Raw genomic sequence first — 72,089 nt, 5'->3', positions numbered from 1 at the left:
GAGAACGAGCAGTGCCAGAGGTCAGTAGATCATCGACTGGAGTTGTGGGGAAGGTTTTTTTATTTTATTTTATTTTATTATTTTATATTTTATTTTATTTTATTTTATTTTATTTTATTTTATTTTATTTTATTTTATTTTATTTTATTTTATTTTATTTTATTTTATTTTATTTTATTTTATTTTATTTTATTTTATTTTATTTTATTTTATTTTATTTTATTTATTTTATTTTATTTTATTTTATTTTATTTTATTTTATTTTATTTTATTTTATTTTATTTTATTTTATTTTATTTTATTTTATTTTATTTTATTTTATTTTATTTTATTTTATTCCAATACATAATACACATTGAAGAGAAAGATATGTAATAATATAAGTAAAGAAAAGAATAGAAGAAAAGATATAAAAGTATAGGTGAACATATTTGAAAGGAAGAAAAGATAAATGAGATAAGGAGAGACAATTGGACAGGGGACGGAAGGCACACTGGTACACTTATGCACGCCCCTTACTGACCTCTAAGGAACCTGGAGAAGTCAATCGTGGATAGTCTAAGGGGAAAATGTTGGGGGTTAGGGGTTGACACTACTGACTCAGGTAATGAGTTCCACGCTTCGACAAGTCGGTTGCTGAAGTCATATTTTTTACCATCAAGTTTGGAGCGATTAATATTAAGTTTGAATCTGTTGCGTGCTCTTGTGTTGTTGCGCGGCTGAAGCTGAAGTAGTCATTGACAGGTAGAACGTTGCAGCATATGATCTTGTGGGCAATACTTAGATCGTGTTTTAGGCGACGTAGTTCTAAGCTAGAGGTGAGCGTCCTCATTCTGTTTCCCTCCGAATGCAGTGTGTGCTGCAATGCGCTACCTGAATGCTAAGAGCATGAACGCTGCTGTGATGGGTGCCCAAAATCGACACAGTCAATGCTACACGAGAACGTCTTGACTGTTTCAAGATTGAAGGCGAGACTTTTCTCAACTGTATAGTGACTGGAGATGAAACGTGGGCTTATCACCCTACTCCAGAGAGCAAACATCAATCAATGCAGTGGTGCCATGCCCATTCTCCTCCAGCCCAAAAGTTCAAAACTCAGCAATCGATGAGAAAAATCTTGGGCACCCATCAAGCACAGAGAAAAAAATAGTAGTAATAGTAGTGCAGACTTAGTAAATCGTTTGACAGTGAGGTGTTCTGTTGGGCTCTCTGGTAGACTCCTCCCAAAAATTCACAGGTACAAATTTCAGACACACAGACGTTTGAAAATTCAAAACAATGTTCTTCATAATGAAAAGTCACTTAAACCAAGCCCTCTTTTGGTATAGCAAAGAGCACTCGTCTCCAAACAAACTGGTAATTTGTACATGTCCCTTATCAGTTCTGAGATGCTTAGCTTGCAGCTGTGAGGCAATTCACAGTCCTTCTTCTTTCACAAAGTGAAACACACTTTGCTCTGGTTTAGTTTCAAAGCAGGGAAAAATCAGCACACCAAGGTCGAAGTCAGCAAGGCAGGCACGAAACACAACGATCAGATAATCCTCCACAATGGCCAAACCCACAGGCTGCTATTTATAGCAGCTTCACTAATTACCACAGCCCCACCCAACCACAGGTGGCCTCATTTTCTTTGATAATAATCTCTCAGTTGTTGTTGCCTATGCATCGCTCTCCGCATGCGTGGCTGTATCATTAACTCTTGTTCCGAATCCAAGGAGGAGCTAGATAATTGATCTCCTTCTGAGCTGTCTGCCACACTCTCCTCCTCCCTGTCACTCCTGTCTTCTTGGTCAGAGGAGCCTTCATCAGCAGATTCCACCGGGGGCAAAACAGGCCTGCAGCATGTGGATGTCTCCCCCACATCCACAGTCCTTGGGGCAGGAGCTGGGACAGAGCTAACCACAACATGAGGGAATTATTTGTTTAGCAAAGTAATGGCGTTCGGGGGAAAAACTTTTCTTGCGTATAAATGCATTTGAACTCTATTTTTCATTTCCTCTGTAGTAGACATCAAGAAGATGTCTCCATTTCTGATGCATAAAGCAAATATGGAAAGTTTTTTTTTCCTGTAGATACCTTTTAAACAATTTTTTTCTCTTTCGCCTGAAGCGAATTAGACGTTGGCTTTTGACCTCTATTAATTTTTTTTAATTTAATCGTTCTCTGCATGCATTAATAAATATTATTACTCCTACTTTGTACTCCTGCATTTCTGCTTTTTCTTCCCCGAAGCTTTCTCAGTTACTGCAGTAGGTACGCAGTTGGGGAGAAGATTAGCCAAAGCAGAAGGAATAAAAATAGAGAGAGTCAAAAATAAACACAGTTCTTAGTAAGTCTCTATCTTTTTATAATTGACTGCACTGGGGAAAAAAAGGTAATTATAAATGAAATTGCTATCTGAAAGGCAAGTTTTGCAAAATAACATTGTTTTCATGTCATTTACTCTGAAAAAAACTATTTAAAAAGCAATTCCCACGGAACGTGCAATTTTTCAACTCAATCATGCAGTTGCAATGGTCATGTGAAGTTTAAACAAGCAAAGACAGAAATGGTGTGGAGAATGATAATTGTGGGTATATAGGATAGCGGTAACATGCTTATTTGGAAAAGTCTATCAGCATTGTTGGGGACTAGAATTGATCCTTTCCAGAATAATGGGTTTTCTCTTTTTTTTTCAAAAACTTTATTAATTTTTAATAAAAAGACATACAAACTTACAAACATTTAAACACATAGTAGGGGTTACAATTACCCCTCTTTTCTTGAAGTCAATTTTTAATATAGAAAAAAAGGATAAAATCTTAAATCTTTAAGTCAAAACAATATTCTAATTGAAAAGAAGAATTTTGTTTACACATTCTAATACACTTAGAGTTAAATTGATGAAGAAAGAAAAAGAACCAACAAACAATAGCAACAACTAAAAATATCAGTAACTTTGGATTACATTCATACAGTTTTCATAACCTCATATTGAACTTTATTCTTATCTATCCATGTATAAACTTTGTTCCAAATAGAATAAAAGTCAGATTCTTCTTGATCATTCAGCCTTCTTGTCATCATATCCATCTCTGCACAGTCCAGAAAAAAAAAATTCTACATGCTCTTTTTTGGGGATATCTTCCCCTTTCCAATTTTGTGCATAAACTATCCTGGCCGCTGTTAAGATATGTACAACCAGAAAAAAAATATCTTTTTTATATTTCTGTTTAGCTATGCCTAAAAGATAAAATTCAGGGGATTTTTCTATTTCATGTAATGTAATCTCTTTTATCATTTTTTCTATCATTCTCCAATATGTCCGGACTTTATTACATGTCCACCATTGATGATAGTAAGAACCTATTTCATTTTTACATTTCTAACAATTTGGGGAGGTATTTGGATACATCTTAGCAATTCTATTCGGTGGGAGGTGCCATCGGTAAAACATCTTAATTTGGTTTTCTTTTCAAAATAAAGGGTTTTCATCTTAGTCCTTTAGAATCTGCCCTTGATATTGAGACTTTGAAAAAAAAAGTGCAGAGAAGAGCAACTAAGATGATTAAAAGTCCTGGAGTCTAAACCTATGTGAAGAAGGGTTGCAAGATTTCGCTTTGGCCAGTCTTAGAGGAAAGAAGGATTACTGGGGGTGACTCGATAGCAGTTATTTCAGTATTGGAGAGGCTGCCACCAAGAAGATTTATGAGTGAACCTATTTTTTCAAAGCATCAGAAAGCAAGACAAGAAAGAATGGGCAGAAATTAATGAAGAAATTAAGGAGAAACGTCCTTAACAATTAACTTCAGAAGTTGTGGGGGATTCATCACTGGAGGTTTTTAAGAAGAGAATGGACTACCCTTGGCCTGAAATGGTATAGGATTTCCTGCTTGAGCAGAGGGGTTGGACTAGAAGACCTCCAAGGCCTCTTCCAACTTTATTCTGATTTATTGGCATTCTATTTTGTTCTGTTCTGTTCTGTTTTGTTCTACTCTGTTCTACTCTACTTTCTATTTTATTCCTTCATTCCATTGTTCTATTCTATCCTGTCCTGTTCTGTTCTACTCCATTCCACTCCACTCCACTCTACTCCACTCTACTCTACTCTACATTCTATTCTATTCCTTCATTCCATAATTCTATTCTGTTCTGTTCTGTTTTGCTCTGCTCTGTTCTACTCTACTTTCTATTTTATTCCTTCATTCCATTGTTCTATTCTATCCTGTCCTGTCCTGTTCTACTCCATTCCACTCCACTCCACTCTACTCTACTCTACATTCTATTCTATTCCTTCATTCCATAATTCTATTCTATTCTATTCTATTCTGTTCTGTTCTGTTCTGTTCTGCTCTGCTCTGCTCTGCTCTGTTCTGCTCTGTTTTACTCTGTTCTACTCTGTTCTACTCTACTTTCTATTTTATTCCTTCATTCCATTGTTCTATTCTGTTCTGTCCTGTCCTGTTCTGTTCTACTCCATTCCACTCCACTCTACTCCACTCCACTCTACTCTACAGTCTTTTCTGTTCCTTCATTCCATTATTCTATTCCGTTCTGTTCCGCTCCACTCCACTCCACTCTACTCTACTCTACATTCTATTCTATTCCTTCATTCCATAATTCTATTCTATTCTATTCATCCCATCCCATCTCATATCCTGTTCTATATTTTTTATCATTACCTCTTCAGCTGTAAGGGTGAAGAAATAGTTGTCGTGACGTATCCGGCAAGAAGGGAAGGCAGGATTCTATTTTTATGTACTACATGACGCTATAAGATGTGCATCCACAGATAATACAAGAACTGCTCTTCAAAGTTTGCCTTTCCAAATCCTTAACGCTCAATTCAATGACAGCCTCATGCTTTAAATAATATTTTTTTTAAAAAAACCAGCTACAAAACAAAACTGCCGTTGGGTGATGAAGGAGATCGTCCACAATTTCCCCCCCAAACCCCACAGACAGATCTGTGCTGAATTATTTTCCATTGCACCCAGAGTCTTGTTCCTAAGTTATTGATTCTGTGCAGTGAGTTTAATATTGAAATCAATGATTGCGGAGGACCGTTTCATACTAACCAAAATTGGTGCAGGCTGTGTGCAATTTCACATACGCTAGAGTTACCTACGCAGCAGAGTAGTTATGCACCTTGTCACTAGGCAGGTTCCATCCTAGGATGGGAGAACACACATACACAGCCCCCCCCCCTTGCCTTTCATGCAGGCAGGGAATCCTTGACTTACAACCAAGACTGAGTGTCAAATTGGTGTTGCTAAGTCAGACCTTTGTTGAGTTTCGCCCCGTTTTACGATGTTTGATTCCACCATGGTTAAGTGAACTGTTGCATTTGTTAAGTTAGACACAACGGCTTCCCCATTAACGTTGCTTTTTTAGAAGTGTGGCAAAAGGGTCCCTGGGATGCGGCCATGTAGGGCTTTATAGGTCATAACCAGCACTTTGAATTGTGTCCGGAAGCCAATTGGCAGCCAATGCAGACCGCGGAGTGCTGAAGAAATATGGGCATGTCTAGGAAGGCCCATGACCGCTCGCGTGGCTGCATCTTGATCATGTGACCCAGCCCTCCTACATGTGAAAAATGGCTGTCAATCATTCTTTTCAGTGCTGGTGAAAACTTTGAACGGCTACTAAGTGAACTTTTTTTGAGTGAAGGTTGCGCTGTATGAAAAAGTAACAATACGGTCCACTTTAGGACCACATCAATGCAAATGTTCCATTTGGAAATGCTTCTCACAAATGCACTTATCAAGAAGCAGATACGTTGGCTCCAGGCGGGGGTTCCTACTTACCGTTGCTACTTTTCCACGAACGCACCTGAGTGATATTTGGCTTCTGTGCATGAACAGGAAGTGAAATCTCGCGAGAGGACACGCAGCCACATGAGATTTTGACAAACTTATAAAATAACACTATGAATCATTGATAAAAGGATGAACAAATTTAAAACGACAAAACTTAAACTCGACCTCAAGTTTAGAAACCTAAAACTTTCCATCTATATTGATAGTAAAGATCTTAAAAGCTGTAGAGTAATCGGGTCAACAGATAAGTTGACACTATTTACGACATTTGATAAATTTATAGATGAATTTATCCTTTCTTTCCCTCTCCCTTTTTCTCTCTTTTTCTTTCTCTCTCTTTAGCTTTGTTTTCTTTATTTATGTAAGCGTGTATTTTGATTTATAACTGTATACTTGTTCGCTGAAATTCCTAAAAAGAAATAATCAGACAAAGAAACATTAAACTGCAGTTTAATGTTTCCAAATGTAAAATAATGCACTTGGGGAAAAGGAATCCTCAATCTGAGTATTATATTTGCAGTTCTGTGTTAGCAAAAACTTCAGAAGAGAAGGATTTAGGGGTAGTGATTTCTGACAGTCTCAAAATGGGTGAACAGTGTAGTCGGGCAGTAGGAAAAGCAAGTAGGATGCTTGGCTGCATAGCTAGAGGTATAACAAGCAGGAAGAGGAAGATTGTGATTGCACAGATCCATTTTCGCTACCAGTACACAGTGTGGTGCATACCGGCTAGCAACCCATTCCTGGTTGGCTCTTATCCCTGTTAAGCATTGTCTGCAAGGATTATCAATCCTTCCATTCCCCACCATCCAGTCAGAACTGAAGAAGCTTCTTGGGTGAGAAGCGAAATGTCTTCAAAAGAAAAAAAAAAACACCAGTCCAGTTGCAAAACAAAACCACCTTTGGGACAACTGTGAGAATCTATCTATCTATCTATCTATCTATCTATCTATCTATCTATCTATCTATCTATCTATCATCTATCTATCTATTTATTGGATTTATATGCCACCCCTCTCCGAAGACTCGGGGCAGCTAACAACAATCATAAAACAGTGTAAAATAATAATCCAATACTAAAAACGAATTAAAAAACCCTTAATATAAAAAAACCAAACATACATACAAACATACCATGCATAAAATTGTAAAGGCCTAGGGGGAAAAGGAATCTTAATTCCCCCATGCCTAGCGGCAGTAGCTTACGAAAGGTAAGGAGGGTGGGGGCAATTCTAATCTCTGGGGGGAGCTGGTTCCAGAGGGTCGGAGCCACCACAGAGAAGGCTCTTCCCCTGGGTCCCGTCAAGCGGCATTGACTGACAAAAAAAAAAGCAGCAGTAGGGAAAATAGCATCTCTCTAAGGCGCAAAGATAAAAGTGGGCTGGTATGTTATTACGTGAATTAGTTCTAATAATAACACGGCATTAAGGCAGTGAGATTCTTTTCGTTATTTTACCTCTGTTAGAGGCTCCCCTGCAAAGATGCTTCCAAAGCATATGAAAAAAGTATCGGTTATTACGACTTGAAAGGTGGAGGGCTCTCGACTCATCAGAGAAATGGCATTTGCGGTGATTATCCACTAAGTACGCACACCGGTACCTATTCAGAGTCACCGCTCTAAAATACCGCATCAAATGTTGATTCGGCAACACAAACTCCTGGATCATGGCATTTCCAGGTGGCTTTGAAGAACGGCACAACTTGCTCTGAATTCTTAGGAATCATTTGGCACACACGTAAAAAACCTTGTCAACACAAGTGTGTGTGTGTGTAACATATTTTGCTGATAATGAAAAGAAAGGGAGACTAGCCATTAGACTACAGGCTCATCTCCTGTATCAGCTTATACCAGGGAAGGGTTATGTGTGATTTTTTGTTGAGTCACCCTAGTATATAGTTCAGTGGATTTTAAGCTGGCTGAAGCGTAGACATCAGAGAGTTATTGTTAATGGCGAGTATTCTGAGCAGATGTGCCACAAGGGTCTGTTCTGGGTCCTATTCTTTTTAATATGTTTGTGAGTGACATAGGGGAAGGTTTGGTAGGGAAGGTTTGCCTATTTGCCGATGACTCTAAAGTGTGCAATAGGGTTGATATTCCTGGAGAGGTCTGTAATGTGGTAAATGATTTAGCTTTACTAGATAAATGGTCAAAGCAATGGAAACTGCAGTTTAATGTTTCCAAATGTGAAATAATGCACTTGGGGAAAAGGAATCCTCAATCTGAGTATTGCATTGGCAGTTCTGTGTTAGCGAAAACTTCAGAAGAGAAGGATTTAGGGGTAGTGATTTCTGACAGTCTCAAAATGGGTGAGCAGTGTGGTCGGGTGGTAGGAAAAGCAAGTAGGATGCTTGGCTGCATAGCTAGAGGTATAACAAGCAGGAAGAGGGAGATTGTGATCCCCTTATATAGAGCGCTGGTGAGACCACATTTGGAATACTGTGTTCAGTTCTGGAGACCTCGCCTACAAAAAGATACTGAGAAAATTGAACGGGCTACAAGAATGGTGGAAGGTCTTAAGCATAAAACGTATCAGGAAAGACTTCATGAACTCAATCTGTATAGTCTGGAGGACAGAAGGAAAAGGGGGGACATGATCGAAACATTTAAATATGTTAAAGGGTTAAATAAGGTTCAGGAGGGAAGTGTTTTTAATAGGAAAGTGAACACAAGAACAAGGGGACACAATCTGAAGTTAGTTGGGGGAAAGATCAAAAGCAACATGAGAAAATATTATTTTACTGAAAGAGTAGTAGATCCTTGGAACAAACTTCCAGCAGACGTGGTTGGTAAATCCACAGTAACTGAATTTAAACATGCCCGGGATAAACATATATCCATCCTAAGATAAAATACAGGAAATAGTATAAGGGCAGACTAGATGGACCATGAGGTCTTTTTCTGCCGTCAGTCTTCTATGTTTCTATGTTTTCTATATTTTGCTGATAATGAAAAGAAAGGGAGACTAGCCATTAGACTACAGGCTCATCTCCTTTATCAGCTTATACCAGGGAAGGGTTATGTGTGATTTTTTGTTGAGTAACCTTGGTATATTGAAGGAACATCACAGCTTCCTTTTTGCCCCTCTGCCCCACCAGAGGCCTTATTCTAAAGCAGATAAGCTTTTTATAGCCGACAATTATAAGCTATTTTGCTGAAAATTAAAAGGAAGGGAGACTACTATTGATCTACTTTGGGCTTATTTGCCTTCATCAGGTAGCCACACCCTTACTCGAACTTGAACCTGCGGCCTCTGCCTTGTATATATATCTGATTTGCCATGATTTCTGATTCTTAAACGGTCATATGCAGTGAAAGGCTGCAAAAATGTTTACTACCACACTGTGGCTTCTTTTTTGGGTGTGGCTTGCCAGCCACGTGACCAGGTGGGAGTGGCTTGACGATCATGTGACCGGGGATGACTTGAAGGTCATGTGACTTTGCTTAAAGGTGACCAACTTGACGTCACTCACATCAAGGGTTTGGGTTAGGGTGCCTGGCCCCTCCTCGCCTCAAAGAGATACAGTTTCCCCATCTATTTACTATTCCTGAACATCCAAATGATACTAGAAACATAGAAGACTGACGGCAGAAAAAGACCCCATGGTCCATCTAGTCTGCCTGTTTGATTCTATGTAGATATGCCATATGTGTACATACATATTTCATACAGGTACACAAAAATAGACATTGTCTACTATATAAACTGTATGTGTATGTACACACATACACGCACACACAGCTCTTCTAAAATTATACACATTCAACATCATTTACTGTGATAGGAAAAACGTACCCAGAGCCCCAAAAGGAAAAAAAGAAAAAAAAAATCAAAATTTTTCTACCGGTTCTGCGTACCTGACCGTATCTGTAAGAGCCCATCGCTGGTCGTATGCCCATTAATAATCAGAAGTTGGTCAGCTGCTGGACAATTTATTAACAAACGGCTCAGACCGATTCAGCCTGGCATGGCTTTCCTTTCTGCACAAAAGTATTGTGACATCAAAGAAGTCTCAACCTTGGGGAAAAAAACCAACAACCAGACAAAATAATATTTATCATCCAGGAACAATTGAACCCTCTAGTGGAATCAACAGTACATTACAAGGGTCTATTTATAGCAGCCGGAAAAGACACATGGAAATCTACTGCAGGCTCCATAAGGCAACTTTGGGAGTTCTTATTAAAGACGAAGCTGCAATAAAGGTTTGATAGCTTTTAAAAGATTGTTTGATCATCTTAAAAAAATAAAAAATAAAACAGGTTGCTTTAAGAAAAAAAGGGGGGGGGGATAAAGCCAGAGTGATAAATTATTTAAGTATATATGAAATTATAGGTTAATTTACTAATGGCATAAAACATTTACCAATTTATATAGTGAAGTAGAATATATATATATATATATATATATATATATATATATATATGTGTGTGTGTGTGTGTGTGTGTGTGTGTGTGTGTGTGTGTGTGTTTATGTTTTGCCCCATGTAATATTTTGAGTGTCTATTACACGGGGCAAAACCCAAACTATATATATATATATGTCACATGTTTTGGCTGAATTTGAAAATTAAGGGAGACTGGGATAGATCTATTTCTATTCTATCCTGCACTTCACTGGTCCATCAGTACCAAACTTGTTATTCTTTTTCAATCATTTGGGGAATACAATGACATTCCAGGAATTTGAATTCGACGTCTCAAACTTCAAGGAGGCGAAGAGAACAGTTTTAGCACATTCCCGCATCTTAAAAACTTGATATTTGTTTCTAAAGGTCAAAACAAGTTAGAGTAAGTAAGTTTAAAGTGATGAGAGATTTGTGCAGTTTCTTTATGCAGCAATCTAAATTTTAGGTCACTATTCTACAAAAAAAAAAATCCAAAATACTTATGATTGGATTTTTGATATGACATGAAAGACAGAAATATTAGAGAGTTTGAACTTTACATCATTTTTTTTTTAACAGGCATCATAAAAATGAATCCACTCATAGCTCAGTTGATTTTATTAGAAATTCTAAAGTAGCTTTCTGGAAAGTCACAGGGCATCTTAAAAGAGCTGATTATTTACCAGGAAATTCTTTTAGCTGTTTTAATTCCAACATAGTGGACATTGCTCTCGTCCCTTCTAAAACTAGACAGATTAGAATAAAATCTACACCGTCCTTCACTATATATGAATCCAGCTTTGGTTTCATCTCCAGGATGCTGATATCTGGATCGGGACTCACTGCTCACAGTCACTCATGCCCTCATCACCTCGAGGCTCGACTACTGCAACGCTCTCTACATGGGGCTACCTTTGAAGAATGTTCTTAAACTTCAGATCGTGCAGAATGTAGCTGCGAGAGCAATCATGGGCTTCTCTAAGTATGCCCATGTTACTCCAACACTCCACAGTCTCAGTTTCCGGTCACAATTCAAAGTGTTGGTTATGACCTATAAAGCCCTACATGGCATCGGACCAGAATATCTCTGGGACCGCCTTCTGCCAGCACAAATCCCAGCGACCGGTTAGGTCCCACAGAGTGGGTCTTCTCCGGGTCCCGTCGACTAAACAATGTTGTTTGGCGGGACACAGGGGAAGAGCCTTCTCTGTGGTGGCTCTGACCCTCTGGAACCAGCTCCCCCCAGAGATTAGGATTGCCCCTTCCCCTCCTTGCCTTTCGGAAACTCCTTAAAACCCACCTCTGCCGTCAGGCATGGGGGAATTGAAATGTCTCCCCCTTGCCTATGTAGTTTCTGTGTATGATTCGACTGTGTGCTTGTTTTTTATATATTGGGGTTTCTTTTGGATTTTTTAACCTAAAACTGTAATTTAGATTGCTAAATATTAGATTTGCTACTATGTATTGTTTTTTAACATTGTTGTGAGCCGCCCTGAGTCTACGGAGAGGGGCGGCATATAAATCCAATAAATCTAATCTAATCTAATCTAATAGTTCTTCTTTGCACTTTTTCCAGAGTCTCCACATCTTTTTTTGCAATGAGTTGGGACTTCGTTTCCCAGGATTCCCCCACTGTTACAGCTGTTCTGAAGGACTTCAGACTGGGGAACGCTGGGTTAGATTATTTCACACATTAAAACTTCCATGTGCATTTTTTTAAGCAGCGTTCATGTAAAATGTGGTGGAAACAAAGTCGTCTATCATCCTTCAAGGGGAAACGTGACAAAGATGAGATAAATAGTAGTATTTTACAAGCAGAAGCTGCTGAAGGTGAGTTCTGGAGCAGATTGAGAGTCCACTGACATAAAAACATTTCTGCTCGCCAATCACTCAAAAATGTTTAAGGTGAATAGAAGAATAGACTAGACCAGTGGTGGCAAACCTACGGCACGGATGCCCCAGGGGGCATATGGAGCCATATCTGCTGGTATGTGAGCCGTTGCCCTAGCTCAGGTCCAATATGCGTGTGTGAACATAACCCTGGGGGGGGGAATTATTGATCCCCTCAGAGAGGGTCCGCAACTTGGGCATCCTCCTCAATCCACAGCTCTCATTAGAGAAACATCTTTCAACTGTGGCGAGGGGGGCGTTTGCCCAGGTTCGCCTGGTGCACCAGTTGCAGCCCTATCTGGACCGGGGGTCACTGCTCACAGTCACTCATGCCTTCATCACCTCGAGTTTCGACTACTGTAATGCTCTCTACATGGGGCTACCTTTGAAAAGTGTTCGGAAACTTCAGATCGTGCAGAATGCAGCTGCGAGAGCAATCATGGGCTTTCCAAGATATGCCCATGTCACACCAACACTCCGCAGTCTGCATTGGTTGCCGATCAATTTCCGGGCACAATTCAAAGTGTTGGTTATGACTTATAAAGCCCTTCATGGCATCGGACCAAAATACCTCCGGGACCGCCTTCTGCCGCATGAATCCCAGCGACCGGTTAGGTCCCACAGAGTTGGCCTTCTCCGGGTCCCGTCGACTAAACAATGTCGTTTAGAGGGACCCAGGAGAAGAGCCTTCTCTGTGGCGGCCCCGACCCTCTGGAACCAGCTCCCCCTGGAGATTAGAATTGCCCCCACCCTCCTTGCCTTTCGTAAAGTTCTTAAGACCCATCTCTGCCGTCAGGCATGGGGGAACTGACACATCTCCCCCGGGCCTATACAGTTTATACATGGAATGTTTGTGTGTATGTTTGCTTTTAACAATGGGGTTTTTAGTGTTTTTTAAATTATTAGATTTGTTTTTTACATTGTTCTTGTTATTGTTGTGAGCCGCCCCGAGTCTACGGAGAGGGGCGGCATACAAATAAATAAATAGATAGATAGATAGATAGATAGATAGATAGATAGATAGATAGATAGATAGATAAATAGATAAATAGATAAATAGATAAATAAATAGATAGATAGATAGATAGATAGATAGATAGATAGATAGATAGATAGATAAATAGATAAATAGATAGATAAATAGATAGATAAATAGATAGATAAATAGATAAATAAATAGATAAATAGATAAATAGATAGATAAATAAATAGATAGATAGATAGATAGATAGATAGATAAATAGATAGATAGATAGATAAATAGATAGATAAATAGATAGATAAATAGATAGATAAATAAATAGATAAATAGATAGATAAATAAATAGATAAATAGATAGATAGATAGATAGATAGATAGATAGATAGATAGATAGATAAATAAATAAATAAATAAGAGCCATGCTGAATCGGGCTAAAGCCCATCGCGTCCAGCATTCTGTGTCATACAGTGGCCTTGCATGCTAGTAGATATGGCTCTGCGTGCCACCTATTAGCATCCATACTTCACCATCACTGGTTCAGGGGGTCTCGCGTTTGAACAGTGGGTTGGTCTAGATGACCTGCAAGGGTCCTTCCAACTATTTTGGGGGAAGAGCCAAATGAAATTGCTTTCTGTAGAAAATGCTCTATCTTTAACACAAGAACCGGAGAGGGAGAAATGTTTTTTTTTCTTTCTAAAAATGCAAAAAAAAAGGACAAAAAAACCAGAGTATGTTCCTGCTGTTTCCCCCCTGTGGAAGAGAAAATGCAAAATGCAACCTAAGTGCATGCTAATGTGTGCAAATAAGATGCAGATTTTTTTTTAATCCCCTCCTTTCTGATGGCCTAGAATTACTACCTCTGGAGCTGGCAATCTTGGCTTTTTCTCTTGAAGACAAACATACAGACAAACGAATGCCGAAAAAGTAAATATATATATCTCTCTCCCAGGTCCAAGTTGTAGTTCCTCTGCATTTGCCTTCAGAGGGAAACAAGCCTCAAATGTCAGATTCCAGGTGTGTATCCTAGATGCATTTTCAAACTGTCCCCCTTGCAGAGATTATAAAAGCAAACAGAATAAAAACACAGTGGTACCTCTACTTACGAACTCAATGCAACTCAATGCATACGAACTCAATTTGATGCATTGATACTCAATGCATCAAATTTGATACTCTGACCCCAAATTTTCTTTCTTGGTTCTCATCGTTTCTTTGGAGGCCAATGGACAAGCTAGACCCTGTTGGTATTGGCTACCCTGCTGCTATCTTAATGTGTATGTAGAATAGAATTCTTTTTTTATTCTTTTTTTATTCTTTATTGGCCAAGTGTGATTGTACATACAAGGAATTTGTCTTTGGTGCATATGCTCTCAGTGTACATAAAAGAAAAAGATTCATTTTTCAGGAATCATGGGGTCCAATACTTAATGATTGTCATATGGGTCAAATAAGCAATCAGGAAACAATCAATATTAATAAAAATCTTAAGAATACAAGCAACAAGTGATAGTCATACAGTCCTAAGTAGGAGGAGTTGGGTGATAGGAGTGATGGGAAAAAACTAGTAGTAATAGTAGTGCAGACTTACTAAAGAGTTGGACAGTGTTGAGGGAATTATTTGTTTAGCAGAGTGATGACATTTGGGGGAAAAAGACTGTTCGTGTGTCTAGTTGTCTTGATGTGCAGGGCTCTGTAGTGTTGTTTGGAGGGTAGCAGTTGAAACAATTTATGTCCAGGGTGTGAGGGGTTTGCAAATATTTTCACCGCCCTCTTTTTGACTCGTGCAGTCTACAGGTCCTCAATGGAAGCCAGGTTGGCAGTAATTGTTTTTCTCTGCAGTTCTGATTCTCCTCTGAAGTCTGTGTCGGTCTTGTTGGGTTGCAGAACCGAACCAGGAAGTTATGGAGGTGCAGATGACAGACTCAACGATTCCTCTGTAGAACTGGATCAGCAGCTCCTTGGGCAGTTTGAGCTTCCTGAGTTGGCGCAGAAAAAACATTCTTTGTTGTGCTTTTTGGATGACGTCTTTGGTGTTAGGTGACCATTTTAGATCTTGAGCCCTAAAGGGCATTTACTATATATTACAGTAAGCTATCCTGCAGCCTGACTTGAAATACTTTGTAAATTTTTGGTTGTTGCATCACAAAATGGAAGCCCCAACAACACACAAAGACCCAAACATACATACAGAGAAATATAAAGTCATTGACAATGGCCCTATAGCATTTCCAAGAATTGGAGAGGATAATTTTTTGACTAATGATTGGTGGAGAATATAAAAGAAGAAATAGTAATGATGGAGGTTTGCTTTTGGCAGTTGTGATGAACACACAAAATAAGGTGTAAAAAGATTGTTGAGACCTCACCTACAAAAAGATATTGACAAAATTGAACGGGTCCAAAGACGGGCTACAAGAATGGTGGAAGGTCTTAAGCATAAAACGTATCAGGAAAGACTTAATGAACTCAATCTGTATAGTCTGGAGGACAGAAGGAAAAGGGGGGACATGATCGAAACATTTAAATATATTAAAGGGTTAAATAAGGTCCAGGAGGGAAGTGTTTTTAATAGGAAAGTGAACACAAGAACAAGGGGACACAATCTGAAGTTAGTTGGGGGAAAGATCAAAAGCAACATGAGAAAATATTATTTTACTGAAAGAGTAGTAGATCCTTGGAACAAACTTCCAGCAGACGTGGTAGATAAATCCACAGTAACTGAATTTAAACATGCCTGGGATAAACATATATCCATCCTAAGATAAAATACAGAAAATAGTATAAGGGCAGACTAGATGGACCATGAGGTCTTTTTCTGCCGTCAGACTTCTATGTTTCTATGTTTCTATGTTTCTATGTTTCTATGTTTATTAAGCAAAGGTTTCTTAAGAAAGAAGAAAATGCTACAACCCACGGACCAGTCCGAACTGGTGAAGTTTGGCTGTTTCCCGTTCTATGCGGCAATTAAAACCAGCATCCGATTATTAAACACAACAATGAGCATTAGAGAATCTTTAATTATTTTATTTTGGATCAGAGTATGGCAATTGTACTCTTTATGAGTTTAATTTCTCTTTCTCTTTTTTGTATCGCTGTTGGGTTTTTTTTATTTTTAAAAAGTGAGTCGCTTTGTAAAAACCTAGGCTTTGAAAAGAACAATATAATTATCTAGTTAGATAATTAAACCAAAAAAACCAAAAGGATAAAGACATCAGATACCATTGGAGGGGAAATTATCTCAGTTGCATTATACTCAGCATTGTGGACTTTAGCACAAGGCTATGAATTGGAGGGCTTAATTATGTGCAATCTTTCAGACAGCTTAAATTCAGCCTGCTCAGCAAAACCAGGAGTGATTCGTTTTCTCCTGCCTTGGAAAGTCCTCCCTCCACACGAATCTCTTGCAAGCCGCCTAATTGTGGGATGATTCTTTTGCAGTATTGCAATCAGAGCTTTCCGATGGTTGACGAGCAGAAATGTGTCCTTGGGCGTGACGTTTTTCCTTTAAAAAACAAAACAAAACCCAAGGACATGGAATTGAGAGCAAGGTGAAAAGAGGACGGAAAGGTTGAGAGCCAGAAAGCATAATACATTTCCGAGAATCATTGAACTCTGGTCTTCTTTTCTTAGAAGCCAAAGTTACAGTTACAAAACCTTTCCACAGGTTTGACTAGTGCACCAATTATCCCCTGGTTAGGGCTGGAAAAAAAACCTTATTCGGAGTAGAATGAAAAAAATTATACTTATTCGGAATAGCAATGAAAAAAAGCGTGCGAAGACTTAGGGCTGGAAAAAATATTCTTCGGAGGAGTAGCAATGAAAAAGACTGCAAGCCGGCAAGAGTTGGGCAATTTTGAGCTCCATTGTTATGTCAAGAATAACTGTAATGTGCGCATGCCAAAAATTAAGTTACCAAGCTGAACAAAATAGCTCATTGGCCTTATTTGGGGGAAGAAGAATATCCATGCAACGTATTGCCCGGCCGATGACTTCACTCCCTGGCCCGGATTTGCTGCAGGGCCAGGGAGACACGGCCCTCGGCGCAGCCGCCATCTTGGTAAGCCGGGATCTTGTGAGATTTCGCGAGATCCCGGCCATTTTGGGTAACATCGGCTATTGCTGATGATGTTGTCGGGGGCGGAGCCTGCTAGCCCTATAAAAGGGGCTGCGCAGGTTTTGGGCCTCCTTTTCGCCCCGACGACGACGAGCAGCGAACACCCACCCACCCTCCCTATCTTTCAGTGTGCCACCTGGGTCGCCGTTAGGGGGGCCGAATAGGAATTTTTGGCAGTCTCGGTATTTTCTGCGACCGTTTTTTCGCCTATTCCACACTGCGGTGATGGATAGGCGGTTAGGGGGTGTTTCGCCCCCTGTTTAGGCTAATTGTCTTACCTTTGGTCATTTGGGTAGGCAGGTTAGGGGCGGAAAACTGGGTGGTGTTTAGCAACTGCGTGTTCTCCGTTGGGCATCTTTGGGGATGATTGACAGGTTCTCTCCAAAGGTCATGGTGCCTTTAGCTTGACCTGACCATTTGGGGGGAACCCGTCTTTGGGTCCCGCCCATTTCTATCCCCTTGTAGGGGTTTAGATGGCGAGACCTCCCACATGCAGGTGCATGGCAGAGATCCAGGTGAGGGCAGGGCCCTTCACCTGGATCAGCATGGAGCTACGCCCATAAGTTGCCCCGGAAGTTTTTCTGATGTCATTTTCCGCCCCGGAAGTAATTGTTTGACCCTGCGGGTCCTTGTTAGCGTTTATTTAAATTTATGCTAATTTAATGAATACATTACGCAAATTTAATTAATAAAAATGACCCGTTTTTAAATCCAGCTCTTGTGTCCGTGTCGTTACTCCGCCTCTGCTGCAAAACAGTAACACTAACAGAGTGGGAAGGGACCTTGGAGGTCATCTAATCCAACCTCCTGCTCATGCAAGAGACCTATACTAGGGATTTGAACCGCCAAACTGCCAACAACACGGTTCGAAAAAAGCTCAGTGTCTTAACCATCGAGCCACCTAGTCACGGTTGCAACACGTAAGTAATTCATTGTGTGTTTCAATTGAAGAAAGAAAACCCCACTTTTGCCTTTCATGTGTGGAAAAAACCCCACATATTTCATTTTTGTTCCTCTTGCTATTTCTCCTGCACTCTTTGCGCCAATTTCACACATGCATGAACATAATTTGATTCCGTTGTCCTAGACCTGACTCAGTAACTAAGAAACAGCCCTTGCATCTACAAATAGGCTCCCGCTGGAAACTATCCTGCTTGAGAAATTGTGCGGATGGGACATTTTGCCTCGTGGTGCTGTTCTTGACCTTCTCACCCCTCATTCTAGAAGGGTAATTTTTTTCCCCCATTTTTCTTTGAAGATGTTTCTATTTTCCCACCCAAGAAGCTTCCTCAGCTCTGACCAGATGGTGGGGAATGGAAGGATTGATACTCCTTGCAGGCAGCTGGTCATTTGCATTACTAAGTATTGCCCACAAAATCATATGCTGCAACGTCCTGCCTGTCAAAGACTACTTCAGCTTCAACCACAACAACACAAGAGCCCACAACAGATACAAGCATAATATTAACCGCTCCAAACTTGACTTGAATGAATGAATGAACGAATGAACGAATAAACGAATAAACGAATAAACGAATAAACGAATAAACGAATAAATGAATAAATGAATAAATGAATAAATGAATAAATAATAATAAATAAATAAATGAATAAATAAATAAATGAATAAATGAATAAATGAATAAATGAATAAATGAATAAATGAATAAATGAATAAATGAATAAATGAATGAATGAATGAATGAATGAATGAATGAATAAATAAATAAATAAATAAATAAATAAAAATTAATAATAAATAAATAAATAAATAAATGAATGAATGAATGAATGAATGAATGAATGAATGAATAAATAAATAAATAAATAGCTAGCCCTTCACTCCTGCACTCGAAACAGAATATCCTACGAGACTAGACTTACAATCCTAGGCCTAGAAAGCTTAGAACTACGACGCCTTAAACATGATCTAAGTATTGCCCACATCTAAGTATTGTAACGTCCTGCCTACTTCAGCTTCAACCACAACAACACAAGATCACACAACAGATACAAGCTTAATATTAACCGCTCCAAACTTGACTGTAAAAAAATACGACGTTAGTAATCGAGTTGTCGAAGCATGGAATTCACTACCGGACTCTGTAGTATCATCCCCAACCCCCAATACTTTACCCTTAGACTATCCACGGTTGACCTCACCAAGTTCCTAAGAGGTCAGTAAGGGGGCGTACATAAGTGCACCAGAGTGCCTACCGTCCCCTGTTCTATTGTGTCTCCTATATCTCCTATATCTTCTTCCAGATCGTGCAGAATGCAGCTGCGAGAGCAATCATGGGCATCCCCTGATATGCCCATGTTACACCAACACTCCACAGCCTGCATTGGCTGCCAATCAGTTTCCAGTCACAATTCAAAGTGTTGGTTATGACCTATAAAGCCCTACATGGCATCGGACCAGAATACCTTCGAGACTGCCTTCTGCCGCACGAACCCCAGCGACTGATTAGGTCCCACAGAGTTGGCCTTCTCCGGGTTCCGTTGACTAAGCAATGTCGTTTGGCAGGATCCAGGGGAAGAGCCTTCTCTGTGGCAGCCCCGGTCCTCTGGAACCAAGGCATGAGGAAATTGATTCCCCCCAGCTGTCTCGCTTTATGTATGGTATGTTGAGTTGTGTGATTGTTCTTAATAAGGGTTTCTTAATGTTTTGTTTTTAACATTGGATTTGTAGACTGTATTGTTTGTTGGGAGCCACTCCGAGTCCTCAGAGAGGGGTGGCATACAATTATTATTATTATTATTATTATTATTATTATTATTATTATTATTACTACTATTATTATTAGTAGTAGTAGTAGTAGTAGTAGTATTAGTAGCATTAGTAGTATTAGTAGTATTAGTAGTATTAGTAGTATTAGTAGTATTATATTATATTATACTATATTATATACATTGTCCATTTTGTCGCATCCTTCCAAGCCAAGACTATTACTGCCTGAGTGCTTTATATTGCTGCCTGTTTAATTTCCAGAGTCGGGATTCTCCAGGTCCTCTCAGCCAGACAATGTCGCTTGGTGGGGCCCTTGGGAAGAGCCTTCTCTGTGGCGGCCCCGGACCTATGGAATCAGCTCCCTCTGGAGGTTGGTACTGCCCCAACCCTCCTCCCCTTCTGAAAGAGTCTAAAGACTCGCCTATATCACCAGGCTTGGGGAAATTAGGTCTCATCCCCCTGGCCAGTGAAATGAGATGTGCGTTGTATGATTAAACTGGTATGACTGTTTTTAAATATTGGAATTTTTAGATCCCAATTTTAAATTTAATTAGATTTGTCTTTGTGTTGGATTGTCATATTATATATTGTGAGCCGCCCCAAGTCCTCGGAGAAGGGCGGCGTAGAAATCTAATAAATAAATAAATGATAAACCCTTCGCTGATGATAAGCCTTGGATTGTGGGCCTTGTCCTCCAAAAGCCCAGAATAGTTACTCATATAATAATAATAATAATAATAATAATAATAATAATAATAATAATACTGTTCTGTCGGGCTCTCTGGTAGAATCCTCCCAAAAATTCACAGGTACAAATTTCAGACACACACACATTTGAAAATTCAAAACAATGTTCTTTATAATGAAAATTCACTTAAACCAAGCCCTCTTTTGGTATAGCAAAGAGCACTCGTCTCCAAACAAACTGGTAATTTGTACAAGTCCCTTATCAGTTCTGTGATACTTAGCTTGCAGCTGTGAGGCAATTCACAGTCCTTCTTCTTTCACAAAGTGAAACACACTTTGCTCTGGTTTAGTTTCAAAGCGGGGAAAAATCAGCACACAAAAGGTCAAAGTCAGTAAATCAGGCACGAAACACAACGATCAGATAATCCTCCACAATGGCCAAACCCACAGGCTGCTCTTTATAGCAGCCTCACTAATTACCACAGCCCCACCCAACCACACGTGGCCTCATTTTCTTTGATAATAATCTCTCAGTTGTTGTTGCCTATGCATTGCTCTCTGCATGCGTGGCTGTATTATTAACTCTTGCTCTGAATCCAAGGAGGAGCTAGATAATTGATCTCCTTTTGAGCTGTCTGCCACACTCTCCTCCTCCCTGTCACTCATGTCTTCTTGGTCAGAGGAGCCTTCATCAGCAGATTCCACCGGGGGCAAAACAGGCCTGCAGCATGTGGATGTCTCCCCCACATCCACAGTCCTTGAGGCAGGAGCTGAGCCAGAGCTAACCACAACAAATAGTAATAGTAATAGTAGTAGTAGTAATAATAATAATAATAATAATAATAATAATAATAATAATAATATGGGTCATCGACATTGCAATCCCAGGAGACAGCAGAATTGAGGAGAAGCAGCTAGAGAAATTAGTGAAATACGAAGATCTAAAAATTGAGCTGCAACGACTCTGGCATAAGCCTGTGAAAGTGGTCCCAGTGGTACTTGGCACGCTGGGCGCAGTGCCAAAGGATCTCAGTGGACATTTGAAAACCATCAGAATTGATAAAATCTCCATCTGTCAATTGCAAAAGGCAGCCTTACTGGGATTGGCAAACATAATTCGCCACTACATCATGCAATCCTAGGTGCTTGGGAAGCGCCCGACTGGTGATGAAATACGAAATCCAGCGTAGTGATCTCGTTTGCTGAGTTGTATTGACATAATAATAATAATAATAATAATAATAATAATAATAATAATAACAACAACAACAACAACAACAATAATAACAACAACAATAGCAGCAGCAACAACAACAACAACAACAACAACAACAATAATAATAATAATAATAATAATTTATTAGATTTGTGTGCCGCCACTATCCGGAGACTTGGGGGGGCTCACAACAATAATCATAACAATGTGACAATGTAAACAAATCTAATATTAAAAAGCATCTAAAAACCCATCATTTAAAAGCCATGCAACACAAGCATACCATACATAAAATTATATAAGCCTGGGGCAGATGTCTCAATTCATACAGCATCGCCCTTCAGATATCACATCAGAGGTGGTGTGTGTGTGTGTGTGTGTGTGTTTGTGAATGTCCCACCTTCCCGGCATAAATGGATGGAACGGCGGGAATCTCCGTCATTGACAAGTGGACTTGTTTAGCTCAAACTGTAGGACGTCCGTTTCCGAATGGCGGCCTCGTCTTTCACTTTTGGCATCCAAATGGATATTGTTCAGGGGAGACAAAGCACAAGAGGGAACCCTGCCTCTCGGTAGATTCGCATTTTTCACATTTCGCTTTCATCTACTCGACCAGAAGTTCTTCCCGGTAGCCTTAGGAGGATAGAAGACAAATGCCTGTCTTGGAGACCATCAATTTCTGGAAGCGCATAAGCGTCTTTTCTGACAGTCCTATTTGCTACCACATAATCCAGATATAGATGGGGCTTCCTGAGGTATTTTTAAAATTTTTAAAGTGAAGGCCTAGTGGGGGGTGGGGGAAGAAACTACAACAAAACGAAAGTGTGGATTAATCATTGAATACCCAATTTTTATTTTATTTTTTATTTTATTTATTTATTATTTATTTTGTCCAATACACAATGAGGGTTTTAGTGGGGATATATCTATATACACATAGTAAAATACATGATGAAGGTTATAGAGGAGATACTCATAGTAAAATATATCTAAGAAATAATAGAAAAGAATACAGTGATACCTCATCTTACGAACGCCTCATCATACAAACTTTTCGAGATACAAACCCGGGCTTTAAGATTTTTTTGCCTCTTCTTACAAACTATTTTCACCTTACAAACCCACTGCCGCCACTGGGATGACCCACCTCCGGACTTCCGTTGCCAGTGAAGCACCCATTTTTGTGCTGCTGGGATTCCCCCGAGGCTCCCCTCCATGGGAAACACCACCACTGGACTTCCGTTGCCAGCGAAGCGCTTGTTTTTGCGATGCTGGGATTCCCCTGCTGGGATTCCCCTGCAGCATAGCAAAAACACAGAAGTCCGGAAGTGGGGTTTCCCATGGAGGGGAACCTCAGGGGAATCCCAGCAGCAGAAAAACAGGCGCTTGGGCTGGCAAAAGGGGTGAGTTTTGGGCTTGCACGCATTAATCGCTTTTCTATTGATTCCTATGGAAAACATTGTTTCGTCTTACAAACTTTTCACCTTAAGAACCTCGTCCCGGAACCAATTAAGTTTGTAAGACGAGGTATCACTGTATATAGTAATAGAACATATCAATGAATGAATAGAACAAGAGATATAGGAATAGAAGAAAGGTATAGGAGATATAGGAGAGCAATAGGACAGGGGACGGAAGGCACTCTAGTGCACTTGTACTCGCCCCTTACTGACCTCTTAGGAATCTGGAGAGGTCAACCATAAATAATCTAAGGGTAAAGTGTTGGGGGTTTGGGGATGACACTATGGAGTCCGGTAATGAGTTCCACGCTTCGACAGCTCAGTTACTGAAGTCATGTTTTTTACAGTCAAGTTTGGAGCGGTTAATATTAAGTTTAAATCTGTTGTGTGCTCTTGTGTTGTTGTGGTTGAAGCTGAAGTAGTTGCCAACAGGCAGGACGTTGCAGCATATGATCTTGTGGGCAATACTTAGATCTTGTTTAAGGCGTCTTAGTTCTAAACTTTCTAGGCCCAGGATTGAAAGTCTAGTCTCGTAGGGTATTCTATTTAGAGTGGAGGAGTGAAGGGCTCTTCTGGTGAAGTATCTTTGGACATTTTCAAGGCTGTTAATGAGATGCGATATGGGTTCCAAACAGATGAGCTTCATTTAACCTTCCTTCTGATCACCCAGAATCCTTGATGTCTGTTTTACTTGATATAACTTTAGCGCCTCTAACTTAATAATAACAATAGAGTTGGAAGGGACCATAGAGGTCTTCTAGTCCAACCCCCTAATCATCTTTGTTGCTCTTCTCTGCACATTTTCTAGAGTCTCAACATCCTTTTTGCATTGTGGCGGCCAAAACTGAATGCAGTATTCCAAGTGTGTCCTTACCAAGCACAGCTGAGGGCTTCTTCTGACACCGAGATGCTGAAATGAAGGAAGGAAGGAAGGAAGGAAGGAAAGGAGAGTGAGAAAAAGAAATAAAGAGGAAGAAAGCGAGGAAGAGAAAGGAAGAAAAAGAAAGAAGAAAGAAAGAAAGAAAGAAAGAAAGAAAGGGGGAAAGTGAGAAATAAAATGGGAGAGAGACAAAGAAGAAAGAGAGAGAGAAAGAAAGAAAGAAAGAAAGAAAGAAAGGGGGAAAGGGAGAAATAAAATGGGAGAGAGACAAAGAAAGAGAGAAAAAGAAAGAAAGAAAGAAAGAAAGAAAGAAAGAAAGGGGGAAAGTGAGAAATAAAATGGGAGAGAGACAAAGAAAGAAAGAGAGAGAGAGAAAGAAAGAAAGAAAGATAGAAAGAAATAAAAAAAGAAAGAAAGAAAGAAAAAGAGAAAGGAGGAAGACCATCACTCCCCACCCTCTAAACAAAAGCATGTGATTCTTTTAGAATTATATCACAACGGTGACAAATTCGGAGACTCGGGAATGAGAAATTATCCCCTGGGGGTCCAAGTAATATTCTATTTGAACAAAAGGGTTTTTGAAAAGACATATCTAAGAACTGAAATAGTGAGTGAGGCTGGGGACTCAGCGTAAAGCGGCCCCCCCCCCTTCAATTTCCTTTTTTAAGTACTGCCAGCAACTGAAAGATGAAACGCTGGAGAAAGTTTCCGTCCAGCCAGCAAAATAGAACGATTTTTCAGGATAAGTTCTATCGCCAACTAACAGTTTTGTTGGGCCATGAATTTAGTCATTCGTTCTCAAGCACAATAGATTGTGACAGCAGGGCAGTTGTAAGCTATGCACCCCAATTGTCGCCACACAAGCCCCCTAGGCACAAGCCCCCCTAGGCAACCTTGAGCTTCGAAATAAATATTTAGTCATTTGTTTTTTCAGGCTCCGATGCTCATTTGTCCTTTTATTAAATTATTTTTCTTCCTTCTGTTTTATGTCTCTTATGCTTTATGTCATTTTTAGATATTTTCTTCAGCCTGATTTTTTCTTTAAAAAAAAAACACGGGTTAATCAAGACATTTTTATTTTATTTTATTAGACAGACACAAAACAACAACAAACATAAAACATATACAAGGGCTTTTATCCGCCCCACTCTTTTCAGAAGTTGTTTAGAGTAAAGTTTTACATACATAAAATTTCTAGAAACATTTTTTTAAATTTATTAGATTTGTATGCCGCCCCTCTCCGTAGACTCTTATTTACCTACTACCTATTTAACAAATGTTCAATTTATTTAGATATTCTCTATAATAATAATAATAATAATAATAATAATAATAATAATAATAATAATAATAATAAAGCAAACTAAGGACCAGTACAGAAAAACTGTAACTCAATGTTGTATGGACAGTTGGCGGAACAAAGCATTGCATGGCCAGTTCTTGGAGAAGATTGAAGGCAAAGTGGATAAAGAAAAGACCTGGTCATGGCTTACAAGTGGAACACTCAAAAAGGAGACAGAAGGACTAATACTGGCGGCACAAGAACAGGCCATTAGAACAAATGCTGTCAAAGCCAGAATTGAAAAATCAACAGACGACCCAAAGTGCAGACTCTGTAAAGAAACAGATGAAACAATCGATCACATACTCAACTGCTGCAAAAAGATCGCACAGACTGACTACAAGCATAGACATGATGCTGTGGCACAGATGATCCACTGGAACTTGTGCCGAAACTACCATTTACCAGTGGCAAAGAACTGGTGGGATCATAAGCCCAAAAAAGTGGTCAAAAATGAGCAAACAAAACTACTGTGGGACTTCCGACTTCCGACTGACCAAATTCTGAAGCATAACACACCAGACATCCTGATTGTGGAGAAAAAGAAAGTATGGATCATCGACATCACAATCCCAGGAGACAGCAGAATTGAGGAGAAGCAGCTAGAGAAATTAGTGAAATATGAAGATCTAAAAATCGAGCTGCAACAACTCTGGTATAAGCCAGTGAAAGTGGTCCCAGTGGTACTTGGCACACTGGGCGCAGTGCCAAAGGATCTCAGCGGACATTTGAAAACCATCGGAATTGACAAAATCTCCATCTGTCAATTGCAAAAGGCCGCTTTACTGGGATTGGCAAACATAATTCGCCGCTACATCACGCAGTCCTAGGTGCTTGGGAAGCGACTGGTGATGAAATATGAAATCCAGCATAGTGATCTCGTTTGCTGAGTTGTATTGACATAATAATAATAATAATAAATTGGATTTGTATTCCACCCCTCTCTGAAGACTCGGGGCGGCTCACATCAACAATAAACAATGCGATACAAATCCAATTATTAAAAACTATAACTAAAAACCCAATATCATTAATAACAGTCAATACTACCCAATCATAACCACACATAAATCTTACTAGCCTAAGGGGAATGCATCAATTTCCCCATGCCTTGCACCAAAGATAAATCTTCAGGGTCTATAATTATCAATTAATTAACCATTATTTATTTTTCCCTTTCTAACCAATCCTAAACCTTGTCCCAGACTTCATAATATTCTGCTTCTTCTTGATCTCTTGACCTTCTCGCCATCATGTCCATTTTGGCGTACAGTATTATACAATTTTTAAAATTAATTCTTCTTCTTATGGGATTTCTTTCCCTTTCCATTTTTGCACAAAAATTATTCTTCCTGCCATTAGGATATGTGTTATCAAATATCGAATTTCTTTTATGTAATTTTTTTGGAAAACATACCTAATAAAAAAAATTCTGGGACCTTTCTTATTGCGCATTTTGTAATTTCTTCCTCCTCTCTCTCCCTTCCTCCCTGTTTTCCTTCCTTCCTTCCCTCCTCCCTCCCTCCCTTCCTTTAGAGAGTCAGCCTCTTGCCCCCAACAATGTGGGTCCTCATTTTACTCACCTGGGAAGGATGGGAGGCTGAGTCAGCCTGGAGCCTGGTGAGATTCAAATTGCCAAATCGCAGGCAGCCATCAGTCAACGGAAGTATTTGTATTTGTATACATTTGTATTTATTAGATTTGTATGCCGCCCCTCTCTGAAGACTCGGGGCGGCTAACAACAATAAAAAAGACAATGTAAGCAAATCTAATATTAAAAATAATCTAAAAACCCCCAATTTAAAGAACCAATCATACATACAAGCATACCATGTATAAATTCTATAAACCTAGGTGGGTTTTAAGGAGCTTGCAAAAGGCAAGGAGGGTGGGGGCAACTCTGTTATCTGGGGGGAGCTGGTTCCAGAGGGTCGGGGCCGACACAGAGAAGGCTCTTCTCCTGGGTCCCGCCAAATGACATTGTTTAGTCGACGGGACCCGGAGAAGGCCAATTCTGTGGGACCTAACCAGTCGTGAGATTCGTGCGGCAGAAGGCGATCCCGGAGATATTCTGGTCCGATGCCATGAAAGGCTTTATAGGTCATAACCTAGGTCATAACTGCACTCTAACCACTGCACCACCATGACGTTTAATATCCTATGTATTGGATCCTAAACAAGCTGCAATGAACTTTGTATCAGACCTTGCTTCATATTACATACATTCACTCTTTGTATTTAATGATTATTCTAAAGTAAAGTAGAGTAGAGTAGAATAGAATAGAGTTGAGTAGAATAGAGTAGAATAGAGTAGAATAGAGTAGAATAGAGTAAAATAGAGTAGAATAGAGTAGAATGGAATGGAATGGAATAGAAGAGAAGAGAAGAGAAGAGAAGAGAATAAGAATAGAATAGAATACAATTTCTTTATTGGCCAAGGAATTCTTTGGACACACAAGGAATTAATCTTTGAGGCACTTATTCATTCAAACAATGGCATCTTTTTGTTCTTTTTTTAAATTTTACAAAGATAGGACAACATCAGGGATAATTTGGAACTTCCTGTCTTTTATCAGCAGGCCAGAGCTACAAGAGCTCTTTAAGTGACACTATTTAATTTTTATTTTCTACCTTGGGCGCTTCATGGATTTGAGCAGTCTGATGAATCACACCCGAAGGTCAATACGGCTTATAGAGGTGACGTCACTGGGGGAAAATCAGCTAAGGGCTCCAACCACTAATGAATTTAGCTTCTTCTTGAACTCAGGGATGCAGGGCAAGTACCAACGGCTTTGGAATATATGAGGGTTATCTGGAAAGTAAGGTTACAGGATTTTTTTAGAAAATACAAAGAATGAAGATTTATTTATTTTATTTATTTATTCATTTGTCCAATACACAAATACATAGGAAGAAAAATAGACATGTAGTAATATATATAAGGGTAAAAGTGAACTTAGAGGAGAGGATATATGAAAGAAGGAGAATATATATGATAAGTGAGAGAAAGGAAAGACAATTGGACAGGGGACGAAAGGCACACCAGTGCACTTATGTACGCCCCTTACTGGCCTCTTAGGAACCTGGAGAGGTCAATCGTGGAGAGTCTAAGGGAGAAATGTTGGGGGTTAGGGGTTGACACAATTGACTCTGGCAATGAGTTCCACGCTTCGATAACTCGATTGTTGAAATCATATTTTTTACAGTTCAGTTTGGAGCGGTTCGTATTAAGTTTGAATCTGTTACGTGCTCTTGTGTTGTTGCGGTTGAAGCTGAAGTAGTCATTGACCAGTAGGACATTGCAGCATATGATCTTGTGGGCAATACTCAAATCGTGTTTTAGACGCCGTAGTTCTAGGCTTTCTAGGCCCAGGATTGTTAGTCTATTTTCGTAGGATATTCTGTTTCGAGTGGAGGAGTGAAGGGCTCTTCTAGTGAAATATCTTTGGACATTTTCAAGGGTGTTGATGTCTGAGATGTGGTATGGGTTCCAGACAGATGAGCAGTAGTCTAGGATGGGTCTGGCAAAGTTTTGTAGGCTCTTGTGAGTAGTGTGAGATTGCCTGAGCAGAAGCTCCATAGGATCAGGTTAACAACTCTAGAAGCTTTTTTGGCGATATTGTTGCAGTGGGCTTTGGCACTTAGGTCACTTTTATTTTGATAAAAGTTAAACAGATTGTAGCAGAGGTATGACATCATTTTTCCACATAATCACCACTCGGTTCAAAGCATTTTGTCATCCGTGGGACGAGTTTTTTGATGCCTGTGTCGTAGAATTGTGATGATCATGGAATCATCTGCTACAACCTCCTTCCTGTCAACGACTACTTCAGCTTCAACCACAACAACACACAAGCACACAACAGATACAAACTTAAAGTAAATCAATCTAAGCTCGACTGTAGGAAATACGACTTTAGTAACCTAGTAGTTAATGCATGGAACTCACTACCTGATTCTGTAGTATCATCACCTATCCCCCCAAAATGTTACCCTTGGGCTATGCAAGGTTGACCTCACCTGATTCCTAAGAGGTCAGTAAGGGGCGTACATAAGTGCACCAGAGTGCCTTCTATCTCCTGTCCTAATGTTTCTCTCTTACTAGTATCATGTATATAAATATTGTTATATATTTGTATACCTCCAATAAGTACTTGTTCTGCTGGCGTGTTACAAACGCCCGTAATTACAGGGTAATTAGTCCAGGAAGACACACACCACATGATAAAAGGAAAACCCAAAAGTTTTTATAAACAGAAAAACAGAAACAGCTCCCTTTTTAAATGTCAAAGGGATTTTCTGGTACACAGAAGGCACAGGTTAAATGCAGTCCAATTGCTCACCCAATAACTGGGAAATTGAGTCCAATTCTAAAGTCCAGAGAGTCCACACACACAATCTTGAATAGCACAAAAACCATGTTCTTGACAAAACAATGAATCAGATAAACTGCCATGAGGCTAAAACACCAGGCTGCACTTTTATCTGTAGCACTAATTACAGCAGCCCCACCCAACCACAGGTGGCCTCATTTTCTCTTGTAATAATCCTTCAGTTGTTGTCCCCTATGCATCACTCTACACATGCATGGATGTGTCATTAATTCTTGTTCAGAATCCAGGGATGATACAGATGATTGATCTCCTCCTGGGCTGTCTGCCAAACTCCCCCCTCCCCTGTCACTCACGCTTCCTTGGTCAGAGGAGACAGATTCTACTGGAAACAAAACAGGCCTGCGGCATGTGGATGTCTCCCCCACATCCACCTCCACATTGCTTGGGGCAGGAGCTGGGCCAGAGCTAACCACAACAAGTACTTGACAAAACAAATAAAACAAATGTCTCCTGTAACTTGTTGCTTGAGGATACAAGCAACACGTTACAGTCATACAGTCATAAATGGGAGGAGATGGGTGATAAGAATGATGAGAAAAAACTAGTAGAAATAGTAGTGCAGATTTAGTGAATAGTTTGACAATGTTGAGGGAATTATTTGTTTAGCAGAGAGATGGCGTTCGGGGAAAAACCTGTCCTTGTGTCTAGTTGCCTTGGTGTTCAGTGCTTTGTAGCGACGTTTAAAGGGTAGGAGTTGAAACAGTTTATGTCCAGGATGCGAGGGGTCAGTAAATATTTTCATAGCCCTCTTTTTGATTCGTGCAGATCTCAGTGAAAGGAAGGTTGGCAGCCATTGTTTCTTCTGCAGTTCTGAGTCTCTTCTGAAGTCTGTGTCAGTGTTGTTGGATTGCAGAACCAAACCAGACAGTTATAGAGGTGCAGATGACAGACTCAATGATTTCTCTGTAGAACTGGATCAGCGGCTTCTTGGGCAGTTTGAGCTTCCTGAGTTGGCAGAACATTCTTTGTTGTGCCTTTTGGATGACGTTTTTGATGTTAGGTGACCATTTTAGGTCTTGCGATATGGTCGAACCTAAAAAATTGAAGGTGTTGTGAGGTCTAGTGTTGTGAGAGGTGGTAGAATGGGAGATTTTCTCCTAAAGTCTACCACCATTTCTACAGTTTTGACTATCCTTCTTAATGATACAGTCCGTCTTTAGATTCTCCCTTTATTTTCAGATCTTTCTTCCATAAATGAGTCACAATAAAGATCAGAAATGATAACAGTGGTGGCAAGTATTTTTTATTTATTTTTTGGCAGGGGTTGCAATTTAATCTTAAATTGTTTTCCAAAACTTCGTTTGCATTTTCTCCTTGAATTGGCTTTGCGAATGGCCATTTGAAAACCAAATTTAAAAAGCCAGCCCTCCACATGTTATTTCCATTGTACCATTTAAACTCTTCGAGGCCAAAAAACCCAATAATATCTCCTGCCTGTTAGAAGAAAAAGGAGGTTACCTATCCGTTTCTGAGTGGTCTAACACATGGCAACTCCAAATCTCAACTAGCAAATGCTCTGTCCTACACATTGGGAAGAAGAATCTGAACTCCAAATAGGAACTGAATAATCAAATTATCACAGATAATCCCCACTCGGTTAAAGACCTTGGTACACCAATAACAAAAGATTTAAGTGCCAAAGCCCACTGCAACAATATAGCCAAGAAGGCTTCAAGAGTTGTAAACCTAATCCTACGTAGCTTCTGCTCTGGCAATCTCACACTACTTACCAGAGCTTACAAAACTTTTGCCAGAGCATTCCTCGAATACAGCTCATCTGTTTGGAACCCATATCGCATCTCAGACATTAACATCCTTGAAAATGTCCAAAGATACTTCACCAGAAGAGCCCTCCACTCCTCCACTCGAAATACAATACCCTATGAGACTAGACTTTCAATCCTGGGCCTAGAAAGTTTAGAACTAAGACGCCTTAAGCAAGATCTAAGTATTGCCCACAAGATCATATGCTGCAACGTCCTGCCCGTCGGCGACTACTTCAGCTTCAACCACAACAACACAAGAGCACACAACAGAATTAAACTTAATATTAACCGCTCCAAACTTGACTGTAAAAAATATGACTTCAGTAACCGAGTTGTCAAAGCTTGGAACTCATTACCGGACTCCATAGTGTCATCCCCAAACCCCCAACACTTTACCCTTAGATTATCCATGGTTGACCTATCCAGATTCCTAAGAGGTCAGTAAGAGGCGAGTACAAGTACACTAGAGTGCCTTCCGTCCCCTGTCCTATTGCTCTCCTATATCTCCTATACCTTTCTTCTATTCCTATATCTCTTCTTCTATTCTTTCATTGATATATTCTATTCCTATAACTTCTTTTCTATTATTTCTTAGATATATTTTACTATGAGTATCTCCTCTATAACCTTCATCATGTATTTTATTATGTGTATATAGATATATACCCACTAAAACCCTCATTGTGTATTGGACAAAATAAAAAAATAATAAAATAAAATAAATAAAACTACATAGAAACATAGAAACATAGAAGATTGACGGCAGAAAAAGACCTCATGGTCCATCTAGTCTGCCCTAATACTATTTCCTGTATTTTATCTTAGGATGGATCTATGCTTATCCCAGGCATGTTAAATTGATACATGATTGTAAAAGTCAGTTAGCATTCCAATGAATCAACATTGCAATGTAACTCAGGTGGAATCTGCGGTGAAATAATCTATTTTCTTTGTCGTCAAGCAAAAGTGTCAGGGAACGAAGTCTTTGTTACATAGTACATGCTAATAATTGTAATGGAGGATCTGACAAACCATGATATGATTCCGTAAAGAAGCGATATAAAATAGCTAACCAGCAAAGCTGTAAAAAAAAAAAAACAGCTTTCATACCCCGGCACCTTTTAAGAGACTACAGATGATAATAGAAGTCCGTGTAGCAATAAGATAAAACAAATCTGGAAATGCATGAGCTTGATAACTGTATCGTGCAGGTTCTTAAAACAGGATTTAACTGGAAATGGTTTCTGAGCTTAAAAAGGGAAGAAAAGAAGAGTGATCCATCAAGGTGAATACATAAAAACAAAGCAAAGCAAAGCAAAACTCACACATACAGTTTACTCAGTTCCATAAAAATCATTATCCAGGAATGAAATTTGCAACAGAAAGGCGGCACATTACTTTCAAACACTATTATGTAAAGGCCAGATGCTTCAAAAAATCATCAAGACTGTTTTGCCCTATCACGGTTAGAACAAAACCCCCAGAGAGTAAAGCTTCTTGTTTCAATAGAACAAGTGCCAGATGCAAAGGAGGTGGAGGGGGGGGGGGGGAGGAGGAGGAGGGAAAAGTTAAGAGAAAGAAAAAAAGGAGGAGGTGGGGAGATAGAGAGAGAAGAAGGAAGAAAGGAGAGAAGGGAAGAAAGGGAAAAGGAGGAGAAGGAAGAGAGAAAAGGAAAGAGAGAGAGAAAGGAGGGAAGGTAGAGAGAGAAAGAAGAAGGAAGAGAGGAGAGAGAGAAGGAATGAGAGAGAGAGAAAAGGAAGAGGGGGTGATGGAGAGAGAAAGAAGAAAGAGAGGAGAGAGAGAAGGAAAGAGAGAGAAAGAAAAAAGGAGGAGGTAGGGAGAGAGAGAGAAGAAAGGAGAGAAGGAAAGAAAAAGAAAAGGAGGAGAAGGAAGAGATAGAAAAGGAAAGAGAGAGAGAAAGGAGGGAAGGTAGAGAGAGAAAGAAGAAGGAAGAGAGGAGAGAGAGAAGGAATGAGAGAGAAAGGAAAAAAGGAGGAGGTAGGGAGATAGAGAGAGAGAGAGAAGGAAGAAAGGAGAGAAGGAAAGAAAGAGAAAAGGAGAAGGAAGAGAGAGAAAAGGAAAGAGAGAGAGAAAGGAGGGAAGGTAGAGAGAGAAAGAAGAAGGAAGAGAGGAGAGAGAGAAGGAATGAGAGAGAAAGGAAAAAAGGAGGAGGTAGGGAGATAGATAGAGAGAGAGAAGGAGGAAAGGAGAGAAGGAAAGAAAGAGAAAAGGAGAAGGAAGAGAGAGAAAAGGAAAGAGAGAGAGAAAGGAGGGAAGGTAAAGAGAGAAAGAAGAAGGAAGAGAGGAGAGAGAGAAGGAAAGAGAGAGAGAAAAGGAAAAGGGTGAGATGGAGAGAGAAAGAAGGAAGAGAGGAGAGAGAGAAGGAAAGAGAGAGAAAAAGAGAAGGTGGAGAAGGAAATAGGAGAGAAAAATGGAAAGAGAGAAAAAAGAAGAAGGTGAAGGAGGAGGAGAAAGGAGGATGAAAGACAAGGGGGACGAGAGGGGAAAGAAGGAGGAGGAGGAGAGTGGAGGAGAGAGAGAAGGAATGGGAGAGAGAAAAGGAATGGAATGGGGATTTTGCAGTATCCTTCCCCTGGAGGGAATGTAGATTTTGCAATATCCTTCCCCTGGAGCCAGGGGGGATTAGGGATTTTGCAGTATCCTTCCCCTGGAGGAAATTGAGATTTTGAAGTATCCTTCCTCTGGAGTGGGGAGGGAATGACGATTTTGCTGCATCCTTCCCCTGGAGTGGGGAGGGAATGGCGGGTTTGCAATATCCTTCCCCTGGAGGGAATGGAGATTTTGCAATATCCTTCCCCTGGAGTGGGGAGGGAATGGAGATTTTGCAATATCCTTCCCCTGGAGTGGGGAGGGAATAGAGATTTTGCAATATCCTTCCCCTGGAGTGGGGAGGGAATGGGGATTTTGCAGTATCCTTCCTCTGGAGGGAATGGAGATTTTGCAGTATCCTTCCCCTGGAATGGGGAGGAAAAGGGGATTTTGCAGTATCTTTCCCTTGGAGTAGGGAGGGAATAGGGATTTTGCAGTATCCTTCCTCTGGAATGGGGAGGGAATGGGCATTTTGCAGTATCTTTCTCTTGCTATGCCCACCAAGCCACAACAAACCCACCAAGTCAGAACCGGTAGTAAAAAAAAATGTATTTCACCCCTGCACCCAGAGTTCCTTAATATCAGCAGATCCGTTATGAAGGTCTAATGAAAGCAGTGGCAAAGCTCCAAAATGTTTCAGAAAATCTGAATAGGGAGCAAATATCGTATCCCAGAACTGTGTGGTTAAAGAAGTGTAATCTTTTTTAAAAATTTCTCTTATGGTCTCCCTTGTAATCCAGAGTTTTTCATCCAGCCAAGCTTGGTGCGTGTTCAAATGTCCCATCACAGTTTAATATTGTGCCACCATAAACCTTAATAAGCACCTTGGGTTTCTACTACCAAATTATCAAATGTCTCCTTCCATATGTTTCGATACTTAAATCCCAGCCCTGAACACATTTTCATGGGTTTTCAAAGGAGCTTAATTCTACGTATGCACATGCCGATATAATGCATATTCATAGCCTTACATTGATTGCATACAACTGTGATAATTGTCTCCCCTTTTTTTCCCCTTGTCTAAGCTTGTAGACATTAGCTGGCGTTTATGACCAGTGCATGAAAAGCTTTTGCTGCAGATGTTTGCAGATTAAGAATTTCAGACCAACAGGTTTGTTTGTTTGCTTATTTATTGGATTTCTATGCTGCCCCTCTCCGAAATAATACTAATACTACTACTACTAATAATAATAATAATAATAATAATAATAATAATAATAATTTATTGGATTTGTATGCCACCCCTCTCCGTAGACTCGGGGCGGCTAACAACAATGATAAAAACAGCATGTAACAATCCAATTAATAAAACAACTAAAAACCCGTATTATAAAACCAAACATACACACAGACATACCATGCATAACTTGTAATGGCCTAGGGGGAAGGAATATCTCAACTCCCCCATGCCTGGCAGTATAAATGAGTCTTGAGTAGTTTATGAAGGACAGGGAAGGTGGGGGCAATTCTAATCTCCAGGGGGAGTTGGTTCCAGAGGGCTGGGGCCGCCACAGAGAAGGCTCTTCCCCTGAGGCCCGCCAAACGACATTGTTTAGTCGACGGGACCCGGAGAAGACCAACTCTGTGGGACCTTATCGGTCGCTGGGATTCGTGCGGTAGCAGGCGGTTCCGGAGGTAGTCTGGTCCAATGCCATGTAGGGCTTTAAAGGTCATGACCATCACTTTGAATTGTGACCAGAAACTGATCGGCAGCCAATGCAAGCCACGGAGTGTTGAGGAAACATGGGCGAATCTTGGAAGCCCCACGATGGCTCTCGCAGCTGCGTTCTGCACAATCTGAAAACTCGGGGCCGATTACAACATATAAAAAACAAGTAAATTACAATAGAAATATAGAAGCACAGAAGATTGATGGCAGAAAAAGACCTCATGGTCCATCTAGTCTGCCCTTATACTATTTCCTGTACTTTATCTTAGGATGGATCTATGTTTATCCCAGGCATGTTTCAATTCAGTTACTGTGGATTTACTAACCATGTCTGCTGGAAGTTTGTTCCGAGCATCTACTACTCTTTCCATAAAATAATATTTTCTCACGTTGCTTCAGATCTTTCCCCCAACTAACTTCAGATTCTGCCCCCTCTATTCAGTGTTTCTCTTTTTTCTCTTTCCTTATTTTTCTTTCTTTCTTTCTTCCTTCCTTTTCCTTCTTCCTATTTCTTTCTCTCTTTCCCCTTCCTTCCTTCCTTCCTTCTCCCACTTTTTCTTTCTCTTCTTGTGTCTTTCTCTTTCTTTCTTTTTTCCTTCTTTCCTTTTTTCTTTTCTTTCCTTCTTTTTTCTTACTTTCTTTTTCTCTTTCTTTCCTTCTCCCTTTCTTTTTCTTTTTCTCTTTAATCTTTCTCTCTCTCTCTCTCCTTCCTTCCTTCTCTTTCTTTCTTTCTCTCTCTCTCTCTTTCTTTCCTTTTATTGCAAACAATGATTTATGTAAAGCCGCCCAGACATCTACGGCTTCCATGGCGAAGTTTATTATCTGCAAGATGGACAGACAAGTCATTAAGCTCCGGTAGAAGGATTAGTGGAAGGAAAGATCACTGCATTGTGATTTTCTGGTTACATGGCACAATACAATAATGCATTGTGGAAGTCAAAGCCAATTTTAGCTCTGTCATTATGGGACACTTTATGTCATCAATAGGCAGTTATAAATATTAGAGCTGATAAGGGTCGCCTCCCCATAAAGAGACATTTCTATCATGCACCAGTTGAAAGAATAATACAGAAGAGTAATTTATAAAGTGTATTCTCAGCCCAGTTCTCCCCCCTCTCTCCCCTTGCTCTCTCTCTCTCTCTTTCTCTTCATTTCTCTCTCTCTCTTTCTTTCTTTCTTTCTTTTTCTCTCCCCCTCTCTCCCCCTTGCTCTCTCTGTCTCTCTCTATTTATTTATTTCTCTCCGTCCCTCTCTTTCTTTCTCTCTCCCTCTTTCTTTCTTTCTTTCTCTCCCTCCCTCTCTTTCTTTCTCTCTCCCTCTTTCTTTCCTTCTTTCTTTTTCTCTCCCCCTCTCTCCCCCTTGCTCTCTCTCCCACTTTATTTCTCTCTCTCTCTCTCTCTTTCTCTCTCTTCCCCTTGCTCTCTCTCTCTCTGTCTCTCTTTCTTTCTTTCTCTCCCTCCCTCTCTTTCTTTCTCTCTCCCTCTTTCTTTCTTTCTCTCTCTCACACATTGCTCTCTATCTCTCTCTGTCTCTCTTTATTTCTCTTTCTCTCTCTCTATTCCTTTCTCTCCTTTCTCTCGGTCTCTTTCTCTCTTTCTTTTTCTCTCTGTCTCTTGCCTTGCTTTCTCTGTTTGTCTCTCTCTCTCTCTTTTTCTTTCTTTCTCTCTTTCTCTCCCTCTTTCTCTCTCTCTTTCTGTTGGTCTCTTTCTTTCTTTTTCTCTCCCACTCTCTCCCCCCTTGCTCTCTCTCCCTCTTTCTCTTTATTTCTTTCTCTCCCTCCCTCTCTTTCTTTCTCTCTCCCTCTTTCTTTTTCTTTCTTTCTCTCTCTTTCTCACACACATTGCTCTCTATCTCTCTCTGTCTCTATTTCTCTATCTCTCTATGTATATTTCTTTCTCCCCTTTCTCTCTGTCTCTTTCTCTCTTTCTTTTTCTCTCTCTGTCTCTTGCCTTGCTCTCTCTGTTTGTCTCTCTCTCTCTCTTTCTTTCTTTCTTTCTCTCTTTCTCTCTCTATTTCTTTCTTTCTGTTGGTCTCTTTCTTTCTTTTTCTCTCCCGCTCTCTCTCTAGATAGATAGATAGATAGATAGATAGATAGATAGATAGATAGATAGATAGATAGATAGATAGATAGATAGATAGATATTAATGTAGCAGTTGGAAGAGGAAAATATATATATACCAAAATCTTTCCACTTGAAAATAAGAATTATACCATCTTGGTAGTTTATAATCTTTTACACTTTATGTATTTATTTATTTTCGGTTCGGTTTCTTCTTTTTTAATCCACCATTTTCTTCGTGGCCTCTAATCACACCATTAGAACCACAGTTATAATTTCACAGCGGCTGGTCCTCAAAGCCTATATTTGTGAGACACAAATTGCTACTTCTGCAGGGCCTCACTAAATCAGGAAACCGCACCCATTGTACCTTCCTTCCCCTTCCCTCTTCTTACAGCTCTCTCTCCCTTAAAAAAAAAATCGCTGCCAGCTACTTTTAGGTTTATCTTCTCTATTTGAGAGGACTCCAATAAATCACGTTGGCCTGTAGCTCTCATAGGTTATATGCCTTCCATTATCCTGAAATAAGCCCATCGGCCCACTGCTGTTTGCAGAAGATGGAACATTCCTGGATATTTTTCTTTTGCTATGAATACACAGAGCTGTCATTTTTTTTCCCCCTCCCAGAAGCCATTGTTACATTTAGCCCGGCTTTCATCGTCCGCTGTCTTAACAACGGTAATGATTTCTGCGAATCGTGAAACATCGGGGCGTTTTTTTTTACCACCTCGCGGCATATGAAGTACAAAAGGATGAAGTTAATTTTAGGGCTTTTAATGCCTTCCGATCATTCTTGCTCACCTCTTCTCTTGACTCGAAGCGCTTGGAAGTCATCCCAAAGCATTACAAGCGGACCGAAGTTGAGAATAATTACAGGGAGATCTTCCCTCCCTCCCTAGGATGTTCGGGAGGGTTTTAGATGGCTTGCTGATTCCATGCGATTGTAGGAATCTATTGGGGTTTTCACTTACCTTCCTTACTGATTCACAAGCACCACGTCCAAATGCTTTGCTCACGTGCGCCAATTCCACACATGTGTACCTGCGCACCTCCTGTGCAAGCACTTTAATAATAATAATAATAATAATAATAATAATAATAATAATAATAGAAACATAGAAACATAGAAGTCTGACGGCAGAAAAAGATCTCATGGTCCATCTAGTCTGCCCTTATACTATTTTCTGTATTTTATCTTAGGATGGATATATGTTTATCCCAGGCATGTTTAAATTCAGTTACTGTGGATTTATCTACCACGTCTGCTGGAAGTTTGTTCCAAGGATCTACTACTCTTTCAGTAAAATAATATTTTCTCATGTTGCTTTTGATCTTTCCCCCAACTAACTTCAGATTGTGTCCCCTTGTTCTTGTGTTCACTTCCCTATTAAAAACACTTCCGTCCTGGACCTTATTTAACCCTTTAATATATTTAAATGTTTCGATCCTGTCCCCCCTTTTCCTTCTGTCCTCCAGACTATACAGATTGAATTCATGAAGTCTTTCCTGATACGTTTTATGCTTAAGACCTTCCACCATTCTTGTAGCCCGTCTTTGGACCCGTTCAATTTTGTCAATATCTTTTTGTAGGTGAGGTCTCCAGAACTGAACACAGTATTCCAAATGTGGTCTCACCAGCATTCTACATAGCGGGATCATAATCTCCCTCTTCCTGCTTGTTATACCTCTATCTATGCAGCCAAGCATCCTACTTGCTTAATAATAATAATAATAATAATAATAATAATAATAATAATAATAACAACAACAACAACAACAACAATAATAATAATAATAATAATAATAACAACAAGGTGAAGCAAACTAAGGATCAGTACAGAAAAAATGTAACTCAATGTCGTATGGACAGTTGGCGGAGCAAAGCATTGCATGGCCAGTTCTTGGAGAAGATTGAAGGCAAAGTGGATAAAGAAAAGACCTGGTCATGGCTTACAAGTGGAACACTCAAAAAGGAGACAGAAGGACTAATACTGGCGGCACAAGAACAGGCCATTAGAACAAATGCTGTCAAAGCCAGAACTGAAAAATCAACAGATGATCCAAAGTGCAGACTCTGTAAAGAAACAGATGAAACAATCGATCACATACTCAGCTGCTGCAGAAAGATCGCACAGACTGACTACAAGCATAGACACGATGCTGTGGCACAGATGATCCACTGGAACTTGTGCCAGAACTACCATTTACCAGCCCGAAAAAGTGGTCGAAAATGAGCAAGCAAAACTACTGTGGGACTTCCAACTTCAGACTGACCGAATTCTGAAGCATAACACACCAGACATTGTGATCGTGGAGAAAAAGAAAGTATGGATCATCGACATCATAATCCCAGGAGACAACAAAATTGAGGAGAAGCAGCTAGAGAAATTAGTGAAATACGAAGATCTCAAAATCAAGCTGCAACGACTCTGGCATAAGCCAGTGAAAGTGGTCCCAGTGGTACTTGGCACGCTGGGCGCAGTACCAAAGGATCTCAGCGGACATTTGAAAACCATCGGAATTGACAAAATCTCCATCTGTCAATTGCAAAAGGCCGCTTTACTGGGATCGGCAAACATAATTCGCCACTACATCACGCAGTCCTAGGTGCTTGGGAAGCGCCCGACTGGTGATGAAATACGAAATCCAGCATAGTGATCTCGTTTCCTGTGTTGTACTTACATAATAATAATAATAATAATAATAATAATAATAATAATAATAATAATAATAATAACAACAACAACAACAACAACAACAACAACAACAACAGAGCTGGAAGGGACTTGGATGTCTTCTAGTCCAACCCCATGCTTAGGCAGGAAACCCTACACCACTTCAGACAGATGGTTATCCAACATCTTCTTAAAAACTTCCAGTGTTGGAGCATTTACAACTTCTATTGGCAAGCTGTTCCACTGGTTAATTGTTCTGACTGTCAGGAAATTTTTCCTTGCTTCTAAGTTGCTTCTCTCCTTGTTGAGTTCCCACCCATTGCTTCTTGTTCTACACTCAGGTGCTTTGGAGAATAGGTTGACTCCTTCTTCTTTGTGGGAACCCCTGAGATCTTGGAACACTGCTGTCATGTCTCCCCTGGTCCTTCTTTACATTAAACTAGCTATATTCAGTTCCTGCAACCGTTCTTCATATGTTTTTGCCTCTAATTCCCTAATCATCTTTGTCGCTCTTCTCTGCATTCTTTCTAGAGTCTCAACATCGTTTTTGCATTGTGGCGACCAAAACTGAATGCCGTATCCTCAGGGGTGGGCAGTAGACAGGACAGGGTGGAACGTAGTTCCACTGGCAGAAATGAAGATGCGTGCGCAGCTCCAGCTGATTGGCAGCTGTCACTTCCTGGATTACTGGTCTTGGCTTGGCTCTCCTTTTCCCCCCTGCTGCTGCTGCTGTGTTTGCGCTCCTTGCTTTTTTCCTCTTTCCTTCTTCCTGGCCTCAGACGAACTTCCCTCTCTCCTGCCCGGCTCCCTTCCAGCCTCACGTGGTCACCTCTCTCCTGAAGTGCAAGCAGAAGGCGGGATGGAAATGGCACTGGCAGCATTTATGCTTCTGGCAGCACCCATTTGCCTAGCTACCCAGCCTGACGCAGGGGGGCAACCCAGGAAGGAAGGCGCGGGAAATGCGAAGCAAATTGTCACCCCTGTGAGCGACACTGGTAAGGGTGTAAGTTGAGGACTTAACAGTTCACTTGAACGATGATGTTTTTTCAAGCCACTCCCACCTGATCACATGACCGGCAAGCCACTCCTACCCAGTCACATGACCATTAAGCCACACCTACAAAATAAACCACACCCACAGTGTGGGAGTAAAAATTTTGGCTGCCCATTACTGCGTATCCCAATTGTCCATGGGGATCTTGAGCAGAAAGAGAAGGCAAAACCCTCCCTTTCCCTTGACCCCCAACAAATGAAGGGAACCCTACCTGCCTCAACCAACAAAGAGGCGGCACTTGGACATCCGTTTCAATTACCACCGATACACTTGGCATCCATGAATCTGTCTAATCCTGCCTTGAAGCTATCCAGGCTAACAGCTGTCACGACCTCTCCTGGAAGGGAATTTTTCCTCACTTTCTTACCTATGAGCTTTAGGGAGTAGCCCCTCATCCTGGTATTGTGTGATAGAGAAAATATTTTTTTCTATCCACCTTTTCTATCACACGCATGATTTTATACACTTTGATCAAGTCCCCTCTTAAACGCCGTCTTTCAAGGCTGAAGAGACCAAGGTGTTGCAACCTGGTTTCATAAAGGAGGGGCTCCATTTCCTTGATCATTCTTGTTGCCCTTTTTTGCACCTTTTCCAGTTCCATTATAGATCATGCAAAAGAGGCAATCACCCAGCCCAAAGGGGGGCAAATAGACCCAAGCCCGTCTCTAACATCAATCAGCACCTAGATCAGCATAGATTAACTCCCAGGTTAACATAGATTAACTCCCAGGTTACAAGAATGGTGGAAAGTCTTAAGCATAAAACGTATCAGGAAAGACTTCATGAACTCAATCTGTATAATCTGGAGGACAGAAGGAAAAGGGGGAACATGATTGAAACATTTAAATATGTTAAAGGGTTAAATAAGGTCCAGGAGGGAAGTGTTTTTAATAGGAAAGTGAACAAAAGAACAAGGGGACACAATCTGAAGTTAGTTGGGGGAAAGATCAAAAGCAACATGAGAAAATATTATTTTACTGAAAGAGTAGTAGATCCTTGGAACAAACTTCCAGCAGACGTGGTTGGTAAATCCACAGTAACTGAATTTAAACATGCCTGGGATAAACATATATCCATTGTAAGATAAAATACAGGAAATAGTATAAGGGCAGACTAGATGGACCATGAGGTCTTTTTCAGCCATCAGTCTTCCATGTTTCTATGTTTCTATGTAACATCAGACCAACAGACACTCAGGCTTTATGTTCCAGCGAGAAGTCTTCCTACTTCGCTGCTCCAACAGATATTCATATACCCCTGTGGATATGAACAGATGAAAGCCCTGGAGACCAGGTGCTCAGTACAAATAGAATATTTTCAGCAGGACCTGGTAGGTTTTGGAAAGAGTCTCTGAAGAATCCCTTCCCCTTTCCAATGTAAATATCCCATTGGCATTGTTGGAAAATACACAACCCGTGAGCTAAATGAAGTTGGCCATTGGCCCAAATTTGCTTCATGCCACTTGCTATTCCAGAAGAGAAATCTGATTTTTCCTGCCTTTGGCACTCCCACCCATCAGCAGGCTAAGAATGTACTATCCGATACAGTATTCTATAATGCAGGGCAATGAATATTTATTGCTTATAGCCGTAGGACATCGGAAACAGAACACAATATTCAGAAACTCCTGCCTGGGAACAGTTTATGAAATCAGCATGAATCTTGGTAATCTCGTTGGCATCTAAATCTGATTTTGTGAAAAGGAGCTGCTTTAAGGACTGAAAAGTATTGTACTAATTGTACTAATATTGTAAAATACAGCAAATACACTTTTGTAAAGCCTTTGATTCAGTAGTACATGATAAACTATGAGGGTCGCCCAGAATGTAATGCACCACATATTTTTTCTTCAACAATTATTTATTGAACACAATGACACCCAAGAAGGAATGATGTTTTTCTACGCTCCCTATTTTTCCACGTAATCTCCATCCCGTTATATAACCTTCCTCCAATGAGACACAAGGGCCTGTATATCCTGTTGGTATCACTCCTTGTTCTGGTCACAAAGCCTTGGAGCTCTGCCAAACCATCTTCTAATGACCTCACCCTCTGTGCCCAGCGACTAACCGTACTTCTGTCGACTGCAGATTCTCCATAAACTGTACACAAACATTTGTGAATGTTCCCAACAGTTTCTTTCTCTGCAGTGAGAAATTCAATGACGACAGAAGGAAAAGGGGAGACATGATCGAAACATTTAAATATGTTAAAGGGTTAAATAAGGTCCAGGGGGAAAGTGTTTTTAATAGGAAAGTGAACACAAGAACAAGGGGACACAATCTGAAGTTAGTTGGGGGAAAGATCAAAAGCAACATGAGAAAATATTATTTTACTGAAAGAGTAGTAGATCCTCGGAACAAACTTTCAGCAGATGTGGTAGATAAATCCACAGTAACTGAATTTAAACATGCCTGGGATAAACATATATCCATCCTAAGATAAAATACAGAAAATAGTATAAGGGCAGACTAGATGGACCATGAGGTCTTTAAACCAAAGTTTTAAAAAAATCAAGTAATCTAGAACTCCAGATTCTTTTTAGGTCTCTCTGACAGTGAATTCAATGCACATTTTATCTACACATGCTCAGAAACTATGAAGGAAAGTGTGGCTTGTGGAAATAGATTTTAAAAACTGACAAACTAATGGATTGATTGTGAAACTAGATTTGGCATAGAACCTTTTTTATTTTTAAAGAAACTAGTCTTGGCCATTTGTCAAGATATCCAAGCTGTGGTTCTAGATATAATTTTTCAACACTTAAGAGATAGTTGAAATATCTTTGTATTTCTAAGGCAGATGTATAATTCCTTTTCAAATGCTGAAGTGGCTTAAATTCTTATCAAGTATTCAATGCTGAAATACTTTAGCAATGCAAGATAGTGTTTGAACAGATGTAGTTTTTAAAAACAAAAAAATATATAAAGACATCAAACACAACAAAGAAAAGGGGATTTTTTGGGGAAAATATATATTTCTTTGGAAAAAAAACTGCAGAGAACTGCAACTAAGATGATTAAAGGCTTGGAGACTAAAACATAGGAAGAACGGGTGCAGGAATTGGTTTGGCCATTCTAGAGAATAGAAGGACCAGGGGGTGACATGATAGCAATATTCCAGTATCTCAGGGGCTGCCACAAAGAAGAAGATTCTCTTTTTTTTCTCCCTCTTTCTCTCTCTCCTTCTCTCTCTCCTTCTCTCTCCTCTCTCTGTCTCCTTCTCTCTCTCATTTCTCTCTCCTTCTCCCTCTTTCTCTCTCCTTCTCTCTCTCTTCTCTCTCTTTCTCCTCTCTCTCCCCTTCTCTCTCTCTCCTTCTCTCTCTTTCCCCCTCTCTCCCCTTCTCTTTCTCTCCTTCTCTCTCTCCTTCTGTCTCTTTCTTTTTCTCCTTCTGTCTCTTTCTCCTTCTCTCTCTCTCTCCTCTCTCTCCTCTCTCTCTCTCTTCTCTTTCTCTCTCTCTCTCCTTCTCTCTTTCTCCTCTCTCTCCCCTTCTATCTCTCCCCTTCTCTCTCTCCTTCTCTCTCTTTCTTTTTCTCCTTCTCTCTTTCTCCTTCTCTCTTTCTCCTCTCTCTCCTCTCTCTCTCTCTCTCTTCTCTTTCTCTCTCTCCTTTTCACTCTCTCCTTCTCTCTCTTGTAATTTTGTATATAAGCCCACAAAACTAACAGAGAGGAAAACTGGAGCCAGGGTTTTTAAAAAGGCACCATTGTGTCAGACCTATGTTGTAATTTCCAATCCTGGGGTTAGGGTTATTCTATCGCTGTCTTCTTTCATCTTTTCCTATCAGCCGCCGGAGAAAGGTACAATTGCCGCCCTAATTGTTACAACTGAAAACTTTATCTGAGTGCCGATACCGACGCAGGCACGTGTGTGCCTAAGTGGTTGTGTGATAACTGTGTTTGAGGGTAAACGTGAGATGCTTTATATAAATACACCTCGTTTTGTGCCATTTCAGCCTGGAAGAAAGGAAGGAGGGGAAGAAGTCGAAAGTCCCCTTTAATGAAGGAACCATTCAAAGTCAAAATGTAGATGATTGAAGTCTTGCGAGCTGTAAACAAACAAGGATAAGAGACTGTAGTCAAAGAAGGAGTTAGAATAGGCTGCGCCATTCATTAACTTGGGGCATACAATAGAAGGACTACTTTAATTTTGCTCTATTTTCTAATCTTTGAAGTTGGAATGATACTCGAAATAACATTTCAGAAACCACAAATCAATTGAGGATATCCTGTTCTATAATGTATTCAAATCTCTGTTCCTTACTTCACATGCTTCTTCTTCTTCTTCTTCTTCTTCTTCTTCTTCTTCTTCTTCTTCTTCTTCTTCTTCTTCTTCTTCTTCTTCTTCTTCCTTCTCCTCCTCCTCCTTATTCTTTTCTTCTTCTTCCTTCTTCTTCCTTCCTCCACCTCCTCCTCCTTCTTCTTTTTCTCCACCTTCTTTTTCTCCTTCTCCTCCTTCTTCTTCATCTTCTTCCTCTTCTTCTTCCTCTTCCTCCTCCTCTTCTTCTTCTTCCTCTTCCTCTTCCCCTTCCTTCTCCTTCTCCTTCTTATTCTTTTCTTCTTCTCCTTCTTCTTCCTTCCTCCTCCTCCTCCACCTCCTCCTTCTTCTTCTTTTTCTCCTCCTTCTCCTCCTCCTTCCTCCTCCTCCTCCTCCTCCTCCTTCTTCTTCTTCCTTCTTCTTCCTCCTTCTCCACCTCCTTCTTCTTCATCTTCTGGTTCCTCTTCTTCCTTCTTCTTCTTCCTCCTGCTCCTCTTTCTTCTTCCTCCTCCTCCTTATTCTTTTCTTCTTCCTTCATCCTTCTTTCTTCTTTCTTCTTCCTTCCTTCCTTCCTCCTCCTCCTCCTCCACCACCTCCTCCTCCTTCTTCTTTTTCTCCTCCTTCTCCTTCTCCTTCTCCCTCCTCCTTCTTCTTCATCTTCTTGTTCCTCTTCTCCCTCCTCCTCCTCCTCCTCCTTCTTCTTTCTTCTTTCTTCTTCTTCTTCCTCCTCTTCTTGACCCCAGATGTCATCTTCGGACAACACTGGCCCCCTCAGCAAGAAACAGAGGTGAGCACTGCCTTCAAGAGTCAGACACAAGTGGACAGGGGAAACCTCTACCTTTCCCTTTAAGAACACGTTTATTCAGATCTTTGTACGGTTAATTCCCCAAACTAATCTCTGATTCTTCCCTTATCATTTCCTAGAGGGTGACCAGCCACTATAATCAACCTAAGGATTTGCACAACAAGCTGGCTGAGAACAATTTATACTTTCGGATATACACTGAGACTCTTTTGTTGATAAATAAAATTACATCTTCACTTCTGGGCATGCATTCATCAGCTCAATCCCAGAAGAGACATGTCTTTTGTGCCTTTTCCTTTCTATTCTTTCCTTTCCTCTCTGCAAATACATAACAGGACTATTTTTCTACCTTTCCTTTCATCCGTTAATTTGTTCTCTTTCATCATTTCCTCTCTTTGCCTTCCAAGTCACAGCCTTCCATATGCTGCACAGTCATTAGATACTCTGGGGGTCATAAATATTGTCAGGCTCCCCTCCTCGTGATCTGGAATGGAAGGAGATAATCCAAGGAACTCAACTCATAATGACTGTAATTCTGCTTATTTATTAAATGTGTTGGTTTTTTTAAAAAAAAAAATTATCCGCAATTTCCATACATACATCAATGAATATAGTATAGAATAGAATAGAATAGAATAGAATAGAAATAGAATGGATAGGATAGGATAGAAAAGAAAAGAAAAGAAATTAGAAATAATAGAATAGAAATTAGATGGAATAGAATAGAAATTAGAAATAATAGAAATTAGAAAGAATAGAATAGAATAGAATAGAATTGTCTGTAAAGTCTTGTTTGTTCAGCTTGTATGAGGGTCACCCAGAAAGTAATGCACCACATTTTTTTCTTCAACAATTATTTTTTGAACACAATGAAACTTACACGCAAGGAAGAAGGATGTGTCTTCTACACTCCATATTTTTCCATGTAATCTCAATCCCGTTCTATGGCCTTCCTCCAGTGAGACACAAGGGTGTGTAGGCCCTGTCGGTACCACTCCTAGTTCTGGCCACAAAGCCATTTCTGCACTGTCCGAATCACCTCTAATGACCTCACCCTCTGTGCCCAGCGACTAACCGTACTTCTGTCGACTGTAGATTCTCCATAAACTGTACACAAACATTTGTGAATGTTCCCAACAGTTTCTTTCTCTGCAATGAGGACATGCTGCTTGTAACGTTCATCACTTACAGACACCATTTTGAAACACAGCTGCAGCTACAGTGTCTGTCTGAAGAAATGCAAAATTTACACACGCACTTCTGACAATTCAAACAATGTACAGTGATGCCTCGTCTTACAAACGCCTCGTCATACAAACTTTTCAAGATACAAACCTGGGCTTTAAGATTTTTTTGCCTCTTCTTACAAACTATTTTCACCTTACAAACCCACCGCCACCACTGGGATGCCCTGCCTCTGGACTTCCGTTGCCAGCGAAGCACCCGTTTTTTCCCTCCCGGTGAGGGGAGCCTCAGTGAAACCGAGCATCGCAAAAACACAGAAGTCTGGAGGTGGGGTTTTGAGGAATTCAGTGTTTTTCTGATGCTGTGATTTCACTGAGGCTCCCTTGGCTGGAAAACCCCACCTCCGGACTTCCATTGTCAGCGAAGCGCTCGTTTTTGCGATACTGGGATTCCCCTGCTAGGATTCCCCTGCAGCATCGCAAAAACACAGAAGTCCGGAGGTGAGGTTTCCCATGGCGGGGAGCCTCAGGGGAATCCCAGCAGCGCAAAAACGGGTGCTTCGGCTGGCAAAAGGGGTGAATTTTGGGCTTGCACGCATTAATTGCTTTTCCATTGATTCCTATGGGAAACATTGTTTTGTCTCACAAATTTTTCACCTTAAGAACCTCATCCCGGAACCAATTAAGTTTGTAAGACGAGGTATCACTGTATATCTAAAGTTTTGCATTTGTACCACTACTGTAGGTGGAGGAAAAAAAATGTGGTGCATTGCTTTCTGGGCGCCCCTCGTATTTGGTGTTCTGATTCTTTTTGCCAATGTGTAGGACAGATGATTTGTTGTGTGTGGTCCATCACTGGAGGTTTTTAGGAAGAACTAGGCACCACCAAAACCCAAACACAGTACAGTGGCTTGTGTGCCCTAGTCTTTTTCCATTCCTTATTCCACAGGAGCAATAAAAAGATGCTCAATAAATATCAAGAACCATCTTGTACTTCCTAAAAACATTTTATTCTCCCTTTAGCAGTATTCTGTTTCAACTTCGCTTTTCAATATCTCAGCTGGGAGCTATTTAAACACTCTCAGGTTAGTGTTTACAAGTGAAACTAAGTTTAAATTGGCTGTTTCGAAATAAATGGCTGTTCGGTCGAGGCGCAGCGGAAAAAGGCAGGTTGACTCCCACTAGTACATAAGGCACAGTTGGCAGATTTTTCAGCAACCCCTGCATCGCCCCTCTTCCACCATTTGTGGGTTATCCGTAAATCAAACAATGTAAGTGAATTGGACAGGTCTACAGCTCAAGCAGGGTTTTATGAGCAAATATTGCTAAAACAGAAAGCAGCCCAATGGAAGGCTAATTGGAAGTGCCTTATCCAGAATCTACCATTCATTTTCACCTGAAAACACACCTGAGAATATCCATTTTATTCCACTTCTGGTGCCTGGCCAGGACACTTTATTAGGTAGGTAAGTGCTCCAACTCAGCAGAAGATAGACAGACAGACAGACAGACAGACGGACGGATGGATGGATGGATAGAAGATAGAAAATAGATGGATGGATGGATGGATGGATGGATGGATGGATAGATAGATAGATACTGTAGAGAAGATAGGTAGGTAGGTAGGTAGGTAGATAGGTAGATAGATAGATACTGTAGATAAATACTGTAGATAGATACTGTAGAGAAGGTAGGTAGGCAGGCAGGCAGGCAGGCAGGCAGGCAGGCAGGCAGGCAGGCAGGCAGGCAGGCAGACAGACAGACAGACAGACAGATAGATACTGTAGAGAAGGTAGGTAGGTAGGTAGGTAGGTAGATAGATAGATAGATAGATACTGTAGATAGATAATGTAGAGAAGATAGATAGATAGATAGATAGATAGATAGATAGATAGATAGATAGATAGATAGATACTGTAGATAGATAATGTAGAGAAGATAGATAGATAGATAGATAGATAGATAGATAGATAGATAGATAGATAGATAGATAGATAGATAGAGATAGATAGATAGATACTGTAGATAGATACTGTAGAGAAGATAGGTAGGTAAGCAGGTAGGTCAATAGATAGATAGATAGATAGATAGATAGATAGATAGATAGATAGATAGATAGATAGATAGATAGATACAGTAGATAGATGGATAGATAGATGGATAGATAGATGGATAGATGGATAGATGGATAGATGGATAGATGGATGGATGGATGGATGGATGGATGGATGGATGGATGGAAAGAGCTGGGGTGGCACAATGGTTAGAGTGCAGCACTGAGCAACTCAGGGATCGCTCCGCACACTCCTTTACAGAATTGATTGCAAATTCTGTGGAGCTGGAGACCTTACAGGAGTAGAACTGAGTTTTAACTGCCATAAAATGACACTTACATGATTGGCCAAGTCCAAATCTCATTCTGAAAGAGTGCAAAGATGCAAGGGGGAGTGACTTTTTTAAACACACACACACACACACACAGAGTGGGGAAAATTGACAGTTGAAAGGGGGAGTTTTCAGACTGAGCCTGAGCCCAGAATTGAACCACAAAGTCAGGCGATTATTCTCAGCCAACAAAGCAAAGGTAAATTACAGCAATGGGGTGAATTAGCTCCACACTCCCTCAAATGAGCTTAAAACATCAGATTAGTGTATGTATAAATTTGTTCCATTGACTTTGCCTTTCCACAAAGATCCCATTATTTCTCGGAGGGGGGGGGGAAAGAAAGAGAAATCGGGCCATTTTGCTTCTTGCTGTGACTCACACAACCATTCTTATCTGCTGAGCTGACTTTTCCCAGCTGCTCCGTTGAAGGGGGCTCTTCCTTATGACAGCTTTCTGGCAGGGAACGATAAGGAAGGAAAACAAGACCATTAAAGAAAAAAAGCTGTAGCAATGGAAAGCTTCCATTGTTATGCAGGGGCACCTGCAGTTGTAGATATTAATCTCACGGAATCTAATAACTTAATGAAAACATCTGCACCGCGGACTATTTTGTGTGCTGCGGCTTTTTAAAATTTTTTATTATTATTATTATTATTATTATTATTATTATTATTATTATTATTATTATTATTATGTCTGGGTTCCCCCAGACACCAACACCAACTAAAAAGAGTAGCCAGACACGCTAGTAAAAAGCAAAGTCATTTTATATCTTTGAAAACAAACACAGATAACAAAAACTGTTCTTACAAACTGGAATGCTATGAAGCTTCACAGAAGAGTCACGACGGCCAGACAATACAACAGGCTTCTTGCTGGCACACACACCACTGTAGATAATAAAACCCATGCCTCCCCCAAGTTTTCAGCCTTCGAGGCCACAAGCCAGAATCAGAGACGCCAAGGATCGAAGCAAGGTCACAGGACTCCCAAAAGATAACTCTCCACAATACAGGAAGGGCGGGCCTGCCTTTTCAACCTTTCTGAGGAGAACCACACCCAAACCCAGCTGTTGCCTATTAGGGATGGAAGTACCTGGCTAATTGTCCCCTTCTTTGTGCTGCCCTTCTCTGCCTCATATCGATGATGGCTTGTGCGTTCTCATCTAATGACTCCAGGCTACTCGCTGGGGAGAGCTCCCCCCCTGGGGGTCTCCAGCTGTTCTCCCTCCTCCTCATCCTGACATTCCTCTTCCCCATCTGCCTGGTCCTCCTCCTCCTCCTGTTCCTCGTCCTCCCCCTCTGAGCATGGAGCCGGCAGAGTTCCAGCCGTTCCCTGAGGAGCCTCAGAGGCGGCTCACAACAATAACAAAGACAATATAAGAACAAATCTAATAATTTAAAAAACACTTGTAAGAAAAATTCCCCAGACCATGAGAATAAAAGCTAAAAATCTTTATTAACCACATGATATATATATCATAGAAACATTTACCAAACATAACATATATCAAACATAACATAAAGATCCTAAAGACGCCAGCATGATAATACCATATCATACCTGGACCAATTGAAGTCACAGGTATTTTCCCCCGTGTACCTCAAAAGGTAAAGTACCTAACTTCAGGAATCATCTTATATAGAATTTTCATGTCTGGTTTACACCCCCTTCCTCCTGTCCACATATGGGGTTGTCTTGCTTCCAATTTCATCATAGTTCCTTGGAACTCTCTAGATTAATCCATCAAGTTTTTATCCTGCCTTTATGAATGTTTCTTGGCCTAAAAAATAGGATTTCTTCATCTCTGATACAGGATGTAAACATGTTATTGTACTATTTGCTTTTCTGGCAAGGTCCGCTGTCCAAAAGGTCGGAAGTTTAGTACTCTAATAAGAGTGTTTTGTATCTATCTAGGCCTTGGATGCCTAGATTCTATAGATAATTCTCACAACACTAAAAACCCCATTATTAAAAGCAAGCATACACACAAACATACCATGTATAAACTGTATAGGCCCCGGGGAGATATCTCAGTTCCCCAATGCCTGACGGCAGAGATGGGTCTTAAGAACTTTACGAAGGGCAAGGAGGGTGGGGGCAGTTCTGATCTCCGGGGGGAGGTGGTTCCAGAGGGTCGGGGCCGCCACAGAGAAGGCTCTTCTCCTGGGTCCCGCCAAACGACATTGGCTTGCAGTTATATTGCCGGCAAGACGCAGAACAAGTTTATTTATTTATTTATTTATTTACCCCCACAATTTTGAAGGGTATTCCAGGTAGACATTTGTACCTGAATTGTTGTTTTTTTTAAAGCAACCCCCCCCCCCAAATATTCCTGGCCCTGCACGAGTCACACGGTATGGTATCCTAGTTTGGTCTGAGAGTTAAAGCTCCTAAGAGTTAGGAGCTGGGGTGGCTCAGTAGTTCAGGACTTCAGGCTACTTGAGCTAACTGCTAACTGTAGTTTATTATTATTATTATTTTTATTATTATTATTTATTAAATTTGTATGCCGCCCTTCTCCGCAGACTCGGGGCGGCTCACAGCAGCAACAGAAAAACAGTGTAAAATACAAATTCAATAATTAGAAAGCTAAAAACCCTTAATTTTAAAAACATTCACACAACATACCATACATAAACAGTATAGGCCTGGGGAAGATATTTCAATTCCCCCATGCATGACGACAGAGGTGGGTCTTAAGGAGTTTGCAAAAGGCAAGGAGTGTGGGGGCTGTTCTAATCTCAGGGGGGAGCTGGTTCCAGAGGGTCGGGGCCGCCACAGAGAAGGCTCTTCCCCTGGGACCCGCCAAACAACATTGTTTGGTCGATGGGACCCAGAGAAGGCCAACTCTGTGGGACCTAATCGTGTGGCAGAAGGCGGTCCCGGAGATATTCTGGTCTGATGCCATGAAGGGCTCAAATCTCACCACCGGCTCTGGTGTGAGTGCTCCTTGTCCACCTCAGGCCATGTCGGTTTCTGAAAAGGATGAGCCAGGCTCTTCTGGATACCCTGGGCCAGAAGGGTTGCCAGATGAAATGAAGAGTGAGAGTGAGGGAGAAAGTGATTTGAGTGAGCCTGAGGAACCATTAGAGGGGGCTGATGTGACAATAAGTGAGTGGTCCCAGTCAGAGGGTGAGGAAGACATGAGAGTGGAAAGTCAGAAGATTGCTCAGAAGGCAAGAGGAGTTAGAGGAATTAGAATAGAATAGAATAGAATAGAATAGAATAGAATTTTATTGGCCAAGTGTGATTGGACACACAAGGAATTTGTCTTGGTGCATATGCTCTCAGCGTACATAAAATAAAATATACATTTGTCAAGAATCATGTGGTACAACACTTAATGATTGTCATAGGGGTCAAATAAGCAATGAAGAAGCAATATTAATAAAAATCTTAGGATATAAGCAACAAGTTACAGTCATACAGTCAACATGGGAGGAAATGGGTGAAAGGAATGATGAGAAAAACTAGTGGAATAGAAGTGCAGATTTAGTAGAAAGTCTGACAGTGTTGAGGGAATTATTTGTTTAGTAGAGTGATGGCGTTCGGAAAAAAACTGTTCTTGTGTCTAGTTGTCTTGGTGTGCAGTACAGAGTTACAGAGTATTAAGATATTAGTGTATTTGACTGAGCCTCTTTGGGGTGTGATGCCACTTCCAGGCAGTATAAAGGCAAAGGATCTTGGGAAATGGGGTCTGGAGTTTCAATGTCGTTCAATAGAAGAGATGTGAGACTGGGGGTGTGCTTGAACAAAGCTTCAAAACCATGGCTACCCATTACTGCGTGCAACTCATTAGTGGGGGCTCGGTGTTGAGACAGAACACCCGTTGTAACTTTGAATGTTCACTAAATAAACTGCTGCAGATGGAGAACATCCTTAAGCATAAAACTTGTCAGGAAACACTTCAGGAACTCTATCTGTACAGTCTGGAGGACAGAAGGGAAATTTAAATATGTTAAAGGGTTAAATAAGGTTCAGGAGGGAAGTGTTTTTAATAGGAAAGTGAACACAAGAACAAGGGGGCACAATCTGAGGTTAGTTGGGTGAAAGATCAGAAGCAGCGTGAGAAAATATTATTTGACTAAAAGAGTAGTAGATGCTTGGAACAAACTTCCAGCAGACGTGGTTGGTAATTCCACAGCAACTGAACAGGAAATAATATAAGGGCAGACTAGATGGACCAGAAGGTCTTTTTCTGACGTCAATCTTCTATGTTTTCCTATATTTCTAAGGTGTTCCAAAGCTACCTTTGGATTGATAGCCAAGCCAAGAATGCAGAAGCCATCCACCACTTAGATATTTCCCTTGTGGATTCTGAGGCTTCGTCCTGCTGTTATTAGTTTCGTCAAGATTCTCTATTATTGGAGCTTAAAAACTTGTCAGCCGGCTTCAGTTTCTTTGCACTCTGTCCTTGGGCAAGCAGGAGAGGGCAGAGCAAAGAATAAGAAATATCTCCAGTTGATGTTCTAATTATTGTGTCTGACTATTAACTTTAATTGCAATAAAATAAAAATAGTGGGCTTTGACAGCAGCTGAACCAAACACAGATGGGTAATTGGTACTTGGCAAATAGAGTAATGTCCTTTCTTTAAATATTTGGCTTTCTTTTCTCAAGCAGTGCTTATTCTAGATAGATAGATAGATAGATAGATAGATAGATAGATAGATAGATAGATAGATAGATAGATAGATAGATAGATAGATAGATAGATAGATAGATAGATAGATAGATTAGACAGACAGACAGACAGACAGATAGACAGACAGACAGAATCAGACAGATAGATACTGTAACTAGAATAAAATGTATGAAGAACAGTTGAAAGAAATGGGGATACATGATAGCAATATACGCTCTCTCCATGGGGCTACCTTTGAAAAGTGTTCGGAAACTTCAGATCATGCAGAACGCAGCCACGAGAGCCATCGTGGGGCTTCCAGGATTCGCCCACATTTCCTCAACATTCCGTGGCTTGCATTGGCTGCCGATCAGTTTCCGGTCACAATCCAAAGTGTTGGTCATGACCTTTAAAGCCCTACATGGCATTGGACCAGATTACCTCCGGAACCGCCTGCTACCGCACGAATCCCAGCGACCGATAAGGTCCCACAGAGTTGGCCTTCTCCTGGTCCCGTCGACTAAACAATGTCGTTTGGCGGGCCCCAGGGGAAGAGCCTTCTCTGTGGTGGCCCTGGCCCTCTGGAACCAACTCCCCCTGGAGATTAGAATGGCCCCCACCCTCCCTGTCTTTCGTAAACTACTCAAGACTCATTTATACCGCCAGGCATGGGGGAGTTGATGCATTCCTTCCCCCTAGGCCATTACAAGTTATGCATTGTATGTTTGTCTGTATGTTTGGTTTTATAATAGGGTTTTTAGTTGTTTTATTATTGGATTGTCACATGCTGTTTTTATTATTGTTGTTAGCCGCCCCAAGTCTATGGAGAGGGGCGGCATACAAATCCAATTAATAATAATAATAATAATAATAATTATTATTATTATTATTATTATTATTATTATTATTATTATTATTATTATTATTATTATTATTATTATAGCAGTCTTCCGATATTTGAGGGGTTGCCACAAAGGAGAGTGAGTCAACCTATTCTCCAAAGCACCTGAGGGTAGAACAAGAAGCAATGGGTGGAGACTAAACAATGAGAGAAGCAACTTAGAACTAGGGAGACATTTCCTGACAGTTAGAACAATTCATCAGTGGAACAGCTTGCCTCCAGAAGCTGTGAATGCTCCAACACTGGAGGTTTTCAAGAAGATGTTGGATAACCATCTGTCTGAAGTAGTGTAGGGTTTCCTTCCCAAGCAGGGGGTTGGACTAGAAGACCTCCAAGGTCCTTTCAACTTTATTCTGATGGAACAGATTATTACTTGTAACCCGATTCTCCAATGCACGTATGGTGATGGCACCATCATATTTCTCCATCTTGAAACAAGCCTTCATTCTTATGCTGTTTGGCCATTCACTTTTGATCGTACACTTTTCAAGAAGAGTATTCCCTGACATCTCTCAATAAAGGATTTAGCTTAAAACGCCTGTGCAAGTTATTATATGTTAATTAAATGTTCACCGATCGCAGCAAATATCTCTTGAAGGGTAATGATGGCTTGTATGAAGACAAATGACCTTACAATTAAGTCCTAGCAAATATAATCTCAATAATAATTTAACATAACGCTGAAAGCCCCAATCACCATCCAGTTAAATTGAAGCATTTGGTTTTAAATCAATTTAGCCACCTGATGCCCCGCACGAGGAAAAACCAATTGAAGTCCAAATACATTAACTTAATCAGATGGTGTGCTTCTAACTTTATGGAAAAACCAACTGTGCATGTGTTAGCTCACCCATTCCATGACAAACCTCTACATGATGTATGTTGAGAGTTGCCAGATGTTTAAACACCGCTACTGTCTAGTCACTTTTGGCATGTATGGGCTCATCACTCTACTTCTTTTTTTTTAAAGTAATTTTTATTGAATACAGTGGTACCTCTACTTACGAACTTAATTCGTTCCGTGACCTGGTTCTTAAGTAGAAAAGTTTGTAAGAAGAAGCAATTTTTCCCATAGGAATCAATGTAAAAGGAAATAATGTGTGCGGTTGGGGAAACCCCAGGGAGGGTGGAAGCCTGTTTCCTCCCAGGAGATTCCTAGAGAGGCCCCATGGAGGCTTCTCCTCACCTTTTCCGGCCCTATTTCCTCCCAGGAAATTCGTAGAGAGGCCCCATGGAGGATTCTCCCTGCGTTTCCTGGCCCTGTTTCCTCAGGAGATTCCTAGAGAGGCCCCAGGGAGGCTTCTACCTGCCTTTTCCAGCCCTATTTCCTCCCAGGAGATTCATAGAGAGGTCCCACAGAGGCTTATCCCTGCCTTTTCCGTCTGTTTCCTCCCAGGAGATTCCTAGAGAGGCCCCACGGAGGCTTCTCCCTGCCTTTTCCAGCTCTGTTTCCTCTCAGAAGATTCCTAGACAGGCCCCATGGAGGCTTCTCCCCACCTTTTCTGCCCTTGTTTTCTCCAAGGAGATTCCTAGACAGGCCCCATGGAGACTTCTCCCCACCTTTTCCGGCCCTGTTTTCTCCCAGAAGATTCCTAGACAGGCCCCATGGAGGCTTCTCCCTGCCTTTTCCAGTTACAGTTTCGGAGGCTTGGGTTTGTAAGTGGAAAATGGTTCTTGAGAAAAGGCAACAATTTATCAGTGGAACACCTTGCCTCCAGAAGCTATGAATGCTCCAAAACTGGAAGTTTTCAAGAAGGTAATAATAATAATAATAATAATAATAATAATAATAATAATAATAATAATAATAATAATTTATTAGATTTGTATGCTGCCCCCCTCTCCGATAACCATCTGTCTGGCACCCAAAATGGGCCACAGGGGTTGAGTGTGTGCACGCACCCATTTTGGCCATTGTGGTGCTGCAGGAGGCATCCGTCCTATCTCCTCCTTCCCCCACATCCCACTAAGGAGAATTACCATGCTCATCCGGCCTTCCAAGAAATCCCAGTTTGACACCCCTCCTCTTGATGTTATATATCTATGGGCTCTATGTACCGTATTTTTTGAAGTATAAGATGCACCTTAGTTTTGGTGGGAGGGAAATAGGGGAACAAATCTGCCTACCAGGTATTCATCAAGCTAGTGTCCTTAGTCGGGTCAGTTTCAGCACATTATTTTATCCTCTGGTTAGGGCTGAAAAAAACCTTCTTTGTAAAGAGTAGCAATGAAAAAGCCTGCAAAAATTTAGGGCTGGGGAAAAAACCTTATTCGGAGAGGGTAGCAATGAAAAAGCCTGCAAGCTAGGAAAATCACTAGCACCTTGTTAGGTCTGAAAAAACCTTTTTTGGAACGACTAGCAATGAAAACAAGCCTGAAAAGACTTAAGGCTGGAAAAAAACCTTCTTCGGAGAGAGTAGCAATGAAAAAAGGCCAGCAAGCCAGAAAGATTATTGACACCTTGTTAGGGCTGAAAAAACCTTTTTTGGAGGGAGTAGCAATGAAAAAAATCCTGCAAGCCAGGAAGATTGTCAGCACCTCGTTACGGCTGGGGGAAAAAATCTTCTTTAGAGGGAGTAACAATGAAAACCAGTCTGCAAAGTCTTAGGGCTGGAAAAACCTTTGGAGAGAGTAGCAATGAAAAAAGGCCAGCAAGCCAGAAAGATTATTGACACCTTGTTAGGGCTGAAAAAACCTTTTTTGGAGGGAGTAGCAATGAAAAAAATCCTGCAAAGTCTTCGGGCTGGAGTAGCAATGAAAAAAATCCTGCAAGCCAGGAAGATTGTCAGCATCTCGTTACGGCTGGGGGAAAAAATCTTCTTTAGAGGGAGTAACAATGAAAACCAGCCTGCAAAGTCTTAGGGCTGGAAAAACCTTTGGAGAGAGTAGCAATGAAAAAGCCTGCAAGCTGGGAAGATCTTTAGTGTCTTGTTAGGGCTGAAAAAAATGTTTTGAAAAAAGCTACATTCAGAATATAAGACAAACCCAAATTTTTAGCCTCTTTTAGGGAGGAAAAAGGTGTGCCTTATACTCCCAAAAATATTTATTTATTTATTATTCATTAATTGAATTTGTATGCTGCCCCTGTCCGAGCACTCGGGCGGCTCACAACATATCAAACAACGTACAACGTACGTATCTAAAAATCCAATTAATATTGCTAAAAAACTTTAAAACTCTAATAACATTTAAAATCATTCTTTCCCCTACACACCCCAAGACATACTACACTCATTGGCCAGGGGGAAAGGATCTAATGGCCCCAAGCCTGGTGGGCACAGATAGGCGAGGAGGGTGGGGGCAGTGTGAATCTCTGGGGGGCCCCCACAGAGAAGGCTCTTCCCCTAGGCCCTGCCAAGCAACATTGTCTAGTTGATGGGACCTGAAGAAGGATGACTCTGGGGGACCTCACCAGTTGCTGGGACTCATGCGGCAGAAGATGGTCCCACAGGTATTCTAGGGTGCTTTAACTGAATCATCTCAATTCGATTATATTTCATCGTCCCACCTCACCACCTGCAACACCCTTTGCTCTCTTAGATATACCAGTTAATTGGGGACGATTTGTCCCTCCCCGACCAGCTTCTCTCAGTGTCCTGTCATTTCAATATCCAAAGCCATTTCTTTATTTTATTTATTTATTTATTTATTTTGTCCAATACACAATGAGGGTTTTAGTGGGTATACAGTGATCCCTAGGTTAGCGCGGGGGTTACGTTCCAAGACCTCCCGCGCTAACCGATTTCCGCGTTATACTGGATGCGGAAGTAAAAACACCATCTGCGCATGCGCGCCCTTTGTTCCATGGCCGCACATGCGCAGAAGGTGGAGCGACGCAAGTTCGGAGGCTGGCAATGCAATGGTGATTTTTCCGGGCTCCTCGCCGCTACCCACAGGGCAGCGCTGGCGGCAATGGCAATGGCAACCCTCCCTCCTTCCCTCCTTCCCTTCTCTCCCTCCCTCCTTCCCTCCTTCCTTCCTCTCACCGGCTTTCTTGGGGCAGCGCTGGCGGCAATGGCAATGGCAACCCTCCCTCCTTCCCTTCTCTCCCTCCCTCCTTCCTTCCTGATTTTGGCCAATCAGCAATCAGTATGACGTCATCGGGCGGGAAAAACCGTGGTGTAGGAAAAAAAACGCGGACTTATTTTTTAATTAATATTTTTTGAAAAACCGCGTTGCAGCGTTTCGCGCTAATCGAGAACGCGCAAATCGAGGGATCACTGTATATCTATATACACATAGTAAAATACATGATGAAGGTTATAGAGGAGATACTCATAGTAAAATATATCTAAGAAATAATAGAAAAGAAGGTATAATAATAGAACATATCAATGAAAGAATAGAAGAAGAGATATAGGAATAGAAGAAAGGTATAGGAGATATAGGAGAGCAATAGGACAGGGGACGGAAGGCACTCTAGTGCACTTGTACTCGCCCCCTACTGACCTCTTAGGAATCTGGATAGGTTAACCGTAGATAATCTAAGGGTAAAGTGTTGGGGGTTTGGGGATGACACTATGGAGTCCGGTAATGAGTTCCACACTTCGACAACTCGGTTACTGAAGTAATATTTTTTACAGTCAAGTTTGGAGCGGTTAATATTAAGTTTAAATCTGTTGTGTGCTCTTGTGTTGTTGTGGTTGAAGCTGAAGTAGTCGCCCACAGGCAGGACGTTGCAGCATATGATCTTGTGGGCAATACTTAGGTCTTGTTTAAGGCGACTTAGTTCTAGGCTTTCTAGGCCCAGGATTGAAAGTCTAGTCTCATAGGGTATTCTGTTTCGAGTGGAGGAGTGAAGGGCTCTTCTGGTGAAGTATCTTTGGACATTTTCAAGGGTGTTAATGTCTGAGATGCGATATGGGTTCCAAACAGATGAGCTGTATTCGAGGAATGGTCTGGCAAAAGTTTTGTAAGCTCTGGTAAGTAGTATGAGATTGCCAGAGCAGAAGCTACATAGGATTACGTTTACAACTCTTGAAGCCTTCTTGGCTATGTTGTTGCAGTGGGCTTTGGCACTTAAATCTTTTGTTATTAGTATACCAAGGTCTTTAACCGAGTGGGGATTATCTGTGATAATTTGATTATTCAGTTCGTATTTGGAATTCAGATTCTTCTTCCCAATGTGTAGGACAGAGCATTTGCTAGTTGAGATTTGGAGTTGCCATGTGTTAGACCACTCAGAAACAGCGTCAAGGTCTTTTTGGAGAGTAGTTGTGTTATCGGTGGTGTTGAAGAGTTTTACATCGTCGGCGAAGAGGACACAGTTGCTTGTGATGTAATCACAAAGGTCATTGATGTAGAGAATGAAGAGCGTTGGTCCCAGTTCTTCATATATATTTTTTAAATTGTTGGAGGTAAAAAGAAGAAGACCCCCCCCCCAATTGACTGATATGAATATTCATTGCTCGGGCTATTCAATTAGCCTTCACTATTTGCTCATGTCACACTGTGCCATTAATTTGTTTTCTACGTAAGTCATTTTCTCGTAAGGCTGTGTCACGCCGATCCTTTCCCCAAAAAGGGGCACTTGCAAAATAATTGCAAACAAATACTACATTTTTTTTCTCTGTGTGTGTCCCTCTAAGGCAACTTTTTGGAACGAAATCGGAAGCAATGAGCAACCCGAATGATCTAACTTTAAATATGGAAGGTTAAAGAGATAAAGAAAACAAACTTTCTAAATGTGGTTACAGTTGACACTGCTGGCGAGAAAAGCTCCGTTAAAACAAAGAAAGATAACACAATGTACATTGTGTTACGTTTTATGCTTAAGACCTTCCACCATTCTTGTAGCCCGTCTTTGGACCCGTTCAATTTTGTCAATATCTTTTTGTAGGTGAGGTCTCCAGAACTGAACATAGTATTCCAAATGTGGTCTCACCAGCGCTCTATATAAGGGGATCACAATCTCCCTCTTCCTGCTTGTTATACCTCTAGCTATGCAGCCAAGCATCCTACTTGCTTTTCCTACCGCCCGACCACACTGCTCACCCATTTTGAGTGATTTCTGATAGTCTCAAAATGGGTGAGCAGTGTGGTTGGGCGGTAGGAAAAGCAAGTAGGATGCTTGGCTGCATAGCTAGAGGTATAACAAGCAGGAAGAGGGAGATTGTGATCCCCTTATATAGAGCGCTGGTGAGACCACATTTGGAGTACTGTGTTCAGTTCTCACCTACAAAAAGATATTGACAAAATTGAACGGGTCCAAAGACGGGCTACAAGAATGGTAGAAGGTCTTAAGCATAAAACGTATCAGGAAAGACTTCATGAACTCAATCTGTATAGTCTGGAGGACAGAAGGAAAAGGGGGGACATGATCGAAACATTTAAATATGTTAAAGGGTTAAATAAGGTTCAGGCGGGAAGTGTTTTTAATAGGAAAGTGAACACAAGAACAAGGGGACACAATCTGAAGTTAGTTGGGGGAAAGATCAAAAGCAACATGAGAAAATATTATTTTACTGAAAGAGTAGTAGATCCTTGGAACAAACTTCCAGCAGATGTGGTTGGTAAATCCACAGTAACTGAATTTAAACATGCCTGGGATAAACATATATCCATTGTAAGATAAAATACAGGAAATAGTATAAGGGCAGACTAGATGGACCATGAGGTCTTTTTCTGCCGTCAGTCTTCTATGTTTCTATGTTTCTATGTTTACATGCACACTTCAAACCCAAGACTACAATGAGGCAAAAGCTTGTCTACCCCAAGGATAAAACACCCAGACACAAACTGCAGCAATGTAATATACACAGTACAAGGCCGTGATGGGCTGCCACAATTTTTACTGCCATACTGTGGGCGTGGCTTATTTTGTGAGTGTGGCTTGCTGGCCATGTGACTAGGTAGGAGTGGCTTGCTGCCCATCTGACCAGGTGGGAGTGGCTTGACAATCATGTGACTAGGGTCAAAAGCAATAGTCATCCCCATCTTCAAAAAAGGAGACCCTTCTCTCGTTGACAACTACAGACCAAGTAGAGGTACAAGAAATGGAAAATATAGTAGAAGATATAAGGAAAATTAAAAATACAAGAATCAGGGAAATGAGAAGGAAAATATTACATAAGTGGTATTTTACTCCTGTTCAATTCGCACATTTTCAGCAGAATGTCAGGGGGAATTGTTGACATGGGTGTCAAGATAAAGGAGTGTTTATGCATATGTTTTGGGAATGCCCGATAGTGCAGGAATTTTGGCAAAAATATACAATGGACAATCACTAAGGAAATGGCAGTACTAGTAAAAAGCAATGCGATGGGAGAATTTAGAGAAATAAAAAAAGCAGCAATAGAAAGAGCTCAGGCAGTAATAGTTTTGGGTTGGAAAGATGCGACAAAATGAACAATGCAAAATTGGTATAAGTACATGGTGGACCATATTCAATTTGAAATTATGGAAAAAAGGATAAATTCAGATAATGAAACTGAGTTGGGACAGCTGATGGGACGGTGGGAAAAGGTAAGACGATATATGACGACCAGAATCCGAGACCAAGCTACAAGAAATAAATTGGAATCACTCTATAATATGTAAACAGATATATTGCTCTTGGGTTAAGTGGACTATACAAAATCACCCCCAATTTGGTGGTGGGGAATGTGTGTGTGTCGGGGTGGTGGGCACAATTTACTATGCACTGTTTTATGTTGTGTGATATAAAAATTGTTAAAAATCAATAAAAATATTTTTTTTTAAAAGACAACTACAGACCAATATCACTATGCTGCATCTCATGTAAAATCATGGAATCAATTATAAATCAATCAATCACCCTTTACTTAGGATCTAATAACCTACTCTCTAACAAACAATTTAAGTATTGCCCACAAGATCGTATGCTGCAACGTCCTACCTGTCAATGACTACTTCATCTTCAACCGCAACAACACAAGAGCACGCAACAGATTCAAACTTAATATTAACCGCTCCAAACTTGACTGTAAAAAAATGACTTTAACAATCAAGTTGTCGAAGCGTGGAACTCATTACCGGACTCAATAGTGTCAATCCCTACCCCCCAACATTTCTCCCTTAGACTATCCACAATTGACCTCTCCAGGTTCCTAAGAGGTCAGTAAGGGACGTACATAAGTGCACTAGTGTGCCTTTCGTCCCCTGTCCAATTGTCTTTCCTTTATCTCATATATCATATATATTTTCTTCCTTTCATATATCTTCTCCTCTATTGTTATATATTTTCTTTATATATATATTACTTCATGTCTATTCTATATGTATTGTGTATTGGACAAAATGAATGAATGAATGAATGAATGAATGAATGAATGAATGAATGAATGAATGAATGAATGAAAGAAATAGGGGTGGCTTAAAAGTCATGTGACTGGGTGGGAGTGGTTTACTGATTAAGATGAGTTTTCAAATAGGTGCTTGGACGCTTTTTCAGTTGATGAAGTCCCATTATTTGAATAGCCACCAAAAAGGACAAATGATAGACAGCATTATTGGTTGAGGAGCAGAGTCACATTTGAAGGTTTTGTACTGAACCCACGAGGTTCAGTAGGATAACAGATTAGGCAAGTAGCTCGATTTTCTTTCATTGCTATGAAAGTTCGGTTCTTGATAATGAACTGAATAATAACTATTGTTATGTATTTTGGTATATGTTATGAGCCGCCCCGAGTCCACGGAGAGGGGCAGCATACAAGTTAGTTAGTTAGTTAGTTAGTTAGTTAGTTAGTTAGTTAGTTAGTTAGTTAGTTAGTTAGTTTGTTTGTCTGTCTATCTATCTATCTATCTATCTATCTATCTATCTATCTATCTATCTATCTATTTATTTATTTATTAGATTTGTATGCCGCCCCTCTCCGAAGACTCGGGGCGGCTAATTGGACTTATTTAAGTCCAATTAAATAAACGATTAAAATGATTAAAGCGTTTATGGGTTAAAAACATACTATTTAATTATTTCCTATTTTAAAAGTAATTAAGGATCATACTAAGGCACTAGAGAAGGAAGGACAATAAAAAACTATTACCGTATTTTTCGGAGTATAAGACGCACCTTAGTTTTGGAGGAGGAAGATAGGGAAAAGAATCCGCTTACTAGGTATTCATCTGGCCAGCGTCCTTAGTCTGGTCACCTTCAGTACATTATTTTATCCCCTGGTTAAGGGCTTTAAAAAAAACCTTATTCTGAGAGAGTAACAATGAAAGAGCTTGCAAGCCAGTAAGAGCTGGGAACATCATTAGCACCTGGAAAGAAACAGTCAGAGCAATGGGAAAAAAATCCTGCAAAGACTTAGGGCTTGGAAAACATTCTTCTTTGCAGAGAGTTAACAATAAAAAAAGTTGCAAGCGGATAAGAGCTGGGAAGATCAGTAGCACCTGGTTAGGGCTGGAAAGAAACATTTGGAGCAAGTTAGACCAATGGGGGGAAAAAATTGGTTGCTGATCAGTTTCCGGTCACAATTCAAAGTGTTGGTTATGACCTATAAAGCCCTTCATGGCACTGGATCAGATTATCTCCGGGACCGCCTTCTGCTGCACGAATCCCAGCGACCAGTTAGGTCCCACAGAGTGGGCCTTCTCTGGGTCCCATCAACAAAACAATGTCACTTGGCGGGATCCAGGGGAAGAGCCTTCTCTGTGGCGGCCCCGGCCCTCTGGAACCAATTCCCCCCAGAGATTAGAATTGCTCCCACCCTCCTTGCCTTTCATAAGCTTCTTAAAACCCACCTCTGCCGCCAGGCATGGGGGAACTGAGATACTCTTTCCCCCTAGGCCGTTACAATTTTATGCATGGTATGTTTCTATGTCTGTTTGGTTTTTATTATAATGGGTTTTTAATTGTTTTTAGTACTGGATTATTATTATATGCTGTCTTATTATTGCTGTTAGCCGCCCTGAGTCTTCGGAGAGGGGCGGCATACAAATCCAATAAATAAATAATAAATATAAATAAATAAAACTCTTGAAAGACTTAGGGTTTGGAAAACATTCTTGGCAGAGAGTAACAATGAAAGAGCTTGTAAAACTGGGGACATTGTTAGCACCTGGTTAGGGCTGGAAATAAATGTTTGGAGCAAATAGAGCCATGAAAAAAAAATCAAAGACAGGGTTTGGAGAAAATTCTTGGGGTTTTTAAACACTTTGGGGAAGAATGCAGAGGCTGCCCAAAGAAGACGCCCTGCATTTTCTTTCAACATTTTTGGGTGCTCAAAATTGGGTGCTCAAAATTTTGCAAATTGGGTGCTCTGGGGTGGGGCTCCATTTTCGCTACCCCACTGCGTTTCTCCCCCATCTGGGCAGCAGCCCACCCCTCTGTACTCGTGAAAAAGCGACCCACTTCCATTTTCTGTTCTAAGCAGGTATCACTCCACAATTGCAAGCGTCATGATATGGAATAATGTCAGCGATGGGGGAAAAAAGGCTATCTGAACTGGATTGCAATATCACTATTTAATTTAAGGATGGTTTCATGGGTCATAGCTATTTGGCCTACAGTTTATGAAGCAATAGTTTACGGCACGAGCCACAATAACCTGAATTCACACACTACAATGAGCTATAAATCATTCTTTCTCATCCACGTTGGTGAGGGTGACACAGCAAAGTGAGCCAAATACACACGAGTGACATTATAGCTTAACGTGTTATAAAAACCATGTCTAAATGATAACCTTTCATAGCCCCAGTGCATTTATATCTGCAGTCATGTTTGATGGCCCTAATGAAGCATGGAACATTATCTATGGAAAGGTCATTTTCAACTATTATCCTTTGTCAAACAGTAACACATCTGGGCTCCTGGCTACAACCAGATTGTAAGAACTGACAATGTTACTTTATAAATATTAGAGCCAAAAGTTCACTCTGGGTGACTTCCTCCATGCTGGAAAACGGTTCTGTGAACCATTGTATGTTCCTGAAGCTGCAGCAATGCCGGTTCCACTTAATAGTAGGAATTCATCTTCTTTTCTACCCCTTGAGATGCAATGCCAATTGAGTAACAAGCCATTATGAGCTCAAATCATGCAGAACTGGCGAAAAATGTCCTGATCCTTCTGTAGACAAATGGTGTGATTGACTAACTCAACATTTTCAATCAATGAGAAGGTGTTCCCAATGTTGTGTCCCTCCGCTCAGCTGATCACAGATTCTGAGGATTGAGAGACGGTTGGTATCCTAGGCCCTAGGTACTTGGCACCTGAGTCTGAGAGTGAGGAGGTTGGAGAGGATTTGGGGGTCAGAGGCTGAAAGCCAAACAGGGCCTTCTGCACCTCCCGAGGTGCACATGAGTGACTCATGAGACGAGAAGAAGCCTCTTCTTGATGCTAGGGTATGCAGGGTTGCCAGAAGGCACGAATGGCTAAGCAAGAGGAGGTCTCTGCGTGAATAGATCTCTAGAACAATTGGCTACGCCTTAGGTTATTTAAGATTGAGCCACATGATGCTTCAGTGCGGAAGTCAACTTTCGCTATGTTCCAGATGTCTGTTCAGATTCCACTCTCGGACTATTTATGTGAATTACAAAATAGGATTGTGAAATATTGGTTTCCGTGCAACCTGCCAACTCAGAGTGAGTCATGTTAATTAGAGATTTGTGATCAAAGAGAACTATTTGGGAGTTTGACTTCCTGTTTGAGAGTCTAATGAACAGCTGAGACCAACAGGATTTATTTCTTGCTTTGCAGATATATTTTACATGGTTAAACCTCTCTGCTACTAAACTATTAGAATTACATGCTTAAATCTTGGCAAATCCATGTGTGTGTATCTATTTCTTGGGGGGTGGGCTCATCGCTGGGATAGAACAAGAATAATTCCTTTACAAGATACACATCACATAGCAAGGTAAATTCAGACAGTTCGAACTTAGGTTTCTAAAAAATAGAAAAGATACCAGTCAAAACAACAGAGGGAATGTCTTCAACTCATAGTAGCAATAGCCTCCAATGTTTAACATTCAAAGTACGGTACAAATATGTAGATATTTCATAATTAGACATTAGCAGTTGAAAAAAATGGAAGAAAAGTGAGTATGAATTATGAAAACTGACCCCGCCTCTAATGTTTTCACAACTATATTAGTAATTGTTTACCTTCTTTATTCTTCTGCGATTTCTATCTAAATAATCTGTCCAAGACGCAACCACAAAAATAATTACGAGGTACAGTAGAATTTATTTATTTATTTTATTTATTTATTTTGGATGTGTATGCCGCCCCTCTCCGCAGACTCGGGGCGGCTAACAACAGCAGTAAAACAGTATATAACAAAATCCAATACTAAAAACAGTTAAAAACCCATTATATAAAAACCAATCATACATACAAACATACCATGCATAAAATTGTAAAGGCCTAGAGGGAAAGTGTATCTCAGTTCCCCCATGCCTGGCGGCAGAGGTGGGTTTTAAGCAGCTTACGAAAGGCAAGGAGGGTGGGGGCAATTCTAATCTCTGGGGGGAGTTGGTTCCAGAGGGTTGGGGCCGCCACAGAGAAGGCTCTTCCTCTGGGTCCCGCCAAGCAACATTGTTTGGTTGACGGGACCTGGAGAAGACCCACTCTGTGGGACCTAATTGGTCGTTGGGATTCGTGCAGCAGAAGGCGGTCCCTGAGGTAATCCGGTCTGGTGCCATGAAGGGCTTTATAGGTCATAACCAACACTTTGAATTGTGACCGGAAACTGATCGGCAACCAATGCAGACTGCGGAGTGTTGGAGTAACATGGGCATATTTAGGGAAGCCCATGACTGCTCTCGCAGCTGCATTCTGCACGATCTGAAGTTTCCGAACACTTTTCAAAGGTAGCCCCATGTAGAGAGCATTACAGTAGCCGAGCCTTGAGGTGATGAGGGCATGAGTGACTGTGAGCAGTGAGTCCCGGTCCAGATAAGGTCGCAACTGGTACACCAGGCGAACCTGGGCGAACGCCCCCCTCGCCACAGCTGAAAGGTGTTTCTCTAATGTGAGCTGTGGATCGAGGAGGACGCCCAAGTTGCGAACCCTCTCTGAGGGGGTCAGTGATTCTCCCCCCAGGGTAATGGACGGACAGATGGAATTGTCCTTGGGAGGCAGGACCCACAGCCACTCTGTCTTGTCTGGGTTGAGTTTGAGTTTGTTGACACCCATCCAGGCCCCAACAGCCTCCAGGCACCGGCACTTCACTTCCACTGCTTCTTTAATAAATAAAATAAATTTATTTATTAAAGAAGATTCAAGACAGAGAATGCTGGCTTCAGATAGCTCAGCTTTGACTGTTACGTTCACACTCTGAATCTTCATTAGTTTTCAAACCACAGTTAACTTAGAAAGACTGCTTAAGCCCACTTTCCTAACTCTTATGTGTTTTAGTTTGTAATATTGCAATAAATGTTTACCTCATTTTCCTGTCGGTTTTGCCAAGCGGTGACTTCCTTCAAAAAGAACTTTTTGCTTGTTGATAATATTTAAATTCCTTCCCTTTGATCCTACATCTAGAGATAAATTCTTTAGAACTCTATTGTATTCCTTAAAATATATATATATATATATTTTCTCTTATCTTCATTCATTTCAACTTCATAAGCTAGCCAGCGTTCCTCTGGTTTGCTTCTTATCACAGGAGAAGTTCCTTTTCTCATTATTTCTCCTGAGGTGGGGAAAAATGCGGGTTTAAAAAGTAATCTCTGTTGACAAGGAGTTAAGACTCAAACAATTGTCTTCCCGCATACCTCTAGCCTTAGAAGCAGGATTAAGGGTTTTTGTGTGTTTGTGTGTGTGTGTTTGTGCATATACATAAATGCCCGTAAACATTTGCCACTGCCTACGCCTTTATCCAGCTGGGAGCACCGCAAACTGCTAGAAAAAATAAAACTTCTGGGCCTGTGAAAAACAAGATATTGTATGAGAATGTGAGAAAAAATGGAGGTCAACTATTGTCGATTATAAAAACTAAATGAACGGGTCCAAAGACAGGCTACAAGAATGGTGGAAGGTCTTAAGCATAAAACGTATCAGGAAAGACTTCATGAACTCAATGCGTATAGTCTGGAGGACAGAAGTAAAAGGGGGGACATGATCGAAACATTTAAATATGTTAAAGGGTTAAATAAGCTTCAGGAGGGAAGTGTTTTTAATAGGAAAGTGAACACAAGAACAAGGGGACACAATCTGAAGTTAGTTGGGGGAAAGATCAAAGGCAACGTGAGAAAATATTATTTTACTGAAAGAGTAGTAGATCCTTGGAACAAACTTCCAGCAGACGTGGTTGGTAAATCCACAGTAACTGAATTTAAACACGCCTGGGATAAACATAGATCCATTGTAAGATAAAACACAGGAAATAGTATAAGGGCAGACTAGATGGACCATGAGGTCTTTTTCTGCCGTCAGTCTTCTATGTTTCTAAATAGTCTTCATTTTCACTTAATCTCTCAAATATGCTTTGACAAACAGCAACTGCCATTAACTTAAGGAAATAATAATTACTGTATTTTTTGGAGTATAAGATGCGTCGGAATATAAGATGCACCTTAGCTTTGGGGAAGGAAAACAGGGAAAAGAATCTGTTTACCTGGCTAGCGTCCTTAGTCTGGTCAGCTTCAGCACATTATTTTATCCCCTGGTTAAGGGCTTTTTTTTTTTTAATTCTGAGAGAGTAACAGTGAAAGAGCTTGCAAACCAGTAAGAGCTGGGAACGTCATTAGCACCTAGAAAGAAATAGTTGAAGCATGTAGAGCAGTGGAAAAAACCCTGCAAAGAGTTATGGCTTGGAAAACATTCTTTGCAGAGAGTAACAATGAAAGAGCTTGCAAGCCAGTAACAGAGCTGGTTAGGGCTGGAAAGAAACATCTGGAGCAAATAAAGCAATTAAAAAACCCCTGCAAAGAGTTATGGCTTGGAAAACATTCTTTGCAGAGAGTAACCATGAAAGAGCTTGCAAGCCAGTAACAGAGCTGGTTAGGGCTGGAAAGAAACATCTGGAGCAAGTAAAGCAATAAAAAAAATCTGCAAAGACTTAGGGCTTGGAAAACATTCTTTGAAGAGAGTAACAATGAAAGAGCTTGCAAGCCGGTAACAGAGCTGGTTAGGGCTGGAAAGAAACATCTGGAGCAAATAAAGCAATGAAAAACCCCCTGCAAAGACTTAGGGCTTGGAAAACATTCTTTGCAGAGAGTAACCATGAAAGAGCTTGCAAGCCAGTAACAGAGCTGGTTAGGGCTGGAAAGAAACATCTGGAGCAAATGAAGCAATTAAAAAACCCCTGCAAAGACTTAGGGCTTGGAAAACATTCTTTGCAGAGAGTAACCATGAAAGAGCTTGCAAGCCAGTAACAGAGCTGGTTAGGGCTGGAAAGAAACATCTGGAGCAAGTAAAGCAATGGAAAAAAACCCTGCAAAGACTTAGGGCTTGGAAAACATTCTTTGCAGAGAGTAATAATGAAAGAGCTTGCAAGCCAGTAACAGAGCTGGTTAGAGCTGGAAAGAAACATCTGTAGCAAGTAAAACAATAAAAAAAACCTACAAAGACTTAGGGCTTGGAAAACATTCTTTGCAGAGAGTAATAATGAAAGAGCTTGCAAGCCGGTAACAGAGATGGTTAGGGCTGGAAAGAAACATCTGGAGCAAGTAAAGCAATGGAAAATAACCTTGCAAAGACTTAGGGCTTGGAAAACATTCTTTGCAGAGAGTAACCATGAAAGAGCTTGCAAGCCAGTAACAGAGCTGGTTAGGGCTGGAAAGAAACATCTGGAGCAAGTAAAGCAATAAAAAAACCTGCAAAGACTTAGGGCTTGGAAAACATTCTTTGCAGAGAGTAATAATGAAAGAGCTTGCAAGCCAGTAACAGAGCTGGTTAGGGCTGGAAAGAAACATCTGGAGCAAGTAAAGCAATAAAAAAACCCTGCAAAGACTTAGGGCTTGGAAAACATTCTTTGCAGAGAGTAACCATGAAAGAGCTTGCAAGCCAGTAACAGAGCTGGTTAGAGCTGGAAAGAAACATCTGGAGCAAGTAAAGCAATAAAAAAAACCCTGCAAAGACTTAGGGCTTGGAAAACATTCTTTGCAGAGAGTAACCATGAAAGAGCTTGCAAGCCAGTAACAGAGCTGGTTAGGGCTGGAAAGAAACATCTGGAGCAAGTAAAGCAATTAAAAAACCCCTGCAAAGACTTAGGGCTTGGAAAACATTCTTTGCAGAGAGTAACAATGAAATAGCCTGCAAGGTAAGAGCTGGGAAGATCGTTAGCAGCTAGGCAGGGCTGGGGGGGGA

The sequence above is a fragment of the Erythrolamprus reginae genome, chromosome 7 (assembly GCF_031021105.1).
Source record: "Erythrolamprus reginae isolate rEryReg1 chromosome 7, rEryReg1.hap1, whole genome shotgun sequence".
Classification (NCBI taxonomy): Eukaryota; Metazoa; Chordata; class Lepidosauria; order Squamata; family Dipsadidae; genus Erythrolamprus; species Erythrolamprus reginae.
This window is presented reverse-complemented; position numbering follows the sequence as displayed.